The sequence below is a fragment of the Bradysia coprophila genome, unplaced genomic scaffold, assembly GCF_014529535.1.
Source record: "Bradysia coprophila strain Holo2 unplaced genomic scaffold, BU_Bcop_v1 contig_356, whole genome shotgun sequence".
Lineage (NCBI taxonomy): Eukaryota > Metazoa > Arthropoda > Insecta > Diptera > Sciaridae > Bradysia > Bradysia coprophila.
The window spans coordinates 41,622-113,710 of record NW_023503614.1 but is presented as its reverse complement, the minus strand read 5'-3'; the positions used below and the strand labels follow the sequence as shown (position 1 = coordinate 113,710).

Genomic DNA, 72,089 nt, shown 5'->3' with positions numbered 1-72,089 from the left:
CAATCAGAACAGTCCCCATACGAATCTGTTTGTCTATTGCGTACTGTGGTGATTCCACAATATGCATTCATCAAAGATTGGCATTGAATTGATTTGCATCATGTTGCCTTTGCATTCCCTTTATGTACAGAGTTCATTCGAAATACAATTCATTCCATTCCTGACTTCGGTCAGAAGAACATCTCGGTGTTTTATTATAGTAGATAGAACATCTCTCTCTACAAGCCGAGCAGCCGTGACCCGAACGGAACCGATTTAACATTTTCCACTCCTTTCGCTGCAGATTAAAGCCCTCTAGTTTTTGATGTGGGCTCAATTATGTTTTTAGAGGTATTTCTTGAATGGTGGCAGATAGAGAGTTACTTTTTTCGTCAAATTTTCGAATTTCGTCCAATTTTGGTCAAATTTTCAAATTTCGTCAAATTTTCGAATTTATTTTCGATTTTCGTCAAATTTTCGATTTTCGTCAAATTTTCGAATATCAATTTCTGTCAAATTTTCGATTTTCGTTAAATTTTCGATTTTCGTCAAATTTTCGAATTTCTTCAAATTTTCGAATTTCTTCAAATTTTCGAATTTCGTCAAATTTTCGAATTTCGTCAAATATTCATTATTTTGTCAAATTTTCGAATTTTGTTCTAAAAAGCACTTCTAAAACGACTGATATTCCAACAAAAATCTCTTCGAGAAAAGTGTGACGCAGTCTATGAAGTACAATTTCTAAAATTAATCATATCGCTAGAGTTGACGCTTTCAGCTTCGTTACGCAAAAATTAAATTTTACACCCAACTAGGTCAAACAAGCTGGCTTAGTTTTTCTCATCATCTGCCAAATAATTTTTACCAAAAAAAATTTGACTGGAAACAACCAAAATTTTACCAAAAAAATCTGCGTCGCAAAGTGGCAGATAAATTTTCTTGCTGGTCTGTTCCTGAACATCTGTCACTTTGCGACGCAGACTTTTTGGTAAAATTTTTGTCATTTTCTGTCATTTCTTAACGACGAAATATTTTTTTGATATTAAAGTTGAGAATGATGAATCCACATTAGATCTTTCGGTGCCCAAAGTTTCATTACAAAATGTTTAGTATTTACGACGAAATCACATTTTCAAAACTTCGGTACAAACATGCACATACAATTGTCGTACGTTACATGTACAACTGCGTTTGCACTTTTTTCTGGGTTTTGTTGGAATACAATTACTTATGCGATAACAACTCTGCTCTGATTATCAATGCGACAACACTGATTGTATGTTTTCATCATTATGAACGTCATGCAATCTGTACTCTATCTCTTTAGCCCCGTACGAAGTGACATCTATTGTTTTTGAATGACATTAAAATAAATAAATGAAAATAATTCTTTTCATCAATTTTTTTCCGCTCGTGTTTTAACAATTATTTATTCATAGTGTAGATAAAGATGAAGAGTTGGATAAGCATTCGTCACACCAGACACAATATTAGTGGAATTTAGTGGCAATAGTACAATAAACAACTCGAATATTTATAATAATGGATTTATTTTCGTAGTATAATTCATAGCGAATAGAACTGATTAATCGACAACATACAGAAGCTTTGAAATGTTCTTGAAAATATTATGGTTCGTTCATCTGCAGTTATAGTCAAGTGCGAGTTGTCCAAAAAGCCGTTTCGCTCATATTGAATGTAAAAAGCGATATTATGGTTGATTATCGTAGATGGATCGACCAGTAACTCAAGTCGCGATGCTGCCAAGCTGGGATCGGCCTGGTTTGGTCTAGGGGGCCGACGTTGCTTAACACTTCTTTTCGCTCTATGAAATTTTGATTTTTGAAAATTTATTCAAAAATATAAAATGAAATATTTTTGACATGGTTCCATAGGCGAAATTATTCCGAATGGTGTCTATTTTATGCTAAAAATAAAAAAACATTAATTACTTTAAAAAAAGCATTTCTCGGATTTTCCAGATTTGCACATTTTTTTGTATTGATGGGCGCCATTTTGAATTACAGCGCCACCTGCATATTTTTTCAAGCACTTATATTTTTCTCGTATGCAGAAACGTTCAAGAACACAAGATTTTTTCCACTCAATTCTGATCAAAATTCAATTTTATAGAGCCGAAAGAAGTTTTAGCTGACGGCGGCTCCCTAACCCAAACCAGGTCGATCCCAGCTTGGCAACATTGCGATTCGAGCTCGTGCCCGACCCACCTACGATAATCACCCATAAAATCGCTTTTTACATTCAATATGAGCGAAAGGACAACTCGCACCAGACTATTAGTGTTTTCAATGTACTCGATTTTAAAAGAAGGCCTAAACCTCAGCAAAAGATTATCTGTGACAACAAAAATGATTTCCAAACTGATAGAAGAAGCTGAAAGAACGAACTTGCTTGTAATCAACCCGAACAGTGACGTTCGTGACAATATTATGGTTGTAATACTGTCGATCCGACTCTGCCACACGCTCAGTTTCGTACCGCTCTGCTTCGTCTACCTGACTCAACTTTTGGTTCATTCGTTCAACTATGATCGTGCCAGCCTAACATCAACTATTTCTACCTCTATCGACGAGCTTTCTGCGATAATCTGTTTCTTGTTTGTTTCTTATTTTTTCTAATTTTGACTCAAAATTTTTATTTTGTTAACGTAAACTTAACTTTTCTATTGTACAATTAATACTAATAGTCCACTTGTATTAAGCCGACTTTAAATGAATAAAGAATTGAACAAGCACGAACATAGAAAAATCCTGGGGACCTACCACATCATAGAAGGCTTTCTGTTTCTACTGTGGAGCCATCAGTATTTGTTGTATGTGAGAGTTAAAATGCACGATGCACACAATTATAAGCTGTAGCTCATATCACTAGGGTCCACCGAAATGACGTTTGTCATTCGAGTGTTCGTGCTTGTTCCTAAAGAGCAATGCTAAAAGATATCTAACAGGCCCATCATACGAGTCCGCAGGCACAAGTGTTACAATACACATCCACGTGCGCCAAATAAAGCATTCAACACCGATTTACATACAACCAAAGCACTGTTCCAGTTCCTAACACGAACACAAGAAATATTCGGAGGCTAATGCAAATAGGCCTCGTATTTTTTGTAAAGACAATCATTTCTTGGTATGAATGAAAACATACAACACATGCAATCGTACACACATACATATTTTAAAATTTGGAGGCTTTTTGACGTTGGGGGCCATTCACAAATTACGCACGCACCAAACCAGGAATTTTAGACCCCCCCCCTCCCCCTCGTACGCCTAAAAGGGTCACATTTAGCCCATATTTATTAGAAGCGTACGCTCTTGTCGAACCCCCCCTACCCCCTTAAGTGCGTGCGTAATTTGTGAATGTCCCAATGGGCAAATGAGTGTTCGTGCTAGGAGCAGTGCTACAAAAATTTCAGTCACTAAAATGTACCAATAAAAACGGTGGTCTTTTACGAATTTACTATTTGTTATCGTTTCCACCCCTTCCGCCGCGCTTAACATTCTTGAAGAATTTCGACTTTCCTAAAACGCGAAGATATTCCACTGCAAATGTGTACTTATGACGAAGATTTATCCTTGAACATTTGGATTTGCATAACTTGATCTTAGACTGGACCATGGGTCTGACTTTATTCCAAATTAGTTCGCAAACAAACACAAGTACACTTATAATCCAACCACACCAAATAATGGTCGGCACAGTGAATTCACTCGTGTTCGGATTGCTTTTTTCATGACTGATCTTTTCCAGGTAGTTGACGTATCGATTATTTCGTTCATTGTGCCACCAATAAATCAGGCCTGCAGCATTCAAACGGTGAATTATTTCGTTTATTTGCTCGTTAAACGGAAAATCTGAACAGACTTTATATGATTGCAATATCTTATGCAAAGGCGTTCCGTTTAACAATTGATACGCTTTAATTCCTAAACGTTTCTGCGCTTCAAAAAATGTGTCTACAAAATCGGAGTCTGCCGCAAAAGTTAGTGTATTGAAAAATGCAATTGAATTGTTAAATCGCTTCATTTCATCAAGTAATAACAGGTAATTGACACGTTGAACTTTGTCATTCCATCCACCATACTCAGTTTGTAATTCCAGTTCTGTTACGAAAGTGGTCGAAGTATTGACAATTAACGACGGAATTGCGGACATGTACAGATCCTTAAGTGAGTTGATTGTTTGGGGCTGGTAAATCGGTGACGTAAGGTAACTTTGGAAGAGCGACAGAATGCCATTCATCACAATTAGCCCCGTAAAGGTTAACGATACAATGACGAAAGCATCTGCGCCATAAAGACTTCGATATTTGATGGTTGCGTTATCGTTCATTAAGAGATTTACGACATCCACCACGCATTGGACAAGCGAAACTTTCTTCTTATTTATAAAACCAGAAGCCATTAAGAAAGCCGATGACAATGTAATGATAATAAAAGCGTAAACCAAAAGAAGCGTCCACGTTCCATTTTGTAAATAAACGATGAAATCAGAATACGGCTGGGCATGAGGAATGATAATTTTCTTAATAAGCTGTTTATGTGGATACAAAAATTCATTATCGGCCCATGATAAAGTGTATGGCAGTGTCACCATACTTTCATTCATAAAGGAATTGTTGACTGTATGCGACATTGTTGCATTGAATACGAAAAGGACAGCGTTCCAAAAATGCTCGTTACGTTTCCATTTTTGTTCATCCATCGTCCATACAAATGCAGTTTTGCGAAAGTTTGGCATTTTGTCGAGAAAATAGTCTTGAACTGACTCACTTCCTGTCACATTTAGCAACACAAACGTTCCAAACGGATTGTACTTGAAGACGTTGAACGAAGGGACACCATTCTCTACACTCAAGTGAAATGCACTGAAAATGTTCACAATACCAGCACTTCCACTCCAACGCAATATTTGCTCTACTGTATTCAAATCAGTGATATTACAATCGAAAAACACGCCAATTTTCACATTGATGTCAAGCTCGCGAATGATTTTAACCTGAGTCCATAATTGCGACCTTTTTTGAAATTTTATACGGTCGACAACGACAACCAGAAACGTATTTTTGCTGAATTTCTCCTGGAATGTTGACTGTTTCCTAATGTCGTTAATGCTATCACTGATATAAGAGAGGTCGTCAAAAATGAAAACCGTCTGAGATGTTAAATGCTCCAAGTCGGCTCCAGAGCTCGGTGGTAACGACATTGGAAACCAATGGTTGAGATCAATATCAATTGATGAGCCGATGAAAAAAATGATTTGATCGAAACGGAAAATAGCATTCAATTGATTGATTAGTTGTTTGCTATCAACATATTGCTGACAACAAACCTTCATCGACAGAAGTACTATTGTCGGTAGTATCTTGGAATTCATGCCGTAAGTTGAACGGGTGAAACTTGAAAGTATCAAAAGCTCTGCTGTGTAGCAATATCGTTCAATCACTGAACGCCCATGAACAGAATTTGATTCGTCAGTGGTGATGAATGATGAATTATTGGGTGGTTATTGACTTGGAACAAATGGGACGGTTCATATTAAGTATTTACGCAATTAAACCGAATATTTGGGTAATACGGTTGATCAGACCGGTTAAGAATTATTGATTTTGTCATCACTACATTAGGAGAACTTGTGCAACAACACAACCTTGCACTTCAGCATCAAGCATGAACATAGAAAAATCCTGGGGACACACAGGAGGAAATAGCGATTTCGTCCCGGAATCCTAATACGTCTACAACCCTCTAATGCGTCTGTTACCAAAATGCAAGTCAAGTTGGGCATGGTCTTTACTGAAAGTGTTCATTTTTAAAATTGCGCATAGCGCAATTACGAAAGCCCGTACGAAGTACCTTTCAAATAAAACCAACAATTTACGACATTATTTTAGAAACCCAAAATTTTTTGCCAACTTTCCATTGGGTATTCAATTACCTCTCAAATGAAACAAAAACTAGCAAAATCGGTTGATATTTACTCGATTTACGTGCAAAAAGCACTTTTCGATTTTGTTTAAATTTTCGTCAAATTTTCGATTTTCGTCAAATTTTCGATTTTCGTCAAACTTTCGAATTTCGTTCTAAAAAGCACTTCTACTGCGACTGATATCGCAACAAAAATCTCTTCGAGAAAAGTGTGACGCAGTCTATGAAGTACAATTTCTAAAATCATGCCCGCACGTTAGTAAGCGGGCGTGACGCAAGTCCACTACCAAACATAGCTAACGCCGACCCGTACGAAACACCTATTCGTATCAAAAGCCTTTAATGTGAAACTCTTCATTTCTCTTACTTCATTTTCTTCTCTGCTGAAAAACTATTCTTCCTTTTAAATCACTTACATTATCCACTCTTTGCCTTGTTATCATATACAATTAAATTGCCGGAGGCAATATAGACAGCCCCGTACGAAGTCAAATTTCATAAATTCCTATTTAAACAGCTATATACCGCTATATTTACCTATATTTCACTGTAAATAAACATTTCACAGAGGAATATGCTATTATATAGCTCTATATGCCTGTATATAGCTCAATATAGCTGTATATAGGTATATATAGATTTCCATATATGGAATCCCTGAAACCCCTCACACTTAACACTTTATTTCCATGTTAACAGAAACTCTCTAAGTACCATTTTGCCCAAGATATATCACTTTTATTAATATCCAATATGGCCACCGGCAGCCATTTTGTTAGGAGACCGGAAATTTTACCGACGCTTTACATTCGTTAATACCTTTCAAACAAAAAAAAAATTCATGAAATTCGGTCAAAATTTACTCGAGATATTGTCAAAATACACCACGTTCACTGTACTTCCGAGTAGCCAGATAAGAGCTCACTCCAAGAGACCTAGCTCACGCTCCGGAGAACATAATTTCATTTTTTTCCCTGATTGGTACGGTCAATACCTATCTAATAAAGCTAAAACAGACGAAATATGTTCAAATGTGGCCGACCTACAAGCAAAAACTGCTTGCCGCCCTGTGCCTGTTCCACACCAAGGGGTCTAACTCACGAGTCGTTCATCCGATTTCCATAAACTTTTTTTTTTGTCGATCGGTATTGTAAATACCTTTTATTTGACGTATCACTTACAAGTTTAACGTTTAAATGTCCGGAGATATCTTCGAAAAACCGTAAAGCACTTATTGGGCCACAGCTCGGGTCGAGTGGTCGATCCAAAATCACTCATCTTCGAACTTAGCCTGTCTTTTGACATTACCAAACGGGAAAAAAAAGAATTTTCAAAATCGGATGCGTTTTACTCAAGTTATCGTGCAGACAGACAGACGGACAGACGGACAGACAGACAGACGGACAGACGGACATTTTTTTTCGCGGATTTGGCATCTCTAGACAACCACAATAGGTTTCCCCTTACTCAGGGAGTCCAATTCGACGTGTTACAAACGTATGCGTAAACCTATAAGACCCCAGTACTTCGTACGGGTCTAAAACTGTTTTAACAAAAAATTTTTGAGGACGGCGGAGCATATTTACAGCAACTTTTTTAGTTCTCCCTCTTAACTCCAACTCCCCCAAACTTAGATATTTGGAATCTGGGCATCAATACGAGTTCAACGAGCTACAGTTTGTTCATGTCATTTTTACACAGTTTTAGATATGTCAGAGTTTTAAATGTACCCAGTCAATTAAGTTCTTCCCAAATTATGAATTTTTGGGGCAAAATTTAAAATTTCTATCGCGAATTCAAATATTGCGCAATTTGGGAAGAACTTAGTTGACTGGGTACATTAAAAACTCTGACATATCGACAATCTTTAGAAACTGTGTAAAAATGAAATGAACAAACTGTATCACACGTTACTACAGCTTCAAAATTAGCCTAGATATTGAACTTCGAAATATTGATTTTTGTATGAAAATAAGCAAAATCTCGAATTTTCATATAATGAAAATCGCCTACGTTAGTTAGTTACTTAGTTAGTTCCTATTGAAAAGTGGATCCAGCAACTCCTAAACGTTTCTATAGATTTTCCTGAAATTTTGGCTATAGGCTAATAATGGCCCAAAAATAAGAATTTTCAAAAGTTGGAAAAAACCCATATCTTGGGAGCTGGAGCTCCCCAAAGTCTCCATACAAATCCCATATAAAAGCCAATTTGTATGTGTGTGTGTGTGCGGGTGTGTGTTGTATATTTTGGTGCATTAAATGGATGGTCATGTGTGTTGTTTTGGGATGTGTTTCTTGTTGGATATTGTGTGGTATGGTTGGGCAGCTGGAAAAAATTAGTCACTTTCGGTGTATGTTGGGCAGCGGGAAAAATTTGGTCACTAACAGTTTTTAGACTTATCTCGGGAACTGTGGCAGATGGAAGGTTGGTTTCTTCGGCAAAGTCTTAGAGTTTTGGGAGTAGAATAGGCGAGTATGCGCAAAAAGTGGAAAAATTTGGGCACTATCAGTTTTTAGACTTATCTCGGGAACTGTGGCAGATGGAACGTTGGTTTCTTCGGCAAAGTCTCAGAGGTTTGGGAGTAGAATATTGCAGTATGTACGAAAACTGTAAAAATTTGGTCACTATCAGTTTTTAGAGTTATCTCGGGACTTGTGGCAGATGGAAGGTTGGTTTCTTCGGCAAAGCCTTAGAGTTTTGGGAGTAGAATAGGCGAGTATGCGCAAAAAGTGGAAAAATTTGGTCACTATCAGTTTTTAGACTTATCTCGGGACTTGTGGCAGATGGAAGGTTGGTTTCTTCGGCAAAGTCTTAGAGTTTTGGGAGTAGAATAGGCGAGTATGCGCAAAAAGTGGAAAAATTTGGGCACTATCAATTTTTAGACTTATCTCGGGAACTGTGGCAGATGGAAGGTTGGTTTCTTCGGCAAAGTCTCAGAGGTTTGGGAGTAGAATAGGGCAGTATGTACGAAAACTGTAAAAATTTGGTCACTATCAGTTTTTAGACTTATCTCGGGACTTGTGGCAGATGGAAGGTTGGTTTCTTCGGCAATGTCTTAGAGTTTTGGGAGAATAGGGAATAGGGAGTAGAATATGTTGAGGAAAATATTGTTAGAAAAATGGTTAAAAAATGTACTGAAAGAATTTACACGGAAGAAAGCTGAATCATCTGCCACTTGTGACGCAAATTTCTTTTTGTAAAACTTTCTTTCACAAACTTTTTGAGTCAATTTTTTGTTGATAGGACTTTTGCGTACGAAGCACAATGCGTCACCCTCAGCGATATCAGTTATTTTGTAAGTAAGATAAAGGACTTGCGTCACATTTACCCTTTAAGGGTTTTTTTTGACTGGTGAATGATGTCGCTAGAGTTGACGCTTTCAGCTTCGTTACGCAAAAATTAAATTTTACACCCAATTTTAGTTCAAACAAGCTGGCTTAGTTTTTCTCATCATCTGCCAAATAATTTTTACCAAAAAAAAAAATTGACTGGAAACAACAAAAATTTTACCAAAAAAATCTGCGTTGAAACACTGAAGAAGGTAAGTAATAGAGTTCAGCGAAATCTAGATTCTAGCGACAGCTAAACTTGTTGCTTTGTCAGGTACATCATCAACAAACGAAGCTGGTCATGTTGGCTTTAAGTATGTCGATAACAACGTTGCGTTTACATTTGTCGATGACAAATGCGGTGAAAGAGACGCTACAGCAATGTCGATGCAATCAAACGGTTGTCAGAATGGTCATGGCAAAGGCTAGAATAAGCGGGAACTGGCGGCGTTTCATTTTGAATGGTAGTGTCGACTCACTTGGCGTAATACCCAGCCGTGTTACGAACTATCAGCCTGGTCGCGTTGCAGAGACCTTTCTGTTTATAAAGATTTCTCATTAAAACATAACAACGGTTCCGACCTTTAATTTCAGCCGATTTGGAGGTAGGCCAGACGGTGTTTGGACGTTGAGGAACTCTACAGGGTACAATCCGTCTATGTCTGAGTTGCTTTCAGAAATCAGTTCGTCAGCGCTGTAATACGTCACAAATTCCCCATCCAGCTTATGCATGATCCGGTGGTTTAAGGCCAATGTGAACCAATGTGAGGCCAGTATAACTCGTTGAGACAATTCATCAACGGACAGATTACGAATGTCTGCACTCCACTATGTCTTCTCCATTTATTACCATGTTGGCTGGAATTTCTTCGATATTTTCGGCAAGACCAGGAGTTTGCGGTGTTTATCCACTGCCCAAGTTGAGAAGCCATTTGCTGTGTGCATTTCGACCGGCACTTCGAATGTTTTGTGTGAGTGTGATATTCTGGAAATGCTTCCATAAGGGAGTGGATATTATGGAGGCCTCAATAATATCTACTCGTTTGCCGCGAAGAACAATGGGCAAGGTTTGCCTGAAGTCACCATAAATGTAAACGAATCCCCAGTGACTAAATGTACCGCCAGTGAATGTAAAGGAATCGCTAGTGACTGTAACTGTACCGCCAGTGAATGTAAAGGAATCCCCAGTGGCTCTAAACAAGTCACCAGTGACTGTAACTGCACCCCAGTGAATGTAAGCGAATCCCCAGTGACTAAATGTACCGCGAGTGAATGTAAACGAATCGCTAGTGACTGTAACTGTCCCGCTTCGCCAGTCTTCAATCATTAGATGAATGACAGACTTGCTATATCTGTCGATAGTAAGTGGACAAAATAGACCTGTGTGCACCTAACCATTGTTATTGATTAAATAATTCAGAAGGAGACTTAATATACCTGTCGGTATTACGTCAGCCAGGTACGTCTGTGTACACCTAACTAAGACCTTCGTTATTAATTGAATTGACCTCCACAATTAATCGATCAAAGCAACAGGGTTCTATAACTTGACAGTTCGAAAATGTTCCGGCAAAATTACAAAGTTCAAAAATTTCCCTTTTGGAAGAATGTTACATGCTGTTACGCGGAAACGGTAGACGATAAGACACGTAGATGAAGTTAAATAAAATAGATCACATCAAGACTATCAAAGGCGACAAGAAAAGCTGCTCCGTCTCCGAAAAAATGCAACTTGATCCAGATAAATGGATTGGTACAGGGAAGTAAGTGAAATAAATTGTAAAATGATGTCGTTACGTCGGGCGATGGTGTCTGTGGGTCAATCAGTCTTTGAATCACTAACTTATAACCCATAATCTTCGAGGATATTCTTCCACTTGTCGAATATTTTCTGCAGCTTTGCTTCTCTCTCGCTTGTTAAGCCAACGTCGTCGTCAGTAGTGTGAAATTAGAAGGCCAACGACGAACCAACGGTGAACGAAATAATAAGAGACTGAGTTCAAATGTTCAAGTATGAAAGTTTATTTGACTAATCGCAACGAGTGATGATTAAAGACTAAAGAATTACAAATCCAGTAGAAGGTTGGTGCATAAACAATTTGCGCTCGTATCAGTGTTGCCAAATTATCTTCACTAATAAAATTTAATTAAAAACACAAAAAACTGAATTTACGTTATTACCATCAATGAACGAAACTTTACAAATTTCTCTCGAGTCAACGCTCTTGTAAGAATTTGTGTCACTTTCCCGTTTGTGAAACACGGGATTCTTGATAAGGCGTATAGGTTGGTTCCAAATAAGTGTAAACGCGAACTTTGACAACCCGAACCACGACGATTTCATCCATAGACGACATAACCTTAAAAAAACGTAAGCGTTCTCATCACCTGCAAATGGTCGTTTGTGCTGAAACCAGATCTGAAAGCAGCTTGTTCAACAGGTTGGTAGAAGTCGAACTTGTTAGTGTTCCTCTTCGTAATGATTTTCATAAACAACTTGTAGAGTGTTGACAATAGGCTTATGGGTCGGTAATTTTCCAGCTTTGTTATGTCTCCTTTTTTATGCAGCAATGTAATTACCGCATTTTCCCAGGCTTCTGGTACTTCTTCCCATTGGAGACATTGATTAAACAAAGCCGTGATTGCCTTTAATAAGGAGTCTCCACCTAGTTTAATGGCTTCCACTGGAACACCATCTTCTCCGGGAGACTTTTTGTTTTTCATCTCGGCTACTGCGGCCTTGACTTCATCAACAGTTATGTCGGGCATATCCTCCGATCCCACGTTTCTTATTATTGGTCTATCTTCGGTTTCTTCCGTTGGACTCTGTCTTGCTGAAGAAGCAATAGTAGCTAAAAGTAAAAATTTCACCATATTAAAATACTGATAAATCCCTTACGAAGCAACTGAGGAAGCCTGTGAATGGTGATCCCAGACTTGTTTTGCAAACCCTTTTGAACAGCACGGTAAAAGTCAATCGGGTACGGGTTCGGGTCGGGCGGGGTTTTTGGCCACTTTCGGGCAGCCCGCTCACCTCTAATCTAGGCACATATAAAAAAGTCCAATGGAAAATTTATGTGCACACTAAAAAGGTTGATTCTTTGTTTTGTCTCGAATCGATTTTGGTTGATTTTATTGCCAAATATTTCGCCTACACATCGTAAGCATTATCAATGGCTCGAAACACAATCAAATTTTCTTACAATTAATATCACACGGGAATTAGAACAATTTTACCTTAAATTAATAATGAATTCTGATTGGAATTTCGTCAGAGTAATTTTACGTTACACTTGCCATTTGTTTACTATCAACATTGTAGGTTCATTGACACATTATCACAGCTGATTTTTTCCCCTTTTTTCCCTTTCAGAGGGTTTACATGACAGGATTTTTTTGGAAGATTTTTACATCGACTGGTCTCTTCCGGATTATCTTTAAGAACATTAGATGATGTTACTGTAAGCAACAGGAAGGTACTGGCTGTCTTGTTGTCTATTCAGATTGGATGCCGTTTTTTTGATTGCTATACTTTCCAAGATGCTTAATTTAACATCTCAAAAAGTTGGGAAACGAATGCATCAGCATGACTACCACATCACCACAAATGACCAAACACACACAGGATTGAGTGAACATGGGATTCAAACAGGACACAAACCTAGATGGAGTCAAGTCAAGATAATTCACAAAGAAAAGAACGGACATAAATTAAGCATCTTGGAAATTATAGCAATCAAAAAAACGGCATCCAATCTGAATAGACAACAAGACGAAATCCGTTCAAATGTGGCCAACCTACAATCAAAAACGTCTTGCCGCCCTGTACCTAGTTTACACCAAGGGGTCTAACTCACGAGTCGGTCATCCAATTTACATAAACTTTTTTTTGTCGATCGGTATTGTAAATACCTTTCATTTGATCTATCTCTTACAAGTGTAACGTTTAAATGTCCGGAGATATATTCGAAAAACCGTAAAGCACTTATTGGACCCCAGCTCGGGAGGGGTCGACCCGAAATCGCCCATCTTCGAACTTAGCCTTTCTTTTGACATTACTAAACGTGAAAAAAAGAATTTTAGAAATCGGGTGTGTTTTACTCAAGTTAGAGAACGGACAGACAGACAGACGGACGGACATTTTTTTTCCGCGGATTTGGCATCTCTAGACAACCACAATAGGTTTCCCCTTACTCAGGGAGTCCAATTCGACGTGTTACAAACGTATGCGTAAACCTATAAGACCCCAGTACTTCGTATGGGTCTAAAAATAAACAAACGTCAATATCGCAGCCGCTGCGTCGCAGCCGAAACAACACATTCCACATGATATGTGGGAAGTGAGTTAAATAATTTAACTACGATCGTGACCATTTTTGGATGTTACAAATAGTAGAGTTATATTTCTATGAGAAATTTGAAAAAATATAAGTTATTGTTTAACAGCAGCAAGGACACAATATTTCTCCTTAGGAAGCACTTAGAAAATAATAATGTGTTTATCATATTACATCATGCTGCTTATATTGAATGCGCGCTCTAAACACTCCACACAACACACAAGCTACAGCACTACTTCTCCAGTGTACTCTCAAAACTTCCTCTGACTAAGATCGTCCGACGCTATATTACTGTTACCCGTTACGATGAAAAATGAAAAATTTGAAGAGTTGGCCTAACTCTACAACCTCGGGTACCAATAGTCTTTTGTAATATTATTTCCAGCGGATTAATGGCCAATAACACCTACCTTTCCATGTATACGACTGACTGATTAACATTTTTCAGTAATTTCGTTCATTCAAATTCGTTTTGAATATAAGGTAAGTGAGGTAGTAGCTGACCGTTGGAATTTGGTGCGGTCAACTACACAAACATGGCATATTTTGGATGCAATGTTTTGACCACCGTGTAGTTAATCAAATATTAACTTTTAGACGCTATTTATGTTAATAATATTAATTGTCGAACTATTTACTACCTCAAAACACCAAAACGTTTTGTCTATTGATAATTCTTTTGTCAACAAAAACCTTAAATTAGACCATCGATCTTACGATTTTCTTAAGAAATGTGCAATTTTGTACTGAGATGGTGCACTGGTTTCATTTTATCAAATGAGTAAGCAAACATAATAATCACATTATTTTCGTGACAAAATTAATCTTTAGGCTCTAAAGATTAATTAGACCGTTAATTTGCGTACTTTTATTTGTAATTATTTTCCAAAACTGATAAATAATGTAGCTGGTCAGGTTCTTCTGAACGTCAGCTACTACATCGCATACCTTAAGCACGCCACCATCAACGGTTATAAAACCACATTCCAAATGTTTGCTCAATTTGTTACGGAAGCACCGAAAAGTTGTCTTTTTGTATTGTTCGACTACCTGAGTTGACTTCTATCCACCTTAGTTTAAGAATAACGTTTATAGTGTAAACACATCAATTTAACACATTTTTTAAAGTGAAAATTATTTTTTTGATTATTAAAGATAACTACAGCCTGGGACAGTCAAAAAAGTGCATTTTTATTCTATACGTGTTTCATCGATTTCAGCTGTTTTGCCATTGTTAAAACAGCTGAAATCGATAAACACGAAAATCTTAAAAATACACTTTTTTGACTGTCCTTGGCTGTAGCTTCCAATGTATCGACATCTTCAATCTAGTGCTTATATTAATCCAACAAACACAACGAAAAACCATATCATGGAAAATCAACTCAATAACGCAGTGTTTATGTTAAGACTTCACATTTAATTGTCCGAAATTCAACCGCAACACATGTGATTCTATTCAAAACAAGGCATCAGAACAGTCGGAGCGTTTGCTGCGACTTAGCCCCGTACGACCCGTAATCCTATTTCGTCCGTAACCATAATACGTCCGTAGCCGTAATACGCCCGCAACCCTAATACGTCTACAACCCTCTAATGCGTCTGTTACCAAAATGCAAGTCAAGTTGGGCATGGTCAAATTTACTGAAAGTGTTCATTTTTAAAATTGCGCATAGCGCAATTACGAAAGCCCGTACGAAGTACCTCTCAAATAAAACCAACAATTTACGACATTATTTTAGAAACCCAAAATTTTTTGCCAACTTTCCATTGGGTATTCAATTACCTCTCAAATGAAACAAAAACTAGCAAAATCGGTTGAGATTTACTCGATTTATGTGCAAAGAGCACTTAGGGCCGAGTAGCGGCCTTAGTGCAAGGGCCCAAATTTGAAACTTTTTTCGCCATCATTCCATTCGGCATTCAATTATCTCTCAAATGAAACAAAAACTAGCAAAATCGGATGAGATTTACTCGATTTACGTGCAAAAAACACTTAGGGCCGAGTAGCGGCCTTAGTCCAAGGGACCAAATTTGAAACTTTTTTCGACACGTTCTTTTCGGTATTCAATTACCTTCCATAAAAAACTAAATCTGGCAAAATCGGATGAGATTTACTCGATTTATGTGGAAAAAACACTTAGGGCCGAGTAACGACCTTTGAGCCCTCCCAACAAGCTCGCGTTGCATCCTACACAAAAACAATGTTCAGCAACTTTGTTCTACTCGTCAATACCTTTCATTTGATATATCACAAGCAGCTATTGCGTGCGTATTTCGGTAGATATCGTCGAAAGACTGAAAAACACCTATAGGGCTCTAGCTCTGGAAGGGCCGACCCTACTATACCCATTTTCGAACTTGACCTTACTTTTGTCGATACCAATCGGGGAAAAAAAGAATTTTGAAAAAAGGTTGTGATTTGCTCAAGCTAGAGGGGTCACGCACGGACGGACGGACGTTTTTAACCCCGTACGAAGTACAAAGGGGCTTATAGGATTACGATGCCGTGTGTAATTGATGGAATTCGAAGCAGACGGTAAGGGCAAAGTGTTTGCCTATGTTCATAGATGACGAATCTGCAATAAAAATTTTGTCTGCCCGTCTGTCCGTCTGTCCGTCTGTCACGTCGATATCTTGAGTAAATCAAATCCGATTTCAAAAAAAAAAATTTCCCTGAAAGATAGTCGAAATAGTGAGGCTAAGTTCGAAGATGGGCATATTCGGGTCGGCCCTTCGTGAGTTAGGGCCACCTAAGTGATTTAAGGTCTTTTGGTGATATTTATGGCAAAATAAACGATGGAAATGTAAATGACACGGCAAATGATAGGTATTGTCAATACCAATCCAGGAAAAACAAGTTTTTTAAAATCGGTTGAGTGGACCGTGAGTTAGGGCCTTAGAAGTGAAATGCTACTAGGGCCCTATGTGTATTTTACATAGAACTCGAGTAAATTTCATTCGTTTTTCGTAATTTTTGTTTGATTTGGAAGGTAATCGAATGCCGAATAGAATGTTGTTGAAAAAAAATTAAATTTGGGTCCTTGGACTTAGGCCACTACTAGGGCCCTATGTGTATTTTACATATAACTCGAGCAAATTTCATCCGTTTTTCGTAATTTTTGTTTCATTTGGGAGGTAATCAAAGGCCGAATAGAATGTAGTTGAAAAAAAATTAAATTTGGGTCCTCGGACTGAGGCCGATACTAGGGCCCTATGTGTATTTTACATATAACTCGAGCAAATTTCATTCGTTTTTCGTAATTTTTGTTTCATTTGGAAGGTAATCAAAGGCCGAATAGAATGTTGTTGTAAAAAAATTAAATTTGGGTCCTTGGACTAAGGCCACTACTAGGGCCCTATGTGTATTTTACATACAACTCGAGCAAATTTCATCCGTTTTTCGTAATTTTTGTTTCATTTGGGAGGTAATCAAAGGCCGAATAGAATGTTGTTGAAAAAAATTTTAAATTAGGGTCCTCGGACTGAGGCCGATACTAGGCCCTTCAAAAAAATAAAATTTTAGGGCGATGTGAAATTTTTGTTTCATTTGAAAGGAACGTCGTACGGGGCTTCGTAATTGCGCTATGCGCAATTTGTAAGATGTACATATTACATAATAATTTTACTTTAACTACATTAACCGGCGCAATAGGCTTACGGTCAAAGTAGGGTGACAGACGCACTAGGGTCACGTACGCAATAGATATACGGGTTTGTACGGGGCTCAGTCGCAGCAAACGCTCCGACTGTTCTGATGGCTCGTTTTTATTGCGGATTCGTCATCTATGAACATAACCAAATGCTTTGCCCTTACTGTCTGCTTCCAATTCGACGTGTTACCAACGGCATATTAATCTTATAAGCCCCCAGTACTTCGTACAGGGCTAAAAACATTTGATTAAACGGATCGTTTGGTTTACGTATAGATTGTGGATTTGAACACTACTTCCCAGAACCGTCAATGAATGACGCTGTAGGCATCGGTCTTCTGTCATTTCGTACGAACAAAGTTTTCATGGATCGAAAATGTTTTCCTCATAAATGTATTTGTCAGGCGCGCCGACTTCCTATGGGCGAATTGGGCAGATGCCCCATACGACTTCATGTCGCCCCATACGTTGCCCCATACGGTTTTTAGCCCCGTACGAAGTACGAAGGGGCTTATAGGATTACGATGCCGTGTGTAATTGATGGAATTCGAAGCAGACGGTAAGGGCAAAGTGTTTGCCTATGTTCATAGATGACGAATCCGCAATAAAAATTTGGGCCGTCTGTCCGTCTGTCCGTCTGTCCGTCTGTCCGTCACGTCGATATCTTGAGTAAATCAAATCCGATTTCAAAAAAAAAAATTTCCCTGAAAGATAGTCGAAATAGTGAGGCTAAGTTCGAAGATGGGCATATTCGGGTCGGCCCTTCGTGAGTTAGGGCCACCTAAGTGATTTAAGGTCTTTTGGTGATATTTATGGCAAAATAAACGATGGAAATGTAAATGACACGGCAAATGATAGGTATTGTCAATACCAATCCAGGAAAAACAAGTTTTTTAAAATCGGTTGAGTGGACCGTGAGTTAGGGCCTTAGAAGTGAAATGCTACTAGGGCCCTATGTGTATTTTACATAGAACTCGAGTAAATTTCATTCGTTTTTCGTAATTTTTGTTTGATTTGGAAGGTAATCGAATGCCGAATAGAATGTTGTTGAAAAAAAATTAAATTTGGGTCCTTGGACTTAGGCCACTACTAGGGCCCTATGTGTATTTTACATATAACTCGAGCAAATTTCATCCGTTTTTCGTAATTTTTGTTTCATTTGGGAGGTAATCAAAGGCCGAATAGAATGTAGTTGAAAAAAAATTAAATTTGGGTCCTCGGACTGAGGCCGATACTAGGGCCCTATGTGTATTTTACATATAACTCGAGCAAATTTCATTCGTTTTTCGTAATTTTTGTTTCATTTGGAAGGTAATCAAAGGCCGAATAGAATGTTGTTGTAAAAAAATTAAATTTGGGTCCTTGGACTAAGGCCACTACTAGGGCCCTATGTGTATTTTACATACAACTCGAGCAAATTTCATCCGTTTTTCGTAATTTTTGTTTCATTTGGGAGGTAATCAAAGGCCGAATAGAATGTTGTTGAAAAAAATTTTAAATTAGGGTCCTCGGACTGAGGCCGATACTAGGCCCTTCAAAAAAATAAAATTTTAGGGCGATGTGAAATTTTTGTTTCATTTGAAAGGAACGTCGTACGGGGCTTCGTAATTGCGCTATGCGCAATTTGTAAGATGTACATATTACATAATAATTTTACTTTAACTACATTAACCGGCGCAATAGGCTTACGGTCAAAGTAGGGTGACAGACGCACTAGGGTCACGTACGCAATAGATATACGGGTTTGTACGGGGCTCAGTCGCAGCAAACGCTCCGACTGTTCTGATGGCTCGTTTTTATTGCGGATTCGTCATCTATGAACATAACCAAATGCTTTGCCCTTACTGTCTGCTTCCAATTCGACGTGTTACCAACGGCATATTAATCTTATAAGCCCCCAGTACTTCGTACAGGGCTAAAAACATTTGATTAAACGGATCGTTTGGTTTACGTATAGATTGTGGATTTGAACACTACTTCCCAGAACCGTCAATGAATGACGCTGTAGGCATCGGTCTTCTGTCATTTCGTACGAACAAAGTTTTCATGGATCGAAAATGTTTTCCTCATAAATGTATTTGTCAGGCGCGCCGACTTCCTATGGGCGAATTGGGCAGATGCCCCATACGACTTCATGTCGCCCCATACGTTGCCCCATACGGTTTTTAGCCCCGTACGAAGTACGAAGGGGCTTATAGGATTACGATGCCGTGTGTAATTGATGGAATTCGAAGCAGACGGTAAGGGCAAAGTGTTTGCCTATGTTCATAGATGACGAATCCGCAATAAAAATTTGGGCCGTCTGTCCGTCTGTCCGTCTGTCCGTCACGTCGATATCTTGAGTAAATCAAATCCGATTTCAAAAAATTTTTTTTTCCCTGAAAGATAGTCAAAATAGTGAGGCTAAGTTCGAAGATGGGCATATTCGGGTCGGCCCTTCGTGAGTTAGGGCCACCTAAGTGATTTAAGGTCTTTTGGTGATATTTATGGCAAAATAAACGATGGAAATGTAAATGACACGGCAAATGATAGGTATTGTCAATACCAATCCAGGAAAAAAAGTTTTTTTAAATCGGGTGAGTGGACCGTGAGTTAGGGCCTTAGAAGTGAAATGCTACTAGGGCCCTATGTGTATTTTACATAGAACTCAAGTAAATTTCATCCGTTTTTCGTAATTTTTGTTTCATTTGGAAGGTAATCAAAGGCCGAATAGAATGTTGTTGAAAAAAAATTAAATTTGGGTCCTTGGACTAAGGCCGCTACTAGGGCCCTATGTGTATTTTACATATAACTCGAGCAAATTTCAACCGTTTTTCGTAATTTTTGTTTCATTTGGAAGGTAATCAAAGGCCGAATAGAATGTTGTTGAAAAAAAATTAAATTTGGGTCCTCGGACTAAGGCCGCTACTAGGGCCCTATGTGTATTTTACATATAACTCGATCAAATTTCATCCGTTTTTCGTAATTTTTGTTTCATTTGGAAGGTAATCAAAGGCCGAATAGAATGTTGTTGAAAAAAAATTAAATTTGGGTCCTCGGACTAAGGCCGCTACTAGGGCCCTATGCGTATTTTACATACAACTCGAGTAAATTTCATCCGTTTTTCGTAATTTTTGTTTCATTTGAAAGGTAATCAAAGGCCGAATAGAATGTTGTTGAAAAAAAATTAAATTTGGGTCCTCGGACTAAGGCCGCTACTAGGGCCCTATGTGTATTTTACATATAACTCGATCAAATTTCATCCGTTTTTCGTAATTTTTGTTTCATTTGGAAGGTAATCAAAGGCCGAATAGAATGTTGTTGAAAAAAAATTAAATTTGGGTCCTCGGACTAAGGCCGCTACTAGGGCCCTATGTGTATTTTACATATAACTCGATCAAATTTCATCCGTTTTTCGTAATTTTTGTTTCATTTGGAAGGTAATCAAAGGCCGAATAGAATGTTGTTGAAAAAAAATTAAATTTGGGTCCTCGGACTAAGGCCGCTACTAGGGCCCTATGCGTATTTTACATACAACTCGAGCAAATTTCATCCGTTTTTCGTAATTTTTGTTTCATTTGAAAGGTAATCAAAGGCCGAATAGAATGTTGTTGAAAAAAAATTAAATTTGGGTCCTCGGACTAAGGCCGCTACTAGGGCCATATGTGTATTTTACATATAACTCGATCAAATTTCATCCGTTTTTCGTAATTTTTGTTTCATTTGGAAGGTAATCAAAGGCCGAATAGAATGTTGTTGAAAAAAAATTAAATTTGGGTCCTCGGACTAAGGCCGCTACTAGGGCCCTATGCGTATTTTACATACAACTCGAGTAAATTTCATCCGTTTTTCGTAATTTTTGTTTCATTTGAAAGATAATCGAACACCGAATAGAATGTTGTTGAAAAAAAAAAAAAATTGGGTCCTTGGACTAAGGCCGCTGCTAGGGCCCTATGTGTATTTTACATATAACTCGAGCAAATTTCATCCGTTTTTCGTAATTTTTGTTTCATTTGGAAGGTAATCAAAGGCCGAATAGAATGTTGTTGAAAAAAAATTAAATTTGGGTCCTCGGACTAAGGCCGCTACTAGGGCCCTATGTGTATTTTACATATAACTCGAGCAAATTTCATCCGTTTTTCGTATTTTTTGTTTCATTTGGAAGGTAATCAAAGGCCGAATAGAATGTAGTTGAAAAAAAAAAATTGGATCCTCGGACTGAGGCCGATACTAGGCCCTATGTGTATTTATACTCAATAAATTAAAATTTTAGGGCTATTTGAAATTTTTGTTTTATTTGAAAGGAACGTCGTACGGGGCTTCGTAATTGCGCTATGCGCAATTTCTAAGATGTACACATTACATAATAATTTTACTTTAACTACTTTAACCGGCGCATAGGCTTACGGTCAAAGTAGGGTGACAGACGCACTAGGGTCACGTACGCAATAGATATACGGGTTTGTACGGGGCTCAGTCGCAGCAAACGCTCCGACTGTTCTGATGGCTCGTTTTAAATCGGGTGTGTGGACCGTGAGTTAGGGCCTTAGAAGTGAAAATCTACTAGGGCCCTATGTGTATTTTACATAGAACTCAAGTAAATTTCATTCGTTTTTCGTAATTTTTGTGTCATTTGGAAGGTAATCAAAGGCCGAATAGAATGTTGTTGAAAAAAAATTAAATTTGGGTCCTCGGACTAAGGCCGCTACTAGGGCCCTATGCGTATTCTACATACAACTCGAGTAAATTTCATCCGTTTTTCGTAATTTTTGTTTCATTTGAAAGATAATCGAACACCGAATAGAATGTTGTTGAAAAAAAAATTAAATTTGGGTTCTCGGACTAAGGCCGCTACTAGGGCCCTATGCGTATTTTACATATAACTCGAGCAAATTTCATCCGTTTTTCGTAATTTTTGTTTCATTTGGAAGGTAATCAAAGGCCGAATAGAATGTTGTTCAAAAAAAATTAAATTTGGGTCCTTGGACTAAGGCCGCTACTAGGGCCCTATGTGTATTTTACATATAACTCGAGCAAATTTCATCCGTTTTTCGTAATTTTTGTTTCATTTGGAAGGTAATCAAAGGCCGAATAGAATGTTGTTCAAAAAAAATTAAATTTGGGTCCTTGGACTAAGGCCACTACTAGGGCCCTATGTGTATTTTACATTGAACTCGAGTAAATTTCATTCGTTTTTCGTAATTTGTGTGTCATTTGGAAGGTAATCAAAGGCCGAATAGAATGTTGTTGAAAAAAAAAATAAATTTGGGTCCTCGGACTAAGGCCGCTACTAGGGCCCTATGCGTATTCTACATACAACTCGAGTAAATTTCATCCGTTTTTCGTAATTTTTGTTTCATTTGAAAGATAATCGAACATTGAATAGAATGTTGTTCAAAAAAAATTAAATTTGGGTCCTTGGACTAAGGCCGCTACTAGGGCCCTATGTGTATTTTACATATAACTCGAGCAAATTTCATCCGTTTTTCGTAATTTTTGTTTCATTTGGAAGGTAATCAAAGGCCGAATAGAATGTTGTTCAAAAAAAATTAAATTTGGGTCCTTGGACTAAGGCCACTACTAGGGCCCTATGTGTATTTTACATTGAACTCGAGTAAATTTCATTCGTTTTTCGTAATTTGTGTGTCATTTGGAAGGTAATCAAAGGCCGAATAGAATGTTGTTGAAAAAAAAAATAAATTTGGGTCCTCGGACTAAGGCCGCTACTAGGGCCCTATGCGTATTCTACATACAACTCGAGTAAATTTCATCCGTTTTTCGTAATTTTTGTTTCATTTGAAAGATAATCGAACATTGAATAGAATGTTGTTCAAAAAAAATTAAATTTGGGTCCTTGGACTAAGGCCGCTACTAGGGCCCTATGTGTATTTTACATATAACTCGAGCAAATTTCATCCGTTTTCCGTATTTTTTGTTTCATTTGGAAGGTAATCAAAGGCCGAATAGAATGTAGTTGAAAAAAAAAATTGGATCCTCGGACTGAGGCCGATACTAGGCCCTATGTGTATTTATACTCAATAAATTAAGATTTTAGGGCTATTTGAAATTTTTGTTTTATTTGAAAGGAACGTCGTACGGGGCTTCGTAATTGCGCTATGCGCAATTTCTAAGATGTACACATTACATAATAATTTTACTTTAACTACTTTAACCGGCGCATAGGCTTACGGTCAAAGTAGGGTGACAGACGCACTAGGGTCACGTACGCAATAGATATACGGGTTTGTACGGGGCTCAGTCGCAGCAAACGCTCCGACTGTTTTGATGGCTCGTTTTATTTCTTTTGTTTACCAAAATTTTGCCCCATACGACCAAAATAGAACTCTGCGCGCCTGGTATTTGTGTTTTAAATTTCGTATCTCAAAATACCGACTCGACGGCAGTGCCATCGCTGATTTTTGCTAGAGTAACGAGAACAATTTTTACAATCTATTACCTGTAAGTTCAACGCCATTCAGTCAGCTGGGCGAAGCTTGTGACGGTGTTGTATTGTCTTTATTATGTATATCCAATCTAATGCTACCCACGATGTATTGCCACGACATAGTAAAGTAAACATATTCAGGAGTGGATGATTTGATGAGGGACCTGTAATTCATAACTAGGCTGAAATTCTGGGAATTGTGCGCAAACAAAAATTTATTTCAGTAAAAAGATCATTAAGTACCAAGTTTGAATTGAAGTCAAAAGTCCTTTATTTCGGACTTTCGGAAAATTGACCGATCCTGCGTTTGCTTGTTTGTTATTACAGGTAAAGTTGTTCATCGGACTAGGCTATGGCAACCGTAATTCAGAAACTGATCGGCATTCATTTACTTGCATTTGTGGTATTTTTACAGCGCGCACATCAAACTTACCCGCTCATTTACTAAAAAATGTTGTTTCTTTTAGACCAGCAACAGCAAGTTTGCAGTAGAAAAAGATCCAGTAACTAAATTTCTCTCAAATGAAATCAGAGCAGAACTAAAAGACCTTGTCGGTGTGAAAGGTGGCATCGGCGGAAGTGTTACGTTGACTTCCGATTCTTTCCTTGGAGCTGGAACCATTTCGTTCGTACTTCCAGGTTGGTTATATTACTAAAAAAAATCTTTTTCGAAGGGGAAAACCATTTTTCAATAGTCTGTCTATGTTCCGATAATGGAAAAACGCAATATAGTCTGGGTTCATATGTTACCCTGCTCGATTTAGAACTTTTTTCATTTTTGTTTCTAAAATCTTATCAATCTTCAAGGGTCCATCTTCCTCCCAACGCTAAAACTCAAGGATGATCAGGTTTTTTCGACTCTATTTTGTATTTATGGAAAGATGAACGTCTCTACGGGCCAGTTCCTAAAATCTCATCACTCCTCAGTGTCAATCTTGCTAGATCGGTGTCTGAAGTCTAGTTTGCCGTGTTCCGAAATGAGTGATTGTCGTATAGGCGACCATATTTCGCATGGATTACCGGCGCTTTTAGAAAACTGGTATTTCATTCCAGCTAGTTTCTGCATTATAGATTGTATTGCGTTTGTCACTAAAGTAGTAAAATATTTTGCTTAACAAAGGGTCTTAAAGAGCAGAACCGTAAACAGTGGAACTATTAAAGTAGTTATAGTGTGTTGTTCAGTCAGATTATTATTTATTCCCGTAATGGCTTTGCCTTGGTCATGTAATCATTCCAGGTGTACTTGCCGACGGTACGCCGGTTGCGATTAAGTTTATGAACGATTCGAGTGAATACTTTGCCCGTGAATATAACTGCTTTGAAAAAATGAACGCAACTGTACACAAGCAGTGCGAGAAATTCGGAATTCCTTTCATCTACCACACTGGCAACTTTCTCAACTTCAAAACGATTGCAATGACGTTGCTCGACACTGATCTTCAATCACTGCACAAGAAGGTCGGTCCCTTTTCAGAGGATTCCATCCTGATTTTGTTTAAAGATTTGGTAAATGGATTATTATAAGATATTTACGATTAGTTATATCGAATTTAATTTCAGGTTCGAACAAGCAAATACATGCACAGCAAGGGTGTTATCAATGAAGATATCAAGCCGGAAAATGTCCTAATAAGAGGCGCAAACGTATTTTTGTCGGGTATGATAATAGACTTTATATTATAGCAACGGAGCTTTAATAAGGTGTATAAGGTCTAGACTACTAAATCACATAAATACGTAATTATCGATAGATTGGTCCGTCACTATTTCAATTCTGAAAACTCATGAAAACCTTAAAATATTACGTAAAGGTTAGACCAACGTAAAGTTTAGATCAACGATAAGTTTAGACCAATGCTCGGACCAACGATAAGTTTAGATCAACGATAAGTTTAGATCAACGATAAGTTTAAACCAACGATAAGTTTAGACAAACGTTAAGTTTAGACAAACGATAAGTTTAGATCAACGATAAGTTTAGATCAACGATAAGTTTAAACCAACGATAAGTTTAAACCAACGATAAGTTTAGACAAACGTTAAGTTTAGACTAACGATAAGTTTAGATCAACGATAAGTTTAAACCAACGATAAGTTTAGACAAACGTTAAGTTTAGACAAACGATAAGTTTAGACTAACGATAAGTTTAGATCAACGATAAGTTTAAACCAACGATAAGTTTAGACAAACGTTAAGTTTAGACAAACGATAAGTTTAGACTAACGATAAGTTTAGATCAACGATAAGTTTAAACCAACGATAAGTTTAGACAAACGTTAAGTTTAGACAAACGATAAGTTTCGATCTACGATAAGTTTAAACCAACGATAAGTTAGTTATGTTAGCTAGACGAACGATAAGTTTAGACCAAAAACATTAAGTTTAGAACAACAACATTAACTATGATAAGTTTATACCGACAATCAGTTAGGAATGGTGTACGGACGTGATATTTGATAACGAGCGAATTGAACTTGTTCGAGGAGCAATGGTCGTTCCTCAATGAGGAATCCTCATTTTGTATATTTTGCTCGAACATAGTTTATTGCACATCAAATTATGCATCGACACTTCTGACGAGCATAAAGACTCAATATTATTTACCGTAGATTTTAATCAATGTGACCTAAGAGCACTAAGGAACCGTCCCAATCGAGGCAATCCCTATTTTATGTCGATCGCAGTACATATGGGAGAATCACCAGCTGAATACGATGATCTCCAGTCACTGTTTTACACAATGCTAGTGTTAGCGGACGTGGAACTTCCCTGGAGGAATCTCATTGATCGCAAAGAGATAATGGAATCCAAACAACGTACAATCGGTGAAGTGAGTGACTCGGTCATTTTGAATATAAATTTTATGCAAATAACTTTGTTTTCTGGAACAGAGTCTCTGTAAAGAAATCAAACATTCGGCCGTAATTCAGCCATGCACAGAATTTTACGACAGTGTTATGGAATCAGCATATCGAAAACGATTGCCCGAATACGATTCTTTGTACAAAGCTTTCGACGATGCTTTGTACAATAATCAAAATCGTAGTGAACGAATAGTATTTGAATGGCTAACAACCGAAGAAAAGCTAGAGGCGGTCGCAGAAGATTTACCATCAATTGAATCAATAAAATTTTCTAAAATTTCGTTCTTGTTTTAATGCGATTTTTTTCGCCACTCACTACATTGATGCATTAATGCAGAAGTTGCATTACTATTACCTATAATCGCCAAAAGCCAAAAAAACCCAAAAAAATAGAAAAATTCCTCGTAATCCTGAAGTTCTGGAACTCGAACTGGTAAGATGGTGGACCATGCGATGTTATAAGGACCAACCTACCATCTTATTATTACCAAAAGTCCTTATTTATCCGGGCCTTAAGGCCAGGTGAAGGTGTTTACTATCGCAAGGCCAGCTGAAGGTATTCACTATCGCAAGGTGAATAAACAGCCTTCACCTGACCTTTAGGCCATCTGAAGGTATTTACTATCGCAAGGTGAATAAACAGCCTTCACCTGACCTTAAGGCCAGCTGAAGGGATTTACTATCGCAAGGTGAATAAACAGCCTTCACCTGACCTTAAGGCCAGCTGAAGGTATTCACTATCACAAGGTGAATAAACAGCCTTCACCTGACCTTAAGGCCAGCTGAAGGTATTCACTATCACAAGGTGAATAAACAGCCTTCACCTGACCTTAAGGCCAGCTGAAGGTATTCACTATCACAAGGTGAATAAACAGCCTTCACCTGGCCTTAAGGCCAGCTGAAGGTATTCACTATCACAAGGTGAATAAACAGCCTTCACCTGGCCTTAAGGCCAGCTGAAGGTATTCACTATCGCAAGGTGAATAAGCAGCCTTCACCTGGCCTTACGGCCGGCTGAAGGTATTCACTATCGCAAGGTGAATAAGCAGCCTTCACCTGGCCTTAAGGCCGGCTGAAGGTATTCACTATCGCAAGGTGAATAAACAGCCTTCACCTAGCCTTAAGGCCGGCTGAAGCTGTTCACTATTGCGTACGTATTGCGTACGTATTGCGTACGTGACCCTAGTGCGTCTGTCACCCTACTTTGACCGTAAGCCTATTGCGCCGGTTAATGTAGTTAAAGTAAAATTATTATGTAATGTGTACATCTTAGAAATAGCGCATAGCGAAATTACGAAGCCCCGTACGACGTTCCTTTCAAATAAAACAAAAATTTCAAATAGCCCTAAAATTTTAATTTATTGAGTATAAATACACATAGGGCCTAGTATCGGCCTCAGTCCTAGGATCCAAATTAAATTTTTTTTCAACAACATTCTATTCGGCCTTTGATTACCTTCCAAATGAAACAAAAATTACGAAAAACGGATGAAATTTGCTCGAGTTATATGTGAAATGCACATAGGGCCCTAGTAGCATTTCACTTCTAAGACCCTAACTCACGGTCCACTCACCCGATTTTAAAAAACTTTTTTTTCCTGGATTGGTATTGACAATACCTATCATTTGCCTTGCCATTTCCATCGTTTATTTTGCCATAAATATCACCAAAAGACCTTAAATCACTTAGGTGGCCCTAACTCACGAAGGGTCGACTTGAATATGCCCATCTTCGAACTTAGCCTGACTATTTCGACTATCTTTCAGGGGAAAAAAAATTTTGAAATCGGATTTGATTTACTCAAGATATCGACGTGACGGACAGACGGACAGACAAACTTTTTATTGCGGATTCGTCATCTATGTTCAGAACATATGCAAACACTTTGCCCTTACCGTCTGCTTCAAATTCCATCAATTACACACGGCATCGTAATCCTACAAGCCCCTTTGTACTTCGTACGGGGCTAAAAAAACTGATTTGCGTACTGCAGTAAAAAGAACGTCTGATCACGTCGACAGTTATGACTTTATCAATTGAATATATCGTTCAGCTGTATCATTGGCTACTTTCAGCGTCTTTACTATTTTAAACCTTTTTTGTATGATTCACTGAATTGCCAATCTTTAGCTGGTTGCCGCAGTAATTCTGTTGGAATCCGAAATCGTTCAAAGAAGTTGATTTTATTCGGGGACACGAAATCGCTGAACTTTTTTTTGTCATGTAAGTACTCAATTACTTCTGGCTTAACCAACACTCTGCGTCCATTACTTGCTTCATATTCATATTCTTCATCTTCCGTCTCCGTATCCAACAACAGCCGGGCCACCATTTCATCTTGGACTTCAACTTCGATATTGGAATCAAAGAATGACGAAGAATGACCAGATTGCTCTTTCTTTGAAAATTTTCGGAATCAAAGTTTTGCCAATTGATTTATCCAACATAACGGTTTTTATGAAAGTAAAGTCCTGGTACGGAGCTTTGGATGCGAAAGGGCTCCGAAACCAGGCCTTCAGGTAGTGTTTGATTAGGAAAATGAACACCTGTCTCAGCCCATTCCCGTCTTCTTCAGTAAGATGAGTACGGAATTGTTCTCTGAACATGAAAATCTTCGAAAAATTTATGGCCTTCGGCATGACCCTGACAACAATTTGAACCTTAAACTTTTCTTTTGATTTTTTACATATTACAAGAGTTATACCTGACGTGATGGTCTGCTCCAGGCGAGTGGAAAATGACTTGATCTTCTTCTTTCCCAGCTCAATGAAACGAAGCGACAGCTCTAGAAACTCTCAAAGGGGGAAAAAACTTCCTGTTCCTCAGTTCTACAAATTTGTTTTCAAATTTTTAAGTGTAAACGGACTTGCGTAACGGCCCTACACTAACGGCCCTATGATAATTGACTTCTGATTTAAAACTGCACGTTTCCCGAAACTCTCTGCATAAATAATATTACTCCTAATGGGCCTTATTCAATCAAGACAGCTAGGTTTAGTTATCAAAAAGTTCAATTGTATTTATTTGTGCATTTAATCAACGTTAATTAACTATTGTTTATACTAACTAAACTTAGTCGAATTTTTTGGCATTTCTACTTTCCTCTGATCATCATCGTCCTGATCGTAGTCGTTGTCTAATTTGGCCACATAAATGCTTCTCAGGTAACCGGGAAATGGTGTCACCATTCCTGAATTTTCTGATTTCATCTGCTCAACTTCTTCGAATGGATCCACCGAAATGTATGTTGCCAAAAATCCATGCGATACCATTGTGCCATCGGTGCGGAATCGAACGAGGAGCCCTTCGTTTACGGATATTATGTCTTCCGGTTTCTTTGAAAAGTCAAATATTAACGTTTGTCGTGTGGAATTGAAAAATTAAAACAAACAACTTACAGTGCTACCACAATACCGACCATATATTGGCCCGCTGTAGTCGTCCATTCCGTTAAACACCTCCACATAGTCATACGAACAGGTTATTTGATCTTCAATCTGTAATTAGATGAAACATTTGATTAATACTGACTGCACTCTCGGATGCAAATAGCACCAAAATCTTACATCAAATGTTTCGAATGTCAACTGCACGTTTCCTCCCAGGTCAGCTTCAATGACCCATTCACAATCCGCGTTGTTATCGTAATTAGATTCACCGTAATTCGCATGCGAATATAAATGTTGTACCTGCGATGTGGCAATCAAATGACCGCCGCAGACTAAAGACACAATCAATAAATATACAAAATGACAAGAACGGGCTCGTCGGAATAAAATGCGTTACCAGTCGAATGAGTTGCAGCAAAACCTCCCCTTTGCACACTTGCGTCGGATATAAAAACCATAAACATTTCGTTGCTAGCAGCCAATATCGGATGTGGTAGCTTGTGACCGCAAAATCGTCCCAATGTGAAGCTATCGGATGTGTTTCCATTGTAAATTTCGACGTGATCGTATGCACATTCCTGACGAAATTTACGACATTTAGCAAGTGAGAAATGCATTGGCCCGGTCTCAAAAATCTGATTTATACCTGATGATATTCCGTTTCGAATTCGGTAAACATGAGCCTAATTCGATGGCCTGGAGTTGCACTAAAGTGCCATGCACAATCTCCTTTTGGCGGATAGTAATCGGGATAGTTTGGGCTGTAAATTTGACCATTCGAAACAGATATCTCATGTTTACAACCGCTTTCCTTGCAGTCATGTTTGTTGTCGTGCAACACGTATCCATTGTGACACGAACAAGTGTAAGATCCCACAGTTTTTTCGCATTTGTGCATACATCCGCCGTTGTTTACAGCACATTGGTCAGCATCTGCGGAAACAATCAATTAGAATTTTACACTCGGCACACCATGAAAACACTGAATATCACGCGTCAAAAGTTATCGGAAACTAAACTTTTTTAGTAACTATCCTCGCTTGTATGCAAAAGCCTATGGCTAGCCTTTTGTGGTTACTTGTTTGCCACTGTCGCCATGGCTTGATGAGATGTTGGCAAAAGCATTTATTTAAACGTTTTCAGGAGTTATGAAATTGCACTGTCTCTCAGATCGAAACAGTTACAGAAACCATTTCGCTAACCATTTCGTCGAAACAACATAGTGCTGCAAAAACAATTGTGGACGCACCACAATGGGACCGATGACCAAAAAAATCTGGAAAATGTGGATTTTTGGTCTATGTACTTTTGACCGGACCCACCATACATACCCTTCCTCACAGTCGAGACGTCAGTGAAATTTAGATATCAATTTGTTTCATCGAAGTGACTATTTGCACCCGGGTGCAAATAGACATATAAAGAGTATTTGCACCCGACTCCAACGAAAATCACGCTTTTGTTATGGAAATTATAAGAAAAACGTTACATTTTCACTAGAAAAACAAGTCGGTTTTGAAGTCTGGCTTTAAACAAACGAAAATACTTCTTTGAAGATCCGAAAATTTATTTTTCCTTTAACAAATGGGAACACTAATACTCTATTGTGCGTAATTATTTAGGATTTTTCTTCTACGAATGAGGAAAATACTTTGTTGGACTGTAACTATACTCTTTTCCCTTATAACAGACGCTAATTGATCTGTCGAGCTTAATTCCAGAGGATTTTTCATTTTACAGAATCTGACAGAAAGGCTAACAGAACGATTCCAATGGATTTTCCCCTTTTACAAAACGTAACGAAAAGGCTAAATTCCACAGAATGTTTCCCTCTGACAAAGTATAAAGCATAAGCCAAATTCCAGAGGATTTTTCCCTTTTACAAAATGTAACGCAAAAAATGTCAAAGCAAAAATTAGACCAAAAAAATTCTAGAAGAAAAAGTTTACCAAAAAAAATTTGCGTCACAAAGTGGCAGATGATTCGGCTATTTCTCATTTGCACATTCTTTCAGGGCGTATTTTTCCATATTTTAACGATTTTCTTAACAGTACTTTCCTCAACATCTGCCACTTGTGACGCAATTTTTTTTTGGTAAAATTTTTCTTCTAGAATTTTTTTGGCCTAATTTTTGCTTTTTTGCGTGCAAGCGCAGAATGCGTGACCTACAGCGATATCAGTTGTTTTGGAAGTATGCCCAGGGACTTGCGTCACTTTTACTCTTTGAGAGTGTTTTTGACTGATATCAGTTGTTTTGGAAGTTTGGTTTGATCTTCTGTTCTGTTATTAGGTTGCAATTTATATCCTCTATATCTTCCATTCGAAAATGAGAAAATCACATACTTTTTCCAAAAAAGTGTTTTCTTGATATCCGAATCTGCAATTACAAATTTAGGAACCAACCTTGAAACACCTCACTTTTATCGAAAATAACCCAAATCCATCGGAAAATCCGACGGAAGTTAGGAAGTGCCAGAGGAATCATCTGTCATCCCAAAATTTAGGAACCAACCTTGGAACACCTCACTCATGTCGAAAATAACCCAAATCCATCGAAAAATGCGACGGAAGTTAGGAAGTGCCAGAGGAATCATCTGTCATCCCAAAATTTAGGAACCAACCTTGGAACACCTCACTCATGTCGAAAATAACCAAAATCAATCGAAAAATTCGATGGAAGTTAGGAAGTACCAGAGGAATCATCTCACATCCCAAAATTTAGGAACCAATATTGGAACACCTCACTCATGTCGAAAATAACCCAAATACACCAAAACACTTTTTCTGACATTTACCAATCACTATCCATAATTACTAGCTGAAAAAAAATTATTTCTTCTGACACACACAGTCACACCCATAAAACACGCTGTTATATGGCGTTTGTATGAAAACTTCCAGGAGTCCTAGCTCCCAAACGAGGCCCGTTCCCCCCAATTTTTTTTGTGGAATGTCTTAGAATGCCGACTAGAATCTACTCCCAAAATTTCAAGAAATTCTAAAGAAGACTTTAGGAGATAAGAAACACGGACGGACGGACGGACTAACAAAGTAACGTAGGATTTTTTCATTTCGTTTAAACTACTGTAATAAGGTAAAAGCAAAATAAAATGATCGATTCTGATTTTTGACAATTGAAATTCAATTGTGAAAAACCAGACTTGATCATTTTATTTTGCTTTGATTTTAGACCAAAATGTATGGAAATTTGGCTTCTTGGAAGATTTATTGCGTGGCCAAATTTTAAGCTACAAGAACGTGTGATAGCTTGTTAAACTCGTACGAACGCCTAGTTTTTTAAAAGCTAAATTGGAGTCAATTGGATTTGAATTGTAGAACTTCAATATTTGCTGTATATATAGCTCTGCAGTTTTTTCTAGTAATAGGACTTGCGTCACGCAAATTAGTTAATGTCTAAATATCACTGACGTCGAATGTAGCTTACAAATGACATACCTGTGAAAAATATTGCTGCAAATCCACTCTTTTGTACTGTATCGTCCGATCGGAACTCAATTCTCATCACATTACCATCAGATGTTATCAAGGGTAGTACCCGAGACCCACAAAAGGTGCCATGTTTGTTGACATTGTCTCCATCTAGCTTCGAATAAATACTCAGCGAATCGTCGTCACATTCCTCTTGCTGGTAATTATTTCCCTCCAAATCAAAGTGCGTGAAATTGATGGTAATGCGATGTTGCTCGGGCGCCACAATTTCCCAAACACATTGCTTGGACCTTGGATAAATATCCGGAAATGATGGTGATGTTATCGTTCCGGTTAGCGCTTCAATCAAACCACCGCAAGCGTCTAGTAGGAAATGAGAAATGTTTTGTGATTAGATTTGTCGGCACGACGCGACGCATCACAGAGCCTACAACGTCATCCGTTGTAATTTCTCTGGCGACAGTACTTACTTTCGCACGATTTCTTGTCGCTATGAAGTTCAAAACCGATGTGACAAGAACACTTATATCCGCCCAGAGTGTTTATGCATTCGTGTTCGCAACCATGATCCTGCAGTTTGCATTCATCAAGCTCTTTCATAAAAGTTGCTGAAAATCCGGCCTTCTGAACGGATCCATCGGAAACGAATTTTACAAACATTTTGTTCGTGGTCGACCTTCAGGAAAGATGAATTCAAAAACGAAATGAGTAAACGCAAGATATTCAAACTAGATAAATCTTTGATCATTTTACCGCATATCTGGTGGTATTTCGTAGCCGCAGAACACACCTATTAGTTTCGAATCGGCGCTGTGGCCGTCGCGCACTTCAAGGTAATCGTACACACAATTGTCATGGTTTTCAATTTCGAATGATTGAAATTTTAAAGCAACCTGAGACTGTTCCGGTACGGTGATTCTCCAAATACATTCTCTATTGGACCGGTACTCGAGCGGATAGTTGGGAGAATCAAGTCGACCACCACTTTCGAGATTAAGTTCACCGCCACAGACAACTGTAAATGTAAAACCAAATATTTGTTAGACTTATTACAGGTTTACTGCTCGCGAACTTTAAGCTTGAAAACATATTCCTGATTCATGGTACAGCGTTTCTTCACAAAATTTACGAATTTTCCATGGCATTTTACCATGGTTCTGAAAGAACAGGTCAAGACACTCACAAAGGCGGGTGACACACACATTTTGACAAATAGACACATTTTGTTGAACTGACTCTTTACAGATTGTTTGAAATGTCAACTTGAAGAAAAAAAAATAGTTTTTATCAAGTTGACATTCCAAACAATCTAGGCCATATACTACAAGTCTTTTCAATAAAAAGAATCTATTTGTCAAAATTTGTGTGTCACCGCCTTCGTGATCAACTCAGAAGTGTCTTAACCTGTTCTTTCAGAACCTTGCATCTTACTCCCAAAGTCAGACTCAAATTTACCAAAGTGTTTATCGTACGGAAAGCATATTCAAAATGATCATAGAGCAAACTTAAATAGTCATTAAGTCCTCACTTAATGTCCAAAAAATAGGGCCCAAACGTTTACCTACCATAAAATGGACATTTTAAGGAACCACCACTCTTTAAAAGTGATTTCCTTCATTCATAAAAATGTTTCATTTCATTTTTTTCATCACATTATTTCATATAAACATAGCTAACGCCGACCCGTACAAAACACCTATTCGTATCAAAAGCCTTTAATGTGAAACTCTTCATTTCTCTTACTTCATTTTCTTCTCTGCTGAAAAACTATTCTTCCTTTAAAATCACTTACATTATCCACTCGTTGCCTTGTTATCATATACAACTAAATTGCCGGAGGCAATATAGACAGCCCCGTACGAAGACAAATTTCATAAATTCCTATTTAAACAGCTATGTACCGCTATATTTATCTATATTTCACTATAAATAAACATTTCACAGATAAATATATGCTATTATATAGCTCTATATGCCTGTATATAGCTCTATATGCCTGTATATAGGTATATATAGATGTCCGTATATGGAATCCCTGAAACCCCACACACATAACAAATTAATTAATTTCCATGTTAACAGAAACTCTCTAAGTATCATTTTTCCCAAGATATTTCTATTTTACTAAAATCCAATATGGCCGCCGGCAGCCATTTTGTTAGGAGACCGGAAATAGTACCGACGCTTTACATTCGTTAATACCTTTCAAACAAAAAAAAATTCATGAAATTCGGTCAAAATTTACTCGAGATATTGTCAAAATACACCACGTTCACTGTACTTCCGAGTAGCCAGATAAGAGCTCACTCCAAGAGACCTAGCTCACGCTCCGGAGAACATAATTTCATAAAAAATTTTTTCCCTGATTGGTACGGTCAATACCTATCTAATAAAGCTAAAACAGACGAAATATGTTCAAATGTGGCCGACCTACAAGCAAAAACTGCTTGCCGCCCTGTGCCTGTTCCACACCAAGGGGTCTAACTCACGAGTCGGTCATCCGATTTCCATAAACTTTTTTTTGTCGATCGGTATTGTAAATACCTTTTATTTGACGTATCACTTACAAGTTTAACGTTTAAATGTCCGGAGATATCTTCGAAAAACCGTAAAGCACTTATTGGGCCACAGCTCGGGAGGGGTCGATCCAAAATCACTCATCTTCGAACTTAGCCTGTCTTTTGACATTACCAAACGGGAAAAAAAAGAATTTTCAAAATCGGATGCGTTTTACTCAAGTTATCGTGCAGACAGACGGACAGACGGACAGACGGACATTTTTTTTTTCGCGGATTTGGCATCTCTAGACAACCACAATAGGTTTCCCCTTACTCAGGGAGTCCAATTCGACGTGTTACAAACGTATGCGTAAACCCATAAGACCCCAGTACTTCGTACGGGTCTAAAAATTGTTACTGTGCAGCAAGGTTGGGTGCGTTTGCGTTAGTCATTTTTTTCTAGCGACGCTAACGCTAGAATTGAATAATATTACAGACGCTACTCGCGAAGCGTTTTGAAAATTAGCTCGTTATTATCGCTCTAAAAGCCTAAAAGCAAAAAAGAAATATAAAAATATAAGCTAACAGCGACCCCTTATGAAACACCTAGGGGCTGTTCACATATTACGTCTCGCTATTTTATGGAATTTTTGACACCCCTTCCCCCTCCGTCACGCAAAAAGGGGCAATTTTGACCCAAATTTGTTGAAACCGTCACATATCATTGTACCCCCCCCCCCATAATAGCGTGATGTAATATGTGAACAGACCCATATTCGTTATTCGTACTAAAAAGCCTTCAATGTGAAACTATTCATCACTCTTATTTCATTTTCGTCCCTACTGAATAGCGTAAATACGAACAACGCACACTCTACGTATAATAGCGGCTAAATTTGAAGTTTTTGGACAAAATGATATATGGACGACTTGTTCATTATCAAAAATAAGGGGCACCATCCATACATCACTTTTCGACTGGACCACGGGAACAACCTGGAACCACTTGCAAAAATCAAGCAAAATTTCGACTCTGCCGCTATTGATTGGACGACGGGAACCACCTGGAACCACTTGCAAAAATCAAGCAATATTTCGACTCTGCCGCTATTATCCGTAGAGGCAATATCAACAGCAACGTACAAAGTCTAATTTCATAAATTCCTATTTAAACAGCTATATACCGCAATTTTTACCCATAAACAAACATTTTACAGGTGTAGTACAACACATTCAAATAAACCACCATGCAAGAACGAGTACCAATCATCACACACAGATGGTGCGAACACACGTGACATTTGGCAGAAATTTCTAGATACAAATGACAACGATGACGATCGGCCATAATGGAAAATTTGCCTATAAAAGAAGCGACGCTCATCGTTCTTCTTCATTCTGTTTTCGACCGCTATCGAGTACTCGTCTTATTTTAGGCAGTGCCATAGATATGAAATAATCTTTCGCATCTTCGTTTGGGGGACGAAAGTACAATTTTCATAGTTAAAAGAATCTTTTTTGTAACGTTTTAGAGGATTCGTTTGCATTCTGTTCCCACAAATTGACCACTACCCGGCCAACGATTCAGTACCAGGACATTGCAGTCCTCTACATTGGTGCTCAACGTGTACAAAGCAGAATTCACGATCACACAGCCGTTCAAAGGATTTTTTTCGGTCAAAATTCTTTGCATCGTCTGACGTCAACTGCATACGTCACTAACATCTTGGCTGCTGTATGCCCGCACGCACATTTGGCTTCGGTATCCCCGTACGAACGCTTGGCTACATAACTGGCTAATATAACTGAAAATCGCTCTATTCCTGCATATAGCGAAACATAGCTGTAAATAGTACCGACGCTTTACATTCGTTAATACCTTTCAAACAAAAAAAAATCATGAAATTCGATCAAAATTTACTCGAGATATTGACAAAATACTCCATGTTGGACGGACGAGTAGCCGGATATGAGCTCACTCCAGGAGACCTAGCTCACACTCCAGTGAACCGAATTTCTTCGATCAATTTTTGGAGGTGTCAATGTAAACGACAAATGCAGAAGATAATACAATCATGAGCTGTATCAGCTTTACAAGGAGCTTGATATAGTCAAATTTTTCAAAATCAATCGATTAAGATGGCTCGGTCATGTACAAAGAATGAGGAACGTGTACCACTGAAACTGCTAAATACAAATCCCGATGGTAGTCGAAGACCAGGAAGACCGAGAGCGAGATGGAAAGATGCAATTGAGTCTGATCTGAAAGTACTAAGGGTGAGCGACTGGAGAAGATTGCTTGAGGTGGCCAAAACCAATAGTAGGTTGTAGTGACCGCCTAAATAAGAAAGGAAGGTAAATATAGCTGTTTAAATAGGAATTGATGAAATTTGAGTTTGTACGGGGCTGTGTGTTTCGTACGGGTCGCGTTAGCTTATGTTTTCGAACTTTGGTTAACTTGTGGAATTTCTAGATTATGGAGGTAAAAATGTGTTGGTTCCCAACATACCAGCAACCTCATGGTAGAGGTGTGCGGGCCGATGTTTTTTTGAAGCCCGTCGGGCCCGAAGCCCGGTCCGAAATTCATTTTTAAAGCCCGGCCCGAACTGGCCCGACGTATTTATAGCCCGTCCGGCCCAAGCCCGATCGGCCGGATAAAAACTCGAACGGGCCGACATTTTCGGGCGGCCCGAAAGCAAATTTCATATAAAAAAGTGCGCGAAACTTTGAAAATCGGGCCAAAAATTTTCTAGGTCCGGTCCAAGCTCGGCCCGACAGATTTGAAGCCCGTCCGGCCCAGGCCCCGTCGGGCCGGATAAAAACCCGGGTGGCCCGACATTTTTGGGCGGCCCGCACATCTCTACCTCATGGTCTACAATCTTCCCAGTTCTAGAATTCGGAGGGATTTAAAGGATTTCCGAGGTTTACAAAGAGGTTCTGTTCTTTTCTGATTGTTAAGATGGTAATATGTTAGTTCCTAAGATTCCATCATTTGATGCTCCGAAGTGGTTTTAGCTTTGGTTTCATACGAAAGGCACTTCGTACGGGCTTTCGTAATTGCGCTATGCAGGCCAACGACTCGAGATTTAATTAATTTATCAAAAAATTGGTTATAGTTTTTCAAGATATGACTCTTAGATGATGTGGCTAACCATACCTTCGTAATGTGCAGCAAATCCCCGATAAACCTCTTGGTGATGAGTTGTTGATAGTGTCACCAACATTCGACTGCCTGTAGATTGAATCAATTCTGAAACGTTTTCTGAACCACAAAATCGACCCAAAACTTTTGATTTGTGCCAGTACCCGTCGTGTATTTCCAAATAGTCTGTCCGGCAATTGTTAGATTTGAAAATGGCCTTGAAACAGATGTTACAGATTTTCTGGTTAGCAGTGATGCAGCGGGAAATAGTAGAATATATTTTTTACCAAATCCGTGATGTTCAGTACAATTGTTTCACCGTGCGTTGCTGTTATACGCCATTCACATGCTTGAGGCTCATTGGACGGTGTTGATAGGTGGTAATTTGGTGACGCAAACGTAGCCGAATTGTCTTGAAACGTTTTTCCACATTCTGAAATAAATTTTTAAGTCATAGGCTGCGGAATCACGGGCACAACGCCCATGACGCAAGTTCTATTACAAGAAAAATTGATATCGTTGTGACGAAAACTTTTTTTGCTCAAATTTTCTATCAAGCGCAAGGTGCGTCATCTACAACGATATCAGTTTTATTGGACAGGGCTTGCATCACTTTTTATTCTATTAAGGGTTTTTGACTGATACCAGTTGTTTTGGAAGTATGCACAGGGACTCGCGTCACCTTTTACATTTTCTTGTCGGGAATCATCGATTTCTTGACACGGTGAGGTTGAACAAAACTTAAACCTAGTCGCGATACTACCTCCGATTTTTCTTCATGTTCGTATTGAGGGACTCAAGTGTTCTTGAATCAATCATTGTAAGAAATGCTCCAAATAGCTTAGGCCACTTATTTATGAAGAATGGATAACAATTCCACTCATCCTAAGTTAAGTTAAGGGTGGGTGGAACAAGTCCCTGCACCTAAGCCTCCGTTGGGCCTGTTGTGTGTACCCACTTAGGTTAAATTCTATTCACGCTATTCATGAATTGGAGTATGTCATTGGGATGGCTTCCCTTTATGATACTGGGCGGAACGGCATACCCTCCCTGGCTCTAGCCATGATGTAGGCCGGACATTCACACAGTAAGTGCTGGGCGTCCTCAATTTGGTCGCATTTGTCACACATAGGAGCATGGTGTGTAAGTTCTTGTTAAGTTTACAGTGCCCTGTTAGTATCCCTATAAGTCGTTTTAGATTTTGTCTACTGAGCGATAGGTAGAACCTACTATTTTTCCTGATTATTCGGATAAATTTTTTCGCTTGTCGTGTCTGGTCGAATTGGGTCCAGAATTTTCCAAATTTTTCATTCTTCCAATTATTTATGTGTTTATACAGCTCGGAGTTGCTTACTTTTACACCTGGTTCAGGACCATGCAACTTATTGTTCGATCCGATTCTAGCTAATTTGTCTGCGATTTCGTTACCCTCAATTCCACTGTGTCCTGGGATCCATACCAGTGTAATTTTATTAGTATTGGTTATCTTCTGTAGCATATCTCTACACTCCAGTGCAAGTGAGGAGGTGAATTTATTTGCTTTGAGTGCTTTTACCGCACTTTGGCTATCGGAACAGATTACATTGATCGGATGTTCGCATCAGAGATGATTTCCAGAGAGCATTGTAGGATGCCCACAATTTCCGATTGATACACCGTAACGTGGTTACCGACAGAGATAGATATCTCTCGCTGCGCATGCTGACTGTAGTAGCTTGCTCCAGTTGATTCCATTTTGGATCCGTCTGTGTACCAGACAGTACCGTTTTGCTTTGGAAGAACTCCATCTTCTTTCCAGTCTACTCTTTTGGGTATCTGTACGTCGAAGGTTCTGTCAAACCCAATCTGTAGGTGTGATTTTATCACTGATCATTTCCAGATCTGGAGATGTTTGTATCATTTTATTCCATATATTTGCAGGTCCGTAGTGTTTTACCTGGAGCAATGAGCACTTGTGCAGTCTCAAGGCGGTTTTTCTTGCCACGTATTCTACATGCAGGTGTAGGGGTTCTACATTTAAGAGGGCCTTTATGGCCGCCGCGGGAGTTGTACGCATCGCACCAGTTATGCCTATTAGCGCGACTTTCGCTGGCTGTGACTACGTAGTCAGGTTGTCGAGGGAAGACATTAACACGAATTAGCTTAGAATTAGTCCAACTATCCGTTGCGACAACAATCTGTATTCAAATTAACTCGTCGGTCCCGCACGGCCATGAGTACCGGTTCACCGAAACGGTCGGATGGATACGCGAACTGAATGTGGTTCGTTTTAGTACTCGAGTCCCTCAATAAGAACATGAAGAAAAATCGGATATGGTATCGCGACTCTATTTAAGTTTTGTTCAACCCCACCGTGTTATTGCGGCATCAAGCCGAGAATCAAATCAAGCAAAAACTTGTGACAACAAAACACTTACTCGAACATTTGTACAGGAGATTTGCCAGTGCTATATCTCCTTCACTTAATCTCAATCTCTGTCCGATTTCCGGTCGTTCTCTCCCTTCCACATTAACTGGTAGTATTGTGTCCAAATACGCTCCCTTCGAAAATGTATTACGTGCATAGTGCATAATCGAATCGAAGTCGTATGGTAGACCGAGCGAGTTCACATCATCTTCTGTTAGCTTATTGAAATTGTATTCCTGACCCGCCATAATGTTGTCCCGCTGGATTACAACGTGATTTGCGCGATCGGGTCGGGTGTGCTCGTGCCAGAATCCAACTACATGGCCTGCGAATAATTTTTGGATTAAAACGTATGATAGAAAAAATTGCTATGAACTTTTGGCTGTACCAAGCTCGTGCACTACGATTCCGAATTTGTCACAATTTTCTCCGATTGAAATGGCTTGCCCGCCTTTGCCACGTTTGCCGACATAGGAACAGCATCTGCAAGGGTACAAAAAAAGGTAAATAAACAGCAGTTCATGCTAAAATCGAAATTGAGATACTAGTGCGAGGTCTCTAATCTCAATCCGTGTGTTCCATCAGTTGATACGACATCACCCCAAATACATGTGTGTTGTTTAGACATCGGAGCCGATTCGAAGCTAGGTGATCCCAAGTGAACCTAAGTGTAACGATATTTCCGTTTTATTATGTAAAAAGATACCGTTACTTACCCACAAGGTCGTGATGTGAACAGAATGAAATTCGGATGTTGATCGGGTATACGTTCAACGAACTTAATACAAGTAAAGTTTTCCCAATGTCGCATGGCTTGTTGGAACAATGTTTTGTGAGCGCCACTAAAGTGTGCATCTATTTCGTACGGTATGACACCATCGTCCCATATGCGTTCTTTTTTCGCTGTCGGAGCTCCTCTTTTAATGCGGCGGTGAAGATTATGCGTCACTTTACCCAAACGTTCTTGGTAACTGTCAGGAAATGGCTTTCGCTTTGTGGCTCGCCTCGTTTGCATCCTACGTAGATTTAGTCCTTTCAATAAAATGTCGAATATGCTGAAAATGGTATAAGTACCTGGCTGGGCGTCTATGTCGATGACGTTTTCGAACAGCAGAGTGCGACGTCAAGGTTTGAACATCGTCCAGTTTATCTACGTCACCATCAAGATTGATGACATTATTCAGCAGAGTTGCTCCTGGCGTTTTGGCTGTTGGCGTCTTTATGACAAATTTTGAATTAATTATATTGTCAACAGAAACATCGATTATTTTTGAATAGTCGTGAAATATCAACAAATGATTTGTACCTCCACCGTTTCCATAAACAAATCTTTATTCATTGGCATTTGTACAGTTTGGCCATTTAAACAAATTGAAAAGTAAAATTTTGGGAGGTGCGGGAAAGGTATAGAAATATGCCGTTTTGCTTGCTTTTTCGTCTAGATTTTTGTTCATCTTGAGCACACCATTTTGCTGACTGATTCGAAATACTGAACAGCATCGCCACTCCAATACTAATTGTTTCCACGGCGAACGGAACGAAGTGGTAATGTTGATCAGTCAGCGAACGATATTTAGCCTAATTAATGCACCACCACGCGACCACGGGACCAATGACATGCCACACATACGCTTACCCCGGTTTCAATAGTCTGTGGGAGTTGTGTACTTCCACAAATGAAATACTGAGTTTTGTTGCCAGCCGAAGCTGGTGATTGAATGATTTATTTACAAAGTATGCATGGTATTTATAGGCTGCTACAAGGGTTGCTGTGACTCGATACATTTCAATGGATTACTATGATCTGTGTCACCACAGATACTTCCCCCCTACGGAAAAATTGTTTTCAATCGATGATCCACGTCTATTCTTAGGGCCATAGCTGTGTGTAGTCTGCGCCGGAAATTGTGGCCGTTTCAAAGCAGGAACATTTGATTGTTTGTCTTGCTTTGCTTGTGTGAAACGTCTTAGACAAATTGAATGTTTGCCAAGTTGTTAATTCTAAACTGATTTCGTTATTAGATTAAATTAGTCCATATTGAATGTCCAGTCCAATAGTGTACACCATGTTGAGTTTATTTTAATGCGCCAAGGGATGTTTGAAATCTGTCCAAGAAGTTAGTTGTCTGCGTGACTATTGTAAGACGGTTGTCGAGAATAGTGAAATAGACAGAATTGCAAAATTGTTGTCAAATGAATGTTTCACCTTTGACACCTTTGACCATGAAAACATTAAATGCCTCGAAAGGTACCCAAACAAAGAGCCGCACGAAGATATTTCATTGTGCGAAGAAGACATTGCAATACAAATCAAGAAAATGGCTCTGGACACATCTGCCGGCAGAGATCGAATTTTGGTGAAAACACTTCGACAACTGAATGTAAATAAATCAATTTCAATGATTGGGAACATAATGCTTCGCTCCTCATTTGTACCGACGGGTTTCCGACAAGGCAAAATGATTCTCAGCGACAAGGACGGCGACATCAACTCAGTGAGCAACTGGCGACGGCTGACGATCTATTCCGTATTGAGAAGAATAATTGAAAAAACATAGGACTCGAAGTTGCGGGCGCAAATAACTATCAACTGTAACCAACGTGGTTTCGTGACTGGAATCCCTGGCTGTCATGTTAATGCTAGAATGATTAATGCATGCCTCTTAGATGCAAAAAAAACGAAAAAAGAATTGCACAATTGCCTTTCTCGATATGACCAAAGCGTTTGACAAAATCGGCCACTTACACATCTCAAAAGCGTTGAAATCAAAAGGTGTTTCAGGAAACCTACACGACCTGATAATGAATCTGCTGTCGAACAACAACGTGGTACTCTAGGCAAAGAATCTTCTCATCCAATTGAAATCAAATGCGGGGTCCCTCAAGGAGGACCGTTATCACCGATCCTGTTTAACATCGCTATTGACTTCATCTATGAAGAAATTTGCGACTCTCAATACGCAAGCAACAACGGATACGAACTTTCAGCCGAATATGACACAATTTGTCTATCTGGTTTCGCCGACGATCAGGCCGTATCGACACACTGTGAAAATTCAGCATGCCGTACAATCGATCTGATCAAATCGTTGTTTGCAAAAATCGGTCTCGTCCTGAACGCATCAAAAAGTCAAGCCATCATCATCAGAAATGGTAAATTGGAATGCGACACGCTTCGACTCGCTGATGGAAGTGAGATTGTTGGCATTCAACGAAATGAAAAAATAAAATATCTCGGATGCTCGTTTGAAACAGAATTGGTGTTCGACGATACGTGCATCACGAAGCTGAACACAAATCTAAACCAAATGTCGACATCGTACGTCTTCCCGATTCTAGTCTACCCGCTGCAAGCGGCACCAATTCACAAAATTCCATCAACAGTCACGAACGGCCTAGATGTAATGATACGTCGAACAGTCAAAGAAATCATTGGCCTTCCAACTAGAACGAACGACAACCTTTTTTACGCACCAAGGAAACTGCGCGGTCTGGGACTGTTCAGAGCTGCATGGGAAGTCCACCTGCAACATTTCAGTCTAGCGAGCAAACTGTCGAAAATAAACGATGGCCTATTCCACTCCGTGTCCGACTTCCGTGATGAAATGACCCAATGAAAACAAGCACTGAACGTTGTTGGTGACACATCACGATCATTGCGAGCTGCTCTACGCAATGAAACATTTGATTGCTGGTGCAAGCTGAATTACCAAGGTTCAGGCGCTGTTCACTTCAAAAATCACACCCCCAGTAACGACTTTGTGTACAACAAAAACTCGCTTTCATCGTCCGAATGGGTCTCAGCAATCAAACTCAGCACCAACTATGCCAATCTCAACGGCGTTCCAGGCGTCGCAAGCTCTTCCAACCTTTGTCGTAAATGCGGCAAAGAGAGTGAAACCATTCAACATGTTACTGGAAGCTGCTCGGCGAATAACCTGCTAATTACGTCAAGACATCATAGTATCAAACATTTCATTGCCAACCTGCTGAGAACGATAGGATTCACGTGCTACGAAGAAGTGTATGCTGTCGATACAGACGGAAGAAGTCGATTCAGTGACATTATTGCCTTCCACCCGAACTCTAAGAAAGCTTACATCATTGATCCAACGATTCGATATGAAACGAACGACATCAACCAGGATCAAACTGTCAAGGACGAAAAAGAAAAAATCTACCGCAAATGCATTCCATTTTACACTGAAAAATACGTGCAATCATTCGGCGAGAGAGACTGGTGTGTTCGCGGTCTGTGGTTCGGAAGTCGTGGAACGTTCGGTGATAGCGTTATTGAATTTTTCCGTGAAGTGAAATTAGACAATTCGTTCCTCAAGCAGTTGTCCGAGTTGAGTACAAGAAAGTGGAGATTTTCCGATTCCGAAATTCATAGCAAATTCTTGTAATTTGTCGAAAAAATATTTTGTAAAACAGTTTCAAGACGAAGAGTGTTGGAGTTTGCCACAGTTATTTGATTTTGCTATTACATTTTTATTCAGTTTAGTTAAGATACCAGTAACAAGATGTTAATTGGTTGAAGTAGAAAAGTGAAGTGATTACAAAGTTTTGAACACTATGACTAATAACACTATGACTGTAACAATTGGTATAACAGATCGTATAATGACTCACACTCAGTGATGTCAGCAACAATTCCAACAAAGAGGTTAGCTTCAATATGGTACTCTATAAACGAAAAATACTTTACCAAGGATTTTGGTTTATAGAACATGACAGTTAATCGTCAAAATCATCCGAATGAGCCTTGGAGTGTAAGTTTTTTTGCGTTGAGATGCGTGTTTACCGGAGGATGGCAGATGGTAGACAGAGGCAAAGTAATCTTGCGATTAATGACCGCGAAGTAACATTCGAAATGTCGATGAAAGACTTGTGTCATTTCTTGTGATTTTAAGCAATGTTTTTGAATTTTGAACACATGCTGAATTTATTGTAGAATGAGAATTGTGAATGTGAACTACTATTTAGAATTAAACCAAGAAAATATTTTGAACGTCGACTCACGAAAACTGTAGTAATGTGGCGTTCCTACACAGTATTACCTGGACAGGCGGAACGTACATTAAGGGTGCAATTCTATTGGGAGACATTCTTGTAATTTCGAGGTGTAGTAGTTGTAGAAAATTAACGTTTGAACGATAATTTTGACAATTTGATTGTGGAATCAATTCTACTGTTCGAGAGGTTGGTCTGTTTGTAGTAACTGGTGAATGTTACTAGATTTTGTGCGTTCCGACGATCATCGATCAAAAGAAAATGTTCGTAAAACTAAATTAGCTAAACCTTAAATTTAAGAATTTTACTTTTGTAGCTTAAATATTTTTGGCTTAAAAGTAAATTTGTTTTTTACGTGAATTTGAATTGTGTGAGTGTAGACGTGCAGGACACAATTGAAATGTTGTCGGATTGTTTGTTGTGCGACTAGTAGAAATCGTATCCTTAGTCGTCATGTGCCGGAGCTGTTGATAGAACGGCTGTCCGAGAAAGAATGAATAATTTTGTGAAGAGTTGCTTGTATTTATGGGGAAAAAACGAGCAACTAGATTGAAATAACATTTTCTGGCAATTATCCGGTGAAAATGTATTTGGTATTGTGTATTTGGTATGAGGCTGCTACAAGGGTTGCTGTGACTCGATACATTTCAATGGATTACTATGATCTGTGTCACCACAAGTCTACCGAAATGAGTGACCGTTAAATTATAATGTTGATTTCGGAATGCCTGGCATGACACTTCAAGCATAAATATGGCGCACATAACATGAATTGTCATCCATGCCATAATAACGTGACGATATACTTTGCCTAGCCAAGCGCCTGATTCCTTTGTAACGATGGTGTCCAACGAGGGAGGACACAATCCGAATTTAGGTGACTACATATTCAAATCATCTTGATAAATAATTTGTATATTTTTATTACTAACAAGCAAAAATTACATCATTTCGTGCTTTCGTTTACAAGCGAGCGCAGCAGCAGCACCGGCTTTTTTCGATGTAAGGTTTAAAATTAAGGTGTCAACACATGTAACGTCCCACATTAAACGTTTTCCTTTTGACCAAGGGGCTAGAGTAACTCCATCTGGACATTTGCCATCATCACGAGATAGAACAATTGGTTCGAGATCGCAATTACGTCTGGCTGATGTTAAAGCTCGTTTGAGTGCATGATTCAAGTTCACGTGTCTGGGGTAGGTACTCTTTGCAATGGGGCAACTAAGTCCACGTGTACAGCTCCCATCCACAAACGAACCACAATCATTGCATTTGTAATTTTCGAAGCATTTTATTCCTAGACGAAGTGCTACGCATGTTTGAAAGTCTTGATCGTCCATTACAGTACCGATGTTATTCGATGGAATGACTTGAAGCCAACCCCCTGACTCTGGCTGCTGCAATGCCTTGAAACGGGCTTCGTCCTTTGGAGAATGTAATCGTATTTCAGAAACAATTCGATCCAAATTGATGTAATCCCATGATTTTTGAATTGAAGGACTGTCTGGCATGATGCTGTTAATTGAATTCCAGCAATTATGAGATTCTTTTCAGTAGCATAGAGTAACCTCGCTATCCATTGAGGGTATATATGAGAGATGCTAGGTCACGTGCTCCATGTAGAGAATTTATGAAAGATGGAAGACAAATGTCAGAAATTCTTCTAATGCCTGGTCCGCCTCTTGAAATTAATAAATAAGCGATATCCTCAACTGACAGCGTGCGATGTTGTAACAAGGTACTAACAAGTGAGGAAGCTGCATTAGAGGATAATAATAATAATAATTAGAGGATGATAGAAAAGCGGATAAAGTAGCATCTTGGTACCACCCGATTTAATAGGTAGCGACGACAGAATCCAAGTGTTCGTGTCCAGATTATCGTGCATTTTTCAAGCTTACAAGGATAAACTCCCTAACTGACCGTCTTTTTCTAAATTTTGTATTTCTCTTGCTTCTCTCATTTCTCTATAATATTCGTTATGGAGAAATAAGAGATTTAAAAAAGACGGTCAGTTAGAGAGTTTATCCCTATAAGCTTGAAATGACTCAATTTAAACGGGTGTGTAATACAGTTACACAAATGACTACTTTCGCTAAAAATTAATTTAATTACATTTGTCTAGCCAGTGATTCATCAGCCATTTTAGAAATCAGTTAATACAAGTAGACATTTGAATTCTTGTTTTAATTGTCGTAAGTGAAGAAATTTAAGGTAATCGCACATTAGGTGTGCACCCGTTTCTTCTTTTAGATCACAGGAATATCTCAGAGTGTCGGAAAGCCTCAACATGTTCATGTTCCGATTCAGCGCACAATGTCAATAACCAAACAGCCGCGAAGTTGAAAACTTTATTACAAATCATTCTGCATAAACAATAAACAATACATACAAAAAATGAAAATCAAAAAGAAAAGCAACAATTATTGAAGTAAATGAACTTCATCCAGCTTGGTACTATCCCGGATGCTAGAAATGACCCACATAGCATTACCGCGCTGAATGGATAAAGGAAGCCTCTGAAACAAATAATGCATCGCCTTTGGTTCTCCAGTCTTCCTGATCAAGTTCGCACCAATTTTGTTCAGAAGATTTACAGCTTCTTCAGACCACGGGTCCAAGGATTCTACTGCCACCGCGACGAAGTGATATGTGGTCTTTATTTTCGAGTATTTTGAGTGTTTTCGAGCCGAAGCCTTTACCGACGCCATGCACTGACGTTTTGTCCCAATCATCTTAGAAGGTGCCAGAGAAGCTGCGCAGGTCACATCCCAAACAAGCGCTCTTCCTTTTCTCCCACGCTGTATAGGTTATACCATCCAGCCGTTTATTTCCGTCATCGCGAAACAGCCCCGAAGGCTCAAGCCGCGAAGTGAAATTTTTAGACCCGTACGAAGTCCTGGAGTCTTATAGGTTTACGCATACGTTTGTAACACGTCGAATTGGACTCCCTGAGTAAGGGGAAACCTATTGTGTTTGTCTAGAGATGCCAAATCAGTGAAAAAAAAATGTCCGTCTGTCTGTCTGTCTGTCTGTCCGTTCTCTAACTTGAGTAAAACACATCCGATTTCTAAAATTCTTTTTTTTCCCGTTTAGTATTATCAAAAGACAGGCTAAGTTCGAAGATGGGTGATTTCGGATCGACCTCTCCGGAGCTGGGGCCCAATAAGTGCTTTACGGTTTTTCGACGATATCTCCAAACATTTAAGCACTACACTTGTCAGTGATACGTCAAATGAAAAGTTTTTACAATACCGATCGACAAAAAAAAAGTTTATGAAAATCGGATGACCGACTCGTGAGTTAGACCCCTTGGTGTGAACCAGGCACAGGGCGGCAAGCAGTTTTTGCTTGTAGGTCGGTCAAATTTGAACATATTTCGTCTGTTTTCGCTTTATTTGATAGGTATTGACCGAACCAATCAGGATTTTTTTTTTATGAAATTATGTTCACCGGAGCGTGAGCTAGGTCTCTTGGAGTGAGCTCTTATCTGGCTACTCGGCCGTACAGTGAACGTGGAGTATTTTGTCAATATCTCTAGTAAATTTTGACCGAATTTCATGAATTTTTTTTGTTTGAAAGGTATTAACGAATGTAAAGCGTCGGTATTATTTCCGGTCTCCTAACAAAATGGCTGCCGGTGGCCATATTGGATTTTAATAAAAGTGATATATCTTGGGAAAAATGGTACTTAGAGAGTTCCTGTTAACATGGAAATAATTTGTTATGTCAGGAATTCCATATATGGACATCTATATATATCTATATTCACCTATACAGGCATATAGAGCTATATAATAGCATATTCATTTGTGAAATGTTTATTTATAGGAAAATATAGGTAAATATAGCGGTATATAGCTGTTTAAATAGGAATTTATGAAATTTGACTTTGTACGGGGCTGTTCCGGCAATTTATTTGTATATGCTAACAAGGCAAAGAAAGATAATGTAAGTGATTTTAAAGGGCGAATAGCTTTTCAGTAGAGAAGAAAATGAAGTAAGAGAAATGAAGAGTTTCACATTAAAGGCTTTTGATACGAATAGGTGTTTCGTACGGGTCGGCGTTAGCTATGTTTTTAAAAGAATTTTGGAACCTTTCGTCAAAATGAGCAAATGAATTAATGTGAAACTCCCAAAATCCCATACGCTCGTCCAAATGGTCATTCCGTAAAACAAAATACCTTTTTGGTTCATTCGTAAAAGGGCGAATTCGCAAGGGTTCACAACAGGCTCGTAGCTAGGGAGGCACACCCAAGACATTGTTGGAGGAGCAGAGCGCAATCAAAAAACTTTTGTATGGGAAGTTAAAAGAATAACTGAAAATGACAAGACTGGTTCACACACCTCCATTTCGGTGAATTTCGTGATAGCGTGAACTGATGTTCTGTCACTTTTTATTTGCAATTTTGATCTACTTTTTCGTGCTGTCGATATTTCACTTGAATCAAAAATAGGAAAGAGTTACTTACTGCGTTCAAGCGTGGCATTGTGTTCCAATATTCGGTTTTATTTCGTCTCATACCACGTCCGTTCCCATTGACATTGAGATCTTCACGATAAACGTCTAGCTGAGTTTGTCTTTCAGCAGGCCATCCAGTCTCATAATTTTTATTTGACAATGCTATGTCACCCATAAATCTGTCTGTTTGCAATGAAGAAATAATGGAACAGTGACTGTAGGTGTTCTGACAACTTTAGGAATGAAACCATTCAAGTTCTTACCTGATTTACACGGATCCATGAAGATATCATCAGACGTTTTTGTTTCAAATTCAATTGACAGAAGATCTTCTATACTGTACGTTTTGTGACGCCTTGTACCATTTTGAATAGCATCGATGCGCTCTATACAAGTCGCGCACAAGGCCAATAAAATCAAGAGTCTCATATTTTGAACCGCACTTTGTATTATATTCATTTCATCGAAGCAAAAATGAATAAAAAAGTTTTCTGATATCTTCACAATTGTTTCAGCACGTTACGAGATTTACTATTCGACGTTTACTTCGTAAGCAAAACATCCGTACAATTCCATTTCCGAGCAGTAACTGAAGAACTGATTCCGATAGAGAATGCAATTTAAGTAACTGTCAGTGCGATCACATTGATTGCATTAGTTCACTTTTGACATTAGTATTTCGACCAGAGAGATGCTAATATGACGGCTGGGACGAATGCAGAGAAATGAGAAAATTGTACGCCTGTGGCGAGATAGAATGAGCTATAGCTACAACTTTTTTTTTCTGAATGGGTTGTGATTTTCGCCATTTTAAGAAGAAGATGAATGAACTTATCGTTTATAGTTGAGTACAGTTGAGTTTATAGAATGAGTATGTCAACTGGTCATATGGTCACTATGTATAGTGTCACAAATGTGCAATGTTTGCTATAAGTTAACGTATAATAAATCTTTCTCTCTTGTTTTGTTTGTCAATGGATACGGACGTCTTTTTATTTCGCTGCTCGAGAACATCAAAATCCAACAATTTCAGATATGACGCTCGGTAAATACACAATTTATGAAACTATTTATGTTTCAGGCATGTAGTATACGTTGAATAAATTGGTTTATTGAGTCTATATCTCAATTTCAATAGATCATTGAAGTGAAAAATCAAAAAGAAAATGTTGACATTGGCGCTGGCGATCAGTTTCGACGGTCAAACCATGCACGGTTTATAATGCCAAATGAGAATTAAAAAGATAGCATGATGAAGTTAACAAAGTTTTTTCTCATGCTTTCTCTTCAGCAGGATTTCCAGCCATGTTGCAACCACCAGGTATTTCTAGAGATGATGGTAAAAGGCCTGATGGAATGACTCTGATACCATGGAGTCATGGAAAATCTCTTGTATGGGATGTAACAGTAAGAGTAAGCAGTCGAATCAATCAGACGTGTTCCGCATCAGCTCCGGCAATTTTCAAAACAAATTAATAAAAACCTAATAAAAAGCTGTGAAAAGTATTCCAGTGGCTGGCCAAAGGCGCAAGGCAGACGTCGGTCACATCGGAATCATGGAATATACGGCAAATCTACCCAAATTTAAGAAAAAATGGGTAGCCCAAAAGTTTCAAAATGGCTATGCATTTCTCAAACAACACAAAATATATGGGCGCAATTTGCTAATTTGGCACCGTCAACGAACGTAATTTTATTACTCTCCTGCCATACGGCTCTTCTGACTTGACATTCTCAAGCTCTCTAGTTTTATTCTCGCCGCGAGGCTCTATTCAACAAATGGCCACACAAAAATACGTAAATCTGCTCACTAACACTAACGCACTACTAAGGTTAAACTCAAAGGACGTAACGTCACTTGACTCTGTGAAATTGCATCATACAGTAACCATAACCATTCTAAATCTGACTCTCGAACAATCTGGATCGTATAAACAGACGCTAGTATATCTACAAGTCGCGCGTGTTATCGAACCGGCGTTAGTGAAAAATATTAGATTTGTCTACCAAAAGTGCTCCGACCGATTAATGGTCGCCAAAACAGTAAATCAAAGAGTAAAGCGAGTCATCGAGTTGATTTCAACAGAGATAATTAAATTTTATACCAAAAAGTGCTCCGATCGTGTCCGAAAATAAAATCGCAAGGCTTCGTGCACACCAGACACATAACCTCATTTACGCAATTGTTACAGCAGAGACCACGAACCATTCGAGTAGGAAGCGGCAAGCACCGAAACTAACCCACGTTCAGTGTGCGTGATTTTCGTCTAGTTTTCTATACATACCATCAGCAGTACCAGTTAGCGGGGTCCTTCCATTCGCATTACAATTCTCTGGCATTCGTCCGGTATTGGAATAGTTAAGGTAAAAATCAGGTCCGAAAATGAAATCACGAGGTACCGTACACGCCAGTCTCATAACCTCATTTACGCAATTGTTACAGCAGCAGCCACAAACCATACGTATATCAACCGGCCAACAATACATCAGGAGTGTAATAAAAAAAGAGGTACATTAGCGCCATCTAGCAAGCAGCAGCGGTCGATTGCGGATAATGCAGAAAGATTTAAACACAATCATTATATGCGTAAATTTCGTTCGCCAGATGAAATAAGCTTTGAACGGCAATATGTGCAAAATTATTTCTTTTAATTTGCACACATTGCGGTTTAAAGCTTAATCTAAATCGTTTCGCGAAATCGGTGTTTATTCCATAATAGAACAACAGAAATTACTGTTGACAATGCCATGTAAAATGCCGTTCGAATTATTTTAATTTCGTTACACGTGGTATAGTTATGTTATAGTTATGGAATAAAAACCTATTGCGCCAGATGAAGTAAATTCGCTTTATACGGTAATGCGTGCAAAGTTATTTCATTTAACTTGCACATATTAAAGAGCTAAATCTAAACCATTGGTGAAATACGTTATTGTTCCATAACTAATATTACAACAGAATTTTTTGTTCGCTTCGTCTCATGACCCGTTAAAGCGTTCAAATTGTTCTATTAAATATATATATATGAAATATATAATTGGCTGCATTATAAGAAACATCATAATGCAAACAGATCTATCACATGTTTTTTTTGCATGAAACAACATAGTTTCCGAATTTCCGCCGAATAATTTCCGGCACATCCGGACAATGCCAAGGCATTTAAAGCAGGCATCACAAAGTTTATAATTAGTCAACACTGAAAAACCAAACGATCGAAATTTGTTATGCTCAAAACAAACGAGGCATTGAAAACGTGTTTTGGTCCTATAGTTTTCATTGACAGATGTAACAGTGGCGATTTTTAATAGAAAAAGTTCTAACTTTGAACAGGTTCGAAAATTTCGTCATGAAAAATAGGACCAAAACACGTTTTCAATGCCTCGTTTGTTTTGAGCATTAAGAATTTCATGTAATCAATCTAATCAATTTTACTTGCGTTGGAAACACTAGGATTTTCTATAGTAGTTTGACGTTTGATAGACAATCATCGTCTAATCAACGCACTTCAAGCAAAAGTGGTACTTTAAATAGGGTACTGAAACTTGACAGTGCTCCAGACAAAATTCTACACTGTAAAAAGAGTAGGGATAAAATTTCATACTCTATTTGGCAGCTGCCATTAATACCACTTTTGCTTGAATTGCGTTGGTCTACTAAATTTTCAATGGTTTGTTGCAAACTTAATACGCTATGTGGCATTCTGTGGAAAAAAAGCGCAAATCAAATTTTTGGGTAATTTTTAGAATGTTACGATTGCATTTGTTGCGTGTTTTTATTCGCACCAAGAAATCATGACTATATCTTTACAAGAAAATGCAAGTTCTATTTTGATCGCATAAGCCCCCGAAGATTTCTTATGTTCATATGTTCTTATGTAGCCGTGCTACAACTCTTTATGAACCATTATGTCATTATTTGCAGATAGCATGACCCCTCCGAAGATTAAAAAAACACTATTTATTGGTAATTTGCCAAAACATATACCTAATGGCGTGTTGCGCAAGGATTTAATTGGAGTATTCAGGACATATGGCGAAGTGGATCAGCTGTACACTTTCACCAATGTACACTTGCGTGGAGTAGCCTTCGTACAGTTTCGGTCAATTGATAGCGCAGCTCGAGCAACGTCAATTTCCAATGGAACAGTTGATGGGTGATAACTCCAATAACTTTGCTCGTTCAAGATCCCTAGACTTGAGGTCGGATTCAATTGTCAGCCCTAAACGTTAAGCTATGCTTTAGATAAGAAACACATTGTATATCAACAAAACGCCCAAAATGACATGACTTTTTTTTCTTAAATCTTGAATAACTTTGGTCACTGAGCGGCTCCAAACTCGGGACTGGTTTCAATTATCAGCCCTAAATGAGCCCAAAACTATAGACTATAATTTCAGTCAGAAGCTTTTTGAATATCGCTGAAACAGCTAATATGACATGTTTGTGTTTAGAAAAAGCTGAATATCTTTGGCGGGATAGCAGCCCTAAACTTCAATTGTCAGCCATAAACTAGCCCCAAACATTAATATATACTTTCAATTAGGAACACTATGAATAACCTCCAAAACTGCCAATATGAGCAGCCCTAAACACGGGACCGGTTTCAATCGTCAGCCCTAAACTAGCCCCTAATCATAGATTAAGAGGAATCACCCCTTTTTCATAGCACAAAACCGAAATAAAGGGTCTGAAAGTTGCAGTGATTTCTCTTAGGGTACAACACAAGGAGGCTTATGGTTTATTTACACACTTAATTTACACGTTTCTGGATGCAATAATGGTTTCTGATTTTTGAAAAATTAATTCGGATTATTGTTTTTTCAACTTTTAAAATGCCCGTTTTCAACCGAATTTTTCCATAAATTGCACATATTTCTCGTCACACATAAACTTTCATAATACAAATGCACACTTCACAGATTCCTGCTATTGATTCTGATGCTTTAATGGTTTCACTTTAGCTAATTTCATTTAGTTGTTCACACAAAACGAATAAAAACAATTGAAACTGAAGCGAACAGAAAAAATGGCGGTAGCCATTTTTATCAGCTGATCTGAAATTTATATGGAAATATTGACGATTTCGACTATTCAACGTTAGGTGGCACCATGAATTGGTTGTTTAAAAAACTAAATGGATGAGAACTCTTAAGTGGAAAGTCAAAAGCCTATTCAGTTTATGACAAAACACTTAAGTGACATACTTGAAAACTTCAAAACAGTATTACTCACGTAAATCGACAGCCCTAAACTCGGGACCGGTTCCATTCGTCAGCGCTAAACGAGCCCTTTAATATGAGCCCTAACTCGACACAGCCCTAAATGGTGGGGGTGCCAGCGACATGTACCTTGATTTAGCCTGTCAGTTTAATCAATTGAAATTTTCGAATATAATTCATTTAAGGCAAACGAGAGAAAATCGGAAGACAAATGAACGAAAAAGTAGCCATACGCCTTTCCACCGCATAATTTAGAAAATATCAGCCCGAAAAAAAATAATCTTCCGTTTCAATTTAATATCTCTTAAAGTACCTTTAAAAGAAATTTGAATTCTACCACCACATAACTAAGGCTCGGGACGGATCGGATTGATCCGACTTTTTTTTGGATTGATCCGAAATTTATTTCATCCCAATCCGATCCGAATCCGAAAATCGACAATCCGAACCGAACGGATACGATCCGAAATTGACCTGAAATCTGAAAATCTCAATCGGATATCCGAAATCAATCTGAATTAGCTATACAGTTTTGCCAGGAGAAATTTCTTTTTATACATATACTGGCTTTCGCATTTTGTATACTTTAGTCCCGTGGAATTCTGCAAATTCTGAAATTTATTCCCAAGGCATGAAATAGTTATTTATGTAAACGAGTAATAAATGCTGTTTTAGGCACTAGATATGTCAATTGTCGCTCGAGGCCGAAAACAAAGTGTGACAATACGCCTCGTGCACCTAAAAATCAATTTTCACCGAGTTGTCTACAACGTTTTTCTCAATAAAGTCAATGAAAGTTTTACTTTTCAACACTGAGTTCAGAAAACACAATTTTCTCAATTTAATAAAGAAATGTAAAACTCGAGTGACAATTTACACATCTAGTCACTAGTGGTGCCTAAAACGTCGATGAAAGTTTCACTTTTCTTCACTGAGTTGAGAAATAGTTCTTTATGGAAACGAGTGATAATAGTATGTTGGGTTACAAGCATTGTAATGTTGATTTTTTCAACACTAGACCTAAGGAAAATTGTAATTTTCATTGTAAACAATCACTCTTCAAATTTGATCGATCACATTGCTTTGCATTTTCTCAAACGAATGCTGTAACAACTCATACAAATTCCATATCAACATTGCTTTGAGTGTTGTAATATCATATCTAACGGGTGCTGAAATAAGTCACTTTGCAACACTCAATTGAGTGCTGAAAAGAGTCGTATTTCAATTATCGGTGGAACAATTGCTTTTTTAGGCACTAGATGTCTAAATTGTCACTCGAGGCCGATGTGACAATACACATCATGTGCCTAAAAACACATTTATCACCGAGTTACATACGACGTTCTTCTCAAAAAAGGCAACGAAAGTTTTACATTTCGTCACTGACTTGAGAAAAAGGTTTTTTTTTATTCAAATAACTTTTTCATGTAAAATAAGTTAAAAACCTCAACTGTATGCGAAAGTGTCTGCCCGCGCCGACGGCAAGGGCCGTAATCGCATAGTGACACAGAAACAAAATACACTGTACAAATAACTCTTAAAAGCGTACTAATTTCAACCGCTAAACGCTTTTTTGGAACCTCGATCAAAGAAGTAGATTCAATCTGAAGACGATCCGAAAAATATCCGATCCGATCCGAAACCGAAAATAGACAATCCGAAATTTTCGGTTTCGGATCAGATAAATTTGAAAAAATCCGATCCGAAACCGAAATTTTCGGATTGTTTATTTTCGGTTTTCGGATCGGATAAAATCGATCCGTTCCGAGCCTTACACATAACACACCATGAATTGTGAACATATTTATCCATCTCGCCTTATTCACAATGATAAAATTTTTCCGTGTCAATATCGTTTTTGTTATTGTTGGAAATTATTGGTTTTGCCGTTATTGTGTGATTTGCTAAAGAAATGTTTGTTTTGTGTCTAAAAATTCGTTTGTGATTAACACGTCATCTGTGAAGTAAACCAATTCTATTAGTGTCCGGTGAAGTTCTTAAAATCTCTTTGTGCATATTTTTTAGCGACAATAAAAAGTGAACTAGGCTTTTCTCGGAAAAGGCAACGCAGGTAACGTTGAAAAAAGTTGTATGCGGAGAAGTGAACCATTCATTCTAATATTTACGGTGAGGTGTCGTGAAGTTTTAAACAATTAAGATATAGAAATATTGAGTGCATTTTCAAGCGTAAGCTAAATGATTAATCGTGTTATCGTAGTTGTGTGCTTTTTACACGAAAAAGAAGAAACAGAGTTATAAGATCTTGCATAAGATTTCTCATTAGATGGAACAAAACCAACGAGTCAACAACAGGTATGTGTTTCTTTTACCATTATAATAATAAAATACAACGTTAACGTCTGACTACATAAAAAAGCAGTCTAATTAACTTAAAAAGGAAGAAGGAGAGTGAAGACATTATCGAGTATACATTTGTACTGATCTGGCGGTATGTATAGCCACTGTCGATCGATCATATTTTGTGATATCACAAAAATTCATACCACAAAAATTTTGACGGTCACTGCGACATCTGCCGTTTGTCAATAGTTTGTGGTCGCGCAAGGTGATGTTGTCATCAGTGGAAGTGATCATTTCTTTTCGTCAGAGCCGTTCCCAACCATTTTCAATGCTGCAATATCCGACGTATAATCAAACGAAACGTCCTCGAAAAGGTGCTATTTCGTCTAGTCCCAAATTGTATATTTATGTAGTCCAATCGTATCTGCTAAAATATCACAAGAATGAGGATGACAATGCAATTGTTGCTAACAATGACGATACAACAGCCGGTACCGAGGATGATGCACGCGCCGATAACAACGTCGATGCAACTACCCATAACAACGAAGACCAAAATAATGGAAATGATTTTCATGGTTTTCCAAGCGAAATAAATGATAATGAAAGTGATATGAACCTCGATCATGGTTAGTTAAATAAAGTGTTAAAAGTGAAAGTAAAAGTGTAAGTGCCAGTTCATGCCATGTAACGTAAACACTAAAAAAATTTGCATGCAAAAGTGAGGTTATTTTCTCGTGTTTTTGTTGCCTAAAATCAATCGTCCAAAGCAGATACAAATGTTTTGCTTGGTGTATAACAAATCTTTTCTGTCTTTTACAGGCAGCCAAAAAATCAAAGGGAGCGAAGTCGAAGGGTCCTATACGGATCGATTTGGGATATGTTGTCAAGCCGCAAGGCACAGTGCGTAATAGGATACAAGCAACGTTCGAGCTTTTTCTTGGAAACCGTCAATCTCTACAGCGTATGGAACTGTATAGCATGAAGAGAATGAAGGAATTGGCACGAGAGACAGTTAGCGATGAAGCTGGCTCAGTCATATTGGGCGGACGTACTGCAATGAAGAAAGTTAGAGTACAACGACGTCGATATTGGGGACATGTTATGAGGAGTAGAGCTGTGCGGGCAGCTCAAAAAATTGGCCCGCCCGATGCCCGCTCTCGCCCAATAGCACCAGGCACGGGCGGGCCTAAGTTTTTCGGGCGCGACATCGGGCAACTAAATTTCGGGCGGGCAAGTCGAGAGGTCATGTTTCTCATGGAATGACTCTTTACGCCGTGACTTAGGACGCACTGGAGACAGAGATTGGCAGAGCACGATTGGAAATGCGGCAGCTTTAAATTGAGTCGAGTGGGAGGTTCCAGGTGGTTGAATGCTAGTTTTGATATAACGGCGGATGGTGACTCTCAGTGTGCGTATCATAGCAGAGGAATTTATGCTGTAAATGTTATCCCGACGTAATAAAGTGGTTTTATATATGAAAAGATATAGATATGAAAAGTCACGGAATAGAATCAGGCGGTACATGACACAAAATGAATTGAATTACATTGACAACATGTACAAGTCGAACAAGCATATCTCGTAGTCAGAGTATAATTTCAGCAACGGTTGATGAGCGTCGATGGTGAACACCTGGATGCAAACGATAGGATGAATAATGGACAATTAGTCGAATGTGAATGACTCACTGGCAAAACTGGTTCTTCGTTAGGGGTGGTCGATTTTCTGATCATTTATCCATCGCAGACCCCTAATATATACTCTATTCTACTCATTGAACAAATTATTAAAATTATTAAAATCACACGGCCACAGATCCGCACAGAAGCCATCAACAAAATCCGTCAATCAAACCGCCCGAACCAATCAAGTCCAGCTGAACCATGTCCACAAAACAAGTATACAAAGCTACCAGTTCCGGCTACGATCTATCAGTGACAGTCGCCGTGGAAGGCAACATAGGCGCATGGAAGTCAAACTTCTTGGAGTTCTGTGATACAAGAACCCCCTGAATGATTTTGTGATCATTTATCCATCGCAGACCCCTAATATATACTCTATTCTACTCATTGAACAAATTATTAAAATTATTAAAATCACACGGCCACAGATCCGCACAGAAGCCATCAACAAAATCCGTCAATCAAACCGCCCGAACCAATCAAGTCCAGCTGAACCATGTCCACAAAACAAGTATGCAAAGCTACCAGTTCCGGCTACGATCTATCAGTGACAGTCGCCGTGGAAGGCAACATAGGCGCATGGAAGTCAAACTTCTTGGAGTTCTGTGATACAAGAACCCCCTGAATGACTTTCTCGGAGCCTGTGAATAAGTGGACTAATCTCCACGGCGTGAACCTGCTATCCAAACTGTACACAGACCGTCAGCGCTGGGGATTTCCATTATATGCTGGAATGACTATCCTTGACAACTATCGAAAACCGGCATGTAACTCCCTAAAACTGGTGGAGCGGTCTTTAGTTCTCAGTAAGTATCACCTACACCATTTCATCTGACACGGACGCTCTACATGCATCACACATCCAATAAGGAAGGTATTCTTGGAACACTTAACACGGTATGTGTTACGTTCTGTATGAATGGTATCGCCGCGCCCCGGAGGACTACAGCTCAAGTCCGAACGCAATCGAAAGTCGGACCTCGGCGAAACTTGATGACTCAGAAAAACTCGGCCAGCAAATTTTTTCAATTTTTTTTCTGTTTTATATGTTAGAGTAGACCTCGTAAAAGGATAAAATGCTGATTTAAGGTTTAAAACGAGCCATCAGAACAGTCGGAGCGTTTGCTGCGACTGAGCCCCGTACAAACCCGTATATCTATTGCGTACGTGACCCTAGTGCGTCTGTCACCCTACTTTGACCGTAAGCCTATTGCGCCGGTTAATGTAGTTAAAGTAAAATTATTATGGAATGTGTACATCTTCGAAATTGCGCATAGCGCAATTACGAAGCCCCGTACGACGTTTTTAGGAAGTTAAACTGGAGTAAAATGGGAATAAATATAAATGGAGAGTACCTGAGCAATCTCCGCTTCGCTGATGACATAGTACCGATAGCAGCGAATCTAGGTCAGGCTCAGCTTATGCTACAACAGTTAAGTGAAGAGGCAAACAAAGTTGGCCTCAAGATGAACTTATCGAAAACAAAAGTCATGACCAACATCGGGGACGATAGAGAAATCAAAATTGGTGACACTGTCATTGAACGAGTCGACAGCTACGTATATCTAGGACATAAGCTGAAGTTAGGTCTGGACAACCAAACTGCAGAAATAAGACGTAGGATTGGTCTTGCATGGGCAGCGTTCGGAAAACTCAGACTAATTTTCAAAAGCAAAATGAATAATAGTCTGAAACGCAAAGTTTTCGACACTTGTGTCCTTCCAGTGCTCACTTATGGAGCGGAAACGTTAACTTTAACGAAAGCATCCGAAGAAAAATTGAGAGTGACACAAAGAGCCATGGAACGGAGTATGCTTGGAATAACACTCAGAGACAGAATGACGAATCAATGGATTCGACAACAAACCAGGGTCGTTGATGTCATGGAAAGAATAGCATCTCTGAAATGGAGCTGGGCGGGACATATTGCAAGAAGGACAGACGAACTTTGGACCAAAAAGATCATGAACTGGCGACCATATAAAAGACGAGCTATAGGTAGACCACCAGAGAGATGGACAAACGGAATTAAGAATATTGCAGGTACAAACTGGCAGCAAATGGCAATGGATCGTACGAAATGGAAAGAAGTTGGAGAGGCCTACATCCAGCAGTGGATAGAAACAGGCTGAAAAAGAAGAAGAAGAAGAAGTACGACGTTCCTTTCAAATGAAACAAAAATTTCAAATCGCCCTAAAATTTTATTTTTTTGAAGGGCCTAGTATCGGCTTCAGTCCGAGGACCCAAATTTAAAATTTTTTTCAACTACATTCTATTCGGCCTTTGATTACCTCCCAAATGAAACAAAAATTACGAAAAACGGATGAAATTTGCTCAAGTTATATGTAAAATACACATAGGGCCCTAGTAGTGGCCTTAGTCCAAGGACCCAAATTTAATTTTTTTTCAACAACATTCTATTCGGCCTTTGATTACCTTCCAAATGAAACAAAAATCACGAAAAAAGGATGAAATTTGCTCGAGTTATATGTAAAATACACATAGGGCCCTAGTATCGGCCTCAGTCCGAGGACCCAAATTTAAATTTTTTTTCAACTACATTCTATTCGGCCTTTGATTACCTCCCAAATGAAACAAAAATTACGAAAAACGGATGAAATTTGCTCGAGTTATATGTGAAATACACATAGGGCCCTAGTATCGGCCTCAGTCCGAGGACCCAAATTTAAATTTTTTTTCAACAACATTCTATTCGGCCTTTGATTACCTTCCAAATGAAACAAAAATTACGAAAAACGAATGAAATTTACTCGAGTTCTATGTAAAATACACATAGGGCCCTAGTAGCATTTCACTTCTAAGGCCCTAACTCACGGTCCACTCACCCGATTTTAAAAAACTTTTTTTTCCTGGATTGGTATTGACAATACCTATCATTTGCCGAGTCATTTACATTTCCATCGTTTATTTTGCCATAAATATCACCAAAAGACCTTAAATCACTTAGGTGGCCCTAACTCACGAAGGGCCGACCCGAATATGCCCATCTTCGAACTTAGCCTCAATATTTCGACTATCTTTCAGGGGAAAAAAAATTTTGAAATCGGATTTGATTTACTCAAGATATCGACGTGACGGACAGACGGACAGACGGACAGACAAAATTTTTATTGCAGATTCGTCATCTATGAACATAGGCAAACACTTTGCCCTTACCGTCTGCTTCGAATTCCATCAATTACACACGGCATCGTAATCCTATAAGCCCCTTTGTACTTCGTACGGGGCTAAAAATTTACAATCTGGTCTTGGTGTAAAGCAAAGTTCGAAAGCGTGTAACAAAAAAATATATTGCAAATTAGACAGGCAACAATTGAGACCGCTTAGGAAATTATTGCGAGTTATTTTTGCCGGTTTCTTTTGGCAGTTATTTTTACCAGTATGTGGGATATCTTGGCCTGTAATAATCTTATCTGTTTATTGCTCATATCCCACTCATTTCGTTATTTTTACGATTTTCTAGTTTTTCATTACTTTTTCTGTTTTTCCGTAATTTGTCGATTTCTGGTCATTTCCCAAATTCAATCAGTATTTCTAGTCATTTTTCCATCTCTAGTCATTTCCGAAATTTGGTCTGTTATAAGACAGAAAAACGTTTGTACACAAAATCGTAAAAGTAATCCACTGCACTGCGGTGTACTGTCATCAGTTTGACAAACCGTTAGCCAAATCAACTGACAGCTTTCTGAATTGAGTAAAATAATCACAATATAGGGGCCATTCACAAATTACGCACTCACCTAAGGGGGGAGGGGGTCAGAAATCAAACCTTTTTATATGAAAAATGCGTGCGAAACGGGAGGGAGGGGGTCAAAAATTAACCGTCCACCGCGTACGTAATTTATGGATGGCCCGTTACTCACAACCAGAAAAAAAGCTTATAATTTAAAGCAGAAACAATCGCCCGGCGGTAATATACTTTGATTTAAAGTAAGTGTTGTTATCTCAGACTCAACCCTTGTTAAGTTTGTAAACACTTTATGCTAAGAAATCACTGTACGGAATATCAAATCACAGTACACTTTGAAATAACTCTAAATTTATATCGAGTTTGAGTTCAGAATGGCGCTTGAGAGCTGGGGAGAATATCCCACCAGATAGTAGTTAGTAAAAGTAGAACGGACGGCCGGGACGGTGTACAACGTCTATAGTAACAGAACAGTCCAAGTGAACTGTACAATAAGACGGACGGCCTGGGTGGTGTATAACGTCCGAAGTAAAGGAAACAGTCCAAGTGTACTGTGTAAAGAAGAACGGCCAGGGTGGTGTTTTAACGTTCATGTTAAACGTTGGTGGTAATTGGTGTCGGTCAATTATCTGCATACGTGTCTCTGGTAGAGACCGTCCCTACAGAATTAACAACCCTAAACCGTTTTTCTAAGAAACTTGCACGTAGTACATACTTTGCAGTGAATTTTTCCGACATCACCGCATCAGTTCAAAAAGCACTGGATTTCGCCGACGACTACTTTGAAATGAGGCCAAATTTAAAAACAATTGGATCTTCTCTTTTTTTGGTGGTGGCTGTCGGAGTATGGCATATGAGAACTGAAATCGCCAAAAGAAGAATGCAAACAACGGGGAGAACTAGAAAGAGAATACGTTCGCATTCTTGCCGAAATATCCAAGGAAGAACGGCAGTTGGCAATGGAAATTAAAGAGGAGCGGCGGCAAATAGCAGGAAAAGTTGCAGAGATGTGCCACGGCAAATGTTTGACAAAGGCACAATGTGAAAAAGAAATAGCCGCCTATTTTGAAAATTATGATACGGCCTTGAAAGCTGGAAAATTTTGAAAAAATAAACGAACCATACGGTCTTTAGAATAGGAAAAAATCGGCTACTCGAAAATTTTCAAATTTTGATTTTTCGCCACCTGGAGATGATCAAGAAAAAAGTTTGTATGTGGCTTTTTGGTACCTATGGGCCACTAGAATTTTTTCAGGAGGGGTCCATTTCCAATCCTGTCGTAGTCCACAAAAAGTTGTTATCGTCACCAGTTGTCAAAAATCGGTTTTTAAATTTTTAAAAAATTCTTTTACAACTTGTGACAAATCATAGAAGCTAAATTTTCGAGTTTTAGGCCTCCCGCCTATTTCGACCTTTACCAAAAATTTCTTTGAGATGTTTTTTGTGCATCTTTTGACGCCCATATCACTGATGGTGACGAGATGCGTAACCTCAAAAACGTGATTAACTCCTTACGCTGCCACCAATTGAAACCGCTTCTCAGGCTCATTCTATCCAACCACTTGACCGAATTCGATCATTTGTAAAAAAAGACTCTTATTTTGCTTTACCTTTCACAACAATTGACATAGCACGTTCATATGTGATATTTTGGTTGAGTTTAGTGCCGAAAACGGTCTCTTTTTTGAACTATTTTAACTCGCTGTCGGTGATAAGCATGCCGATGAGGGATTCTTTTGAAAAACAGCCTGCCCAAATCGGACGCATTTTCTAGTGAATTTTTTGATATCTGCCTAGATAGGTATTGCTCCCTAGAAGCCAAAACCACTTTCAAAAAAATTCGTCCAAGCTTGTGTGGCTAGTGATAGGTGACCAAAAACCTAAAACATGCACTTTTCTTATGGAAATTTCTCGTAGGCCACGAAACGTACTAGGTCGTGTGGGGTGTCATTAGAAAGGTAATTGCATGTACTTTCGGGGCAGATAGGGTCTTAATGGGTTTAAAATTCATCCACACTGAGTTATGAGCAGTTGAAAGTATGGGTAAAAAATGAATAATTTCGGCGAACTTCTAATGGTTCCCATGCATCCGAAAAGCAACAGAAAAATAAAAAACTGTTTTCCCCATATGATACTGGTCTTAGCTTTCCAATAATACCAAACATGCATGGGCAGTGTTTTGATGAATGTGGTTTTGGAATGAAAATTTAATGCTCAGTATCGCTACTCAAAGAATTTCATGTGCGTGCATGGCACTGTGCAATTTTTGATGAAAAACTATTCTTTGCAGCAATGTTAGCTGCTAGTTCACTTTTTCGAAGTTAGTGTATCTAAAATAATGCGAAGCAACGTATTTCTGCTTTTCGAGTAGAGCGACCTCGATGCAAAACTTTTTCATCAATATTTCTTGTACAGCATAAAGTATGGCATATTTGGTATCGTTGTAAAGCTGAGACATTAAGCTACCATATAAGCAACCACATTGACGGAAAATACTCATACTAGTAAGGTATTGAAGCGTCCAAAGTTCACCGAGGGTAGCCTAAAAATGCAATCTCTGAAAATGTAACAGAAAACTGATTCAAAAATATTTTTTTTGCAGTTCAAAAGGGTTTGCAAAACTAGTCTGAGATCACCATTCAAAGGCTTCCTCGGTTGCTTCGCAAAGGAGATATCAGTCTTTTAAAATGGTGAAATTCATACTTTTAACTACTATTGCTCAATGAAGAAATTATCGAGAGATAATCTACCAATCTACCAATTTCAATGTAAATCTTAAGTCCTCACTGTTTCACAAGCCCTGGCTGACGCTGGTGCTGGTTCTCAAGAACAGCTAAGGGGATTTTGCTAAAACTTGTTTACTTGAACAGCACTTCCCTCCCCCAACTCACTTATGAAAAAAACCTGGATGTTGACTTGCACGTTTATTTAAAAATTTTAGGCCTCACCGTGGGCACATATCAAAAAGTCCACTAGAAAATGTGTCCGATTTCGGCAGGCTGTTTTTCAAACGAATCCTTTGATACAATTTTGGACAATTTTCCAATTTTGAACATGCCTATTGTACCATGGAATTCAAAATTCTTTTGTGTTGACATTAATTTTCAAAACCTGAAACTTGGATTATTACTTGCTTCAATCTTGCGCACGTGTGTTCGTACTCACAGTATGCTTTAGTCCACTTGTTACGGTTGTTGAATCGTGAGCATTTATCCAATTTGAAGATTTGGTGAGATAAACCCAACTAACGACCAGACTTAAACCAAAACACTCTCAATGATTGATATTCGTAACAATTTTTATTTGGACTACCAACGACTGGATCAGACCAATAATTGAAATGAAGCCACAACCAATGTTTTGGCTGTATCATTAAACCAGACCAGATTTCAGCACAGCCAATGATTCGGTAAAGCACGGCCAATGATTCGGCGGATTAAATCAAAGACTGGACAACAACTGGGTCATTCGGAATTGAAATGGAGCCACAACCAATTTTTCGGCTGTATCGTTAATGCTGAAAACAAACGAGGCATTCAAAACGTGTTTTGGTCCTTGTTTTCATGACGAAATTGTCGCAACTGTCAAATAAAGTTAGAAATTTCTCTATCGAAAATTGCGATTGCTGCATCTGTCAATGAAAACTAGGACCAAAACACGTTTTCAATGTCTCGTTTGTTTTCAGCATAAACGAATGACCAGACCAATGATTCGGCAAAGCACGGCCAACGATTCGGCGGACTAAACCAACGACGTAATAGACCTTTTAAGTTAATAAAAAGACTAGATGGTCTGGAGGGATGAATTGACAGCTGACAGCTGCAATCGGTTCGCTTTTCATTCATTGTGTTCACTTTCATTGAATAAAAGTGAAAAGTGAACGATAGTGACCAAAAGCGAACCGATCACAGCTGTCAACTGTCAATTCATCCCTCCAGACCATCTAGTCTTTTTTTCAACTTAAAAGGTCTATGAACCACCAAAGCTACTGCTGATCCAATTTTCTTGGTGAACGCTCAACGAAAGTAAATAAGAAAGGGTTGACTGGAGATTTCCACACTCCAACACGCAGTGCCAGTCAAGTCCTTTCTAATTACTTCACACTATTGTCCACGTACTTCTGCTGAAAATGATTATAATCAGTTTGTTTTTCCTGCTGCGCCACTTGTTCCAACTTCTTCTTTCTTGAGTGAAATAAAACTATTCGGTCTTGGGATGTGATCCCGTGAACTGATTTTATTTGAATGCGAAGTTTCATACAAATTGCTCGGAGGGATTCTTTTGAAAAACAGCCTACCGAAATCGGACGCATTTTCCAGTGGACTTTTTTATATGTGCCTAGAAAGGACTTCGATCCTACAACCCAAAACCACTTTCAAAAAAATTCTTCGAAGCTTTTGTGACTGGTGAAAGGTGATCAAAAACCGAAAACTTGCACTTTTCTTACCAAAATTTCTCCGGGTACACGAGCCGTACAGGGTCGTGTGGGGTGTCATTAGAAAGGAAATCACATGTACTATTGAGCCGAATAGAGACTCATTGGTTTTAAAATTAATCCACACTGAAATATGTGCAGTTGAAGTTTTCAACAGAAAACTTGTACTTTTCTTACCAATATTTCTCTAGTTACACGAGCCGTACATGGTGGTGTGGGATATCATTTGAAAGGTAATTTTATGTGCTTTTGGGCCAAATAAGGTCTTATGGGGTTTGGATGCATATGCGATGAAATATGGGCACTTAAAGATTTCAACTTCTCATATTTCATCGTAGATGCTTTCAAACCCCCATAAGACCCTATTTGGCCCAAAAGCACATAAAATTACCTTTCAAATGATACCCCACACCACCATGTACGGCTCGTGTAACTGGAGAAATATTGGTAAGAAAAGTGCAAGTTTTCTGTTGAAAACTTCAACTGCACATATTTCAGTGTGGACTAATTTTAAAACCAATGAGTCTCTATTCGGCTCAATAGTACATGTGATTACCTTTCTAATGACACCCCACACGACCCTGTACGGCTCGTGTACCCGGAGAAATTTTGGTAAGAAAAGTGCAGGTTTTCGGTTTTTGATCACCTTTCACCAGTCACAAAAGCTTCGAAGAATTTTTTTGAAAGTGGTTTTGGGTTGTAGGGTCGAAGTCGTTTCTAGGCACATATAAAAAAGTCCACTGGAAAATGCGTCCGATTTCGGTAGGCTGTTTTTCAAAAGAATCCCTCTCGCTGTTTAAGGCCCTTTCTCGGGTATCCTAGATCAATTTCATTTAATTGGCCTTCTTTAATTGGATATAGAAGACTAATTTCTTGACAACAGACTTCCACCGTACATCGACAACGACAGGTGTGACTCGATCGACATTGAGTCACTAGCTCGACGTAGAGTTAATGCGTGCGTTCTTTTCACGTTTGATCTTCTAAGTGAATACTGCAGCTTACTGCAGCTTCAAAATTGGCCGAGATATTGAACTTCGAAATATTGATTTTTGTATGAAAATAAGCAAAATTTCGTTTTTTAAGATAATTGAAATCGCCTGCGTTAGTTAGTTAGTTAGTTCCTATGGAAAAGTGGATCCAGCAGTGGATCCTAAACGTTTCTATAGATTTTCCAGAAATTTTGGTTATAGGCTAATAATGGCCCAAAAATAAGAATGGAATTTTCAAAAGTTGGAAACCCATATCTTGAAGCTAGATCTCTAAAGTCTCCATGCAAATGCCATATAAAAACCAATTTGTATGTGTGTGTGTGTGTGCGTGTGTGTGTGTTTTTTTATATTTTGGTGCATGATATGGATGGTAAAGTGGTGAAAGAAAGGTTGTGTTGTTTTTGGATGTGTTTCTTGTTGGAAATTGTGTGGATTATTAAATATTAACTTCCACCAGGTCGGTTCCCAAATTTAAGGATAACAGATGATTCCTCTGGTACTTCCTAACTTCCATCGGATTTTTTGATGGATTTGGGTTATATTCGACATGAGTGAGATGTTCCAAGGTTGGTTCTTAAATTTTGGGATGACAGACGATTCCTCTGGCACTTTCTAACTTCCATCGGATTTTTTGATGGATTTTGGGTTATTTTCGACATGAGTGAGGTGTTCCGAGGTTGGTTCTTAAATTTTGGGATGACAGATGATTCCTCTGGCACTTCCTAACTTCCATCGGATTTTTTGATGAGTTTGGGTTAGAGGTGTGCGCCGCCGAGTTCAGCCGGCCGACTGTTTTCATCGGCTGGACAACAAAATAAGTTTAGGGTCTCATTCAACTAAATATCACGATTTTAAATTTCTCCGATGGAGCTTAGCGTTTCTTTGAATGGTAGCAATCGCAAATCTTCGTTCTTAACGCGTTCTGTCTTTTAAAAGCATAATTTCTATTATTGTTTAGGTATATGGAATATTCCATATAGTTCTGAATATTTTGCACTATCTGTAACAATATGTCACTGGACTCTTTCGAGTAACGTGCTTTAAGGACCATCCCTCTGCATTTTATGAAAAATAAACTCGAGTCGTACCACTAAAGTAATTAGTTTTTAACAACGAACTTTAGAAGTTTCGTTGTTCTTTCGACTATTAGCAAACCCAGTTTATTGTTATCTTCGAATTAAATTTTCAAAGATTCAAAATTTGAAAGAAATGAAGTTGGTCGAGTTGGATAGGCGCTGGATTTATAAACCAGAGGTTGCTAGTCAAGCCCAGCTGTGGACATTATGAGCAAAAACGCTTTCACTTCAGATTTTGATGTCTAGTATGTTTCACTAAATAAAAATTAAACTTTGTTGGTTTTACACCAGAGTTCACAGGAACTCCTAATTCTTGTATTAGATTAGAAATGAAGTAGGTATTCTTATGAGTAACTGTAAAAACATTGACTTTTCTATGAATTTTTAGATTTTTTTTTTAATTATTCAAAATATATCGGCGCGCCGCGGCTGAGCCGAGCCGCCGAGATATATCGTTTTCGGCGCGCCGCCGCCGACACATCTACACTCGGCTAGCCGACGCCGAGAATTTTTGACCGGCGCACACCTCTAGTTTGGGTTATATTCGACATGAATGAGATGTTCCAAGGTTGGTTCTTAAATTTTGGGATGCCAGATGATTCCTCTCGCACTTTCTAACTTCCATCGGATTTTTTGATGGATTTGGGTTATTTTCGACATGAGTGAGGTGTTCCAAGGTTGGTTCCTAAATTTTGGGATGACAGACTATTTCTCTGGCACTACCTAACTTCCATCAGATTTCTTGATGTTGTCGAAATGACATACTTACAAAAGTGGTGATATCAGTCAAAAAACCCTTAAAGGGTAAATGTGTCGCAAGTCCTTGTTTCTATTTACAAAATAACGTAAGAAAATTAACGAATTACAAATTAAAAATTTCATCCAACGCTTTTCCATCGGGGAATGTTCCCATAACAGATGCTGCATTGCGACGTTGAATTGCGATACTTATTCTTTGTAATAAGAATTCTTTCGCGCGACTCTCACCAGTTACGTCTTCAATTCGCTTTGCAATTTCATTGATAAACTTAAGACCATCCTTACAAATTGGTCCCAGCGTTTCGACAGCGAATGGCACGAAAATGTGATTTGACTGATATTGCTGAGGGTGACGCATTGTGCGCCGTATGCAAAAGTTTTATCAACAAAAAATTGACCCGAAAAATTTGTGAAAGAAAAATTTACAAAAAGAAATTTGCGTCACAAGTGGCAGATGTTGAGAAACAATGGTTGAAAAATGTACTGAAAGAATTTAAACGGAAGAATACCGAATCATCTGCCACTTGTGACGCAAATTTTTCTTTCACAATTTTTTTGGGTCAACTTTTTGTTGATAAATTTTTGCTTACGACGCACAATGCGTTACCCTAAGCGATATCAGTTATTTTGTAAGTAAGACTTGCGTCACATTTACCCTTTAAGGGTTTTTCTGACTGATCAGAATTACATGGATTAAATAATTTCGATGTGCCGATCTAGAAACAGATGGTTTGTATCTGATGGTGAACATTGTAACGGTTGCTTACTTTGTGTTTATCTTGCCGTTCTCTTTATGTGTGGGTGTGGGTGTGCGTGTGTGTGAAGGGTAACAAATGATAAATGCAGAATCGTCTTGTTACTTGTTTAAAATGGTTAGGAGCGGGAAGAAAATGAGGTTGATGCCCAGCCTAGGACCACTTACCTGCGTAATATGATTAAATAAGTGTTTTGATATCGTCGATTCAATGCCCATTTCTACAGCAAGCTGCATTCACTATTGGA

At 38.6% G+C, this 72,089-nt stretch overlaps 2 protein-coding genes across 2 annotated transcripts; one reads left to right on the top strand and one right to left on the bottom strand.

The window, feature by feature from the left end:
- Positions 1–14,641: 14,641 nt before the first annotated feature.
- Positions 14,642–26,836, top strand: LOC119081207 (casein kinase I-like). The gene is made up of 7 exons (XM_037189925.1): positions 14,642–14,727; positions 24,005–24,080; positions 24,145–24,316; positions 24,915–25,183; positions 25,238–25,334; positions 26,288–26,508; positions 26,570–26,836. Exons 2-7 carry the CDS (start codon positions 24,030–24,032, stop codon positions 26,834–26,836), a joined length of 1,077 nt encoding a protein of 358 aa, XP_037045820.1. The 5' UTR covers positions 14,642–14,727; positions 24,005–24,029.
- A 2,743-nt stretch (positions 26,837–29,579) lies between these two features.
- Positions 29,580–47,953, bottom strand: LOC119081205 (tolloid-like protein 1). Its single transcript, XM_037189924.1, has 15 exons — positions 47,756–47,953; positions 42,504–42,646; positions 42,146–42,445; positions 41,818–41,912; positions 41,440–41,754; positions 39,310–39,455; positions 39,038–39,239; positions 34,136–34,397; positions 33,853–34,058; positions 33,389–33,745; positions 30,579–30,865; positions 30,330–30,510; positions 30,110–30,264; positions 29,942–30,040; positions 29,580–29,878 (listed from the first exon to the last, which is right to left on the bottom strand). The coding sequence occupies exons 1-15, from the start codon at positions 47,951–47,953 to the stop codon at positions 29,606–29,608; spliced, it is 3,219 nt and encodes a 1,072-aa protein (XP_037045819.1). The 3' UTR covers positions 29,580–29,605.
- Positions 47,954–72,089: the final 24,136 nt, after the last annotated feature.

What these genes read in the sequence shown, in the direction of transcription:
- LOC119081207 (XM_037189925.1), top strand. Translation starts at nt 24,030, where the DNA reads ATGGCAACCGTAATTCAGAAACTGATCGGCATTCATTTACTTGCATTT. An exon ending in TTCATTTACTTGCATTTGTG is followed by an intron (nt 24,081 to 24,144) that starts GTATTTTTACAG and finishes TGTTTCTTTTAG; the next exon opens with ACCAGCAACAGCAAGTTTGC. An exon ending in CATTTCGTTCGTACTTCCAG is followed by an intron (nt 24,317 to 24,914) that starts GTTGGTTATATT and finishes TAATCATTCCAG; the next exon opens with GTGTACTTGCCGACGGTACG.
- LOC119081205 (XM_037189924.1), bottom strand. Translation starts at nt 47,953, where the DNA reads ATGCCAGACAGTCCTTCAATTCAAAAATCATGGGATTACATCAATTTG. An exon ending in TTCACATCACGACCTTGTGG is followed by an intron (nt 41,913 to 42,145) that starts GTAAGTAACGGT and finishes GTACCCTTGCAG; the next exon opens with ATGCTGTTCCTATGTCGGCA. An exon ending in TGCAGCAATATTTTTCACAG is followed by an intron (nt 30,866 to 33,388) that starts GTATGTCATTTG and finishes TTGTTTCCGCAG; the next exon opens with ATGCTGACCAATGTGCTGTA.